Source organism: Phyllobates terribilis, unplaced genomic scaffold (assembly GCF_046119375.1).
Source record: "Phyllobates terribilis strain yellow unplaced genomic scaffold, ASM4611937v1 Scaffold_49__1_contigs__length_9717188, whole genome shotgun sequence".
Lineage (NCBI taxonomy): Eukaryota > Metazoa > Chordata > Amphibia > Anura > Dendrobatidae > Phyllobates > Phyllobates terribilis.
In genome coordinates this window covers 5,604,802-5,676,890 of record NW_027362809.1, presented here as the reverse complement: position 1 = coordinate 5,676,890, position 72,089 = coordinate 5,604,802, and the positions used below count along the sequence as shown (strand labels likewise).

The following is a 72,089-nucleotide window of genomic DNA, read 5'->3' as shown; positions in this document are numbered from 1 at the left end:
TGTCTGCTAGCCTACCTGGAGGCTCTGCCGTCACGTGCTGTGACCACCCGCCTGTCCAGAGACTTCTGCCCGCTCACCTGGGAGCGCTCATCTGCCGCCTGTCTGTTGGTCTTCCTGGAGGCTCCGCCGTCACATGCTGTGACCACCCATTCATCCAGAGACTCTCGCCTGCTCACCTGGAAGCTCACGTCTATCATCAGCCGCCACAGGTCGTACCAACCCTTTACCTAGAGACTGCCCCGGTCACTTGCCGTGACCATCTGCCCGTTCATCCAGAGACTGCCCCGGTCACTTGCCGTGACCTCCAGCCCGTTCACTCAGAGACTGTCCCGGTCACCTGCTGTGACCTCCTGCCCGTCTTCCCTGGTCGCCACCCGCTCCCTTACAAGGACTGCCCCCTTGTATAGTAGCTCAGAGGTTCCGCCTCCCAGACCCGTTACAGTTTGCTCGGGCCATGGAACCCGGTGGCACCCAAGCTCCCTCGCTCTCGGACCTGTGTCATGAACTGTCCCGTCAAAGGTCCCAACAGGAGTCCATCCTGGGTCACCTGCGGAATGTCAATACTCGCCTGGACACTCTGACTGCTCCACCAGCAACCTCCGCCACTGCCATGTCTCGCAATCCGGCAGCCCCGCTGCGAACTAATACCATGGTATCCTACCCCGGACCCCGGCTTTCTGCACCTCCTCGCTTCGGAGGCGACTCCGCCCAGGCTCGGGGCTTCATAAATCAGTGCACCCTGCACTTTGAACTATTGTCCCACCAGTTTAACTCCGACCGGGCCAAAATTGCATTCATCATGTCCCATCTCACCGGGGAGGCCCTGGCCTGGCTAAATCCTCTATGGGAGAGAGGAGACCCCCTGGTGTCCGACTTGCCTGCCTTTCTCACGGCTTTCCGGAAAGTCTTCGACGAACCCGGACGGAAGACCTCATCCGCATCATCTCTGCTACGCCTCCGTCAGGGAAGTCTCACCGTGGGCCAATATGCCATACGGTTCCGTACCCTTGCCTCGGAGCTGGCCTGGGATAACGACGCTCTGGTATCCGTCTTCTGGGAGGGTCTGTCCGGCCGTATTAAAGATGAACTTGCCGGTCGGGACATTCCTACCACTCTCGATGACCTAATAACTCTTGCCACCCGGATTGACCTACGGTTCCAGGAGCGTGCCAAAGAGGTCACCCGTGAGAGGAGGTTTCCACGTCTAGCTCCTACTTTTCAGAAACCCGTCACTCCATCCGTCTCTCCCCAGGTACACTCTCCTGAGCCTATGCAGGTCGACCAGACCAAGATGGTCAAAACCCGTCAGGACTTACGTCGTGCCGAAGGGAGCTGCTTCTACTGTGGCAGTAAGGAGCACCGGATCCGTACCTGCCCGGAGAGGTCGGGAAACGCCTGTGTCTAGGTTCGCTCAGAGAGGTCAACCTAGACAAGAATAAATCCTCTCCATCTCTGCTACTGTCAGTCTCAATTATCTGCGGGGAGAATCGTTATTTCGAACTAGCCCAACTTGACTCTGGAGCGGCCGAGAATCTTATCTCACAGTCCCTGGTAGAAAAATACCGCATTCCCACCAAACCTCTGGCTGTACCAATATCTGTCGCTGCTGTGGATGGGGGCCTCTTACCACGACCCATCCAACTCATCACCGAATCTGTAACTCTGCAAGTGGGAATGCTGCATTCTGAGAGCATCTCCTTTCATGTTCTGCCTGGACTCTCTCACGCCCTTTTGCTAGGCCTACCTTGGCTCCAGAGACATGCACCCGTGCTTGACTGGCAGACCGGAGAAGTCCTTCGCTGGGGACAGGATTGCCATAAGACCTGTCTGGTTCCCGTCCATCCCGTCCGTCCTTCTCCTACCCCAGCTAATCTACCTGGACTTCCGATTCCTTATTGGTCTTATGCTGATATCTTTAATAAAAAGGAAGCAGAGACACTACCTCCTCATAGACCATACGACTGCCCTATCGACCTGTTACCTGGTACTACTCCTCCCCGTGGGCGTATTTATCCTTTATCCGCTGCTGAGACCCGGTCGATGTCCGAATATATTGAGGAGAATCTGGCCAGGGGATTCATCCGGAAATCTACCTCTCCGGCGGGAGCAGGCTTCTTTTTCGTCAAAAAGAAGGACGGCTCTCTCCGTCCCTGTATAGACTATAGAGGCCTTAACCAGATCACGGCGAAGAATAAGTACCCCCTTCCGCTCATTCCGGAGTTATTTGATCGCCTGAGGGGGGCTAGAATCTTCACCAAACTGGACCTTCGTGGGGCGTACAACCTGGTTCGTATCCGTCAGGGGGATGAATGGAAGACGGCATTCAACACCCGGGACGGCCACTATGAATATCTGGTAATGCCCTTTGGTCTCTGTAACGCTCCTGCCGTCTTTCAAGAGTTGGTCAATGACATCTTCCGGGACCTTCTCTACTCCTGCGTAGTGGTGTACCTGGACGACATCTTGGTCTTCTCTCCGGATCTCCAGACTCACCGGAGGGACGTTCGTCAGGTCCTGCTCAGGCTCAGGCAGAATCACCTCTTCGCTAAATACGAGAAGTGCCTCTTTGAGCAGACCTCGCTTCCGTTTTTGGGCTACATTATTTCTCAGACCGGCCTACGAATGGATCCAGAGAAACTGTCTGCCATCGAGAAATGGCCTCGACCGGAGGGGTTGAAGGCCATTCAGCGATTCCTGGGCTTCACCAACTACTACCGCCTCTTCATACCACACTTCTCTTCCCGGACTGCCCCAATTTCCGCGCTCACCCGTAAGGGTACTAATCCCAAAGAGTGGCCGCCCGAAGCAGAGGAGGCCTTTCTTTCCCTAAAACAGGCCTTCTCTTCCGCCCCGGTGCTGCATCGCCCGGACGGCAACAAGCAGTTCTTCCTGGAAGTTGACGCCTCCTCCTCTGGAGCCGGAGTGGTACTTACTCAAAAATCATCTTCCGGGAGAATGGTAACTTGTGGCTTCTTCTCCAAACTCTTCTCCTCTTCTGAGCGCAACTATTCCATAGGAGACCGAGAGTTATTGGCCATCAAACTGGCATTGGAGGAGTGGCGTTACCTACTCGAGGGGGCTCTTCACCCGGTAATAATTTACACTGACCACAAGAACTTGGCTTACCTCCAGCATGCCCAGAGACTTAACCCGCGCCAAGCCCGGTGGTCCTTGTTTTTTGCTCGCTTTGATTTTGTTCTTCATTTTCGCCCGGCTGACAAAAACGTCAAAGCAGATGCCTTGTCCCGATCCTTTCTGGTGTCCGATCTCGAGGAAGAACCTAAACATATCATCGATCCCGCCAGAGTAATGCAGGTGGCTCCCGTGAGTCTAAATCGTCTCCCTCCCAGTAAGACGTTCGTATCAGTACCTGATCGGGAGAAGATCCTACACTGGGGTCACTCATCTAAACTAGCTGGCCACGCCAGTCAGAAAAAGACCCTCCAGCTTATTGCCCGGCACTACTGGTGGCCTACCCTGCACAAGGACGTAATAGACTTTGTTTACGCCTGTGTGTCCTGCGCCCGCAACAAAGTCCCGAGACACCTGCCAGCCGGTCGCCTTCTTCCGCTTCCTGTGCCTGCTGCCCCCTGGCAGCATATTGCTATGGACTTCATAACTGATCTCCCCGTCTCTGCCGGTTGTACGGTCATTTGGGTGGTCGCTGACCGCTTTTCCAAGATGGCTCACTTTATTCCCCTGCCTGGCCTCCCGTCTGCACCCGAGCTGGCTAAAGACTTTATCCGCCACATCTTCCGTCTTCATGGCCTGCCCCTCCACATCGTGTCGGATCGTGGGGTACAGTTCACCTCACGTTTCTGGAGAGCCACTTGTAAACTGCTAGACGTCACCCTGGACTTCTCTTCCGCTTACCACCCACAGTCTAATGGTCAAGTGGAGCGGATCAATCAGAACCTGACCAGTTACCTCCGGCACTTCGTTAATGCCCATCATTCTGACTGGGTGGATCTCCTACCATGGGCCGAGTTCTCCTATAACAATCACGAGAGCGAATCCTCCTCCAAATCCCCGTTTTTTGTAGTCTTCGGTCAGCATCCTCGGATTCCTTTTCCTGTCTCCACCTCTGTGGACAACCCGGCTGCGGAATCTCTCGTTAGCAAATTTTCCTCCATTTGGGAGAGTACCCGATCCGCACTCCTCCAGTCGTCCGAACGGATGAAAAGACACGCTGACAAAGAACGCCTGGATCCTCCACAATTTCGTCCTGGAGATAAAGTCTGGCTCTCGTCTAAATATGTCCGACTCAAGATACCTTCTTACAAGTTAGGGCCTCGGTTCATCGGTCCTCTGGAGGTCATCAGTCAGATCAACCCGGTGGCCTATAAATTAAAACTCCCGGCCAACTTACGGATCCCTAACTCCTTCCATGTATCTCTCCTCAAACCTGTGGTACTTAACTCTTTCTCCAAGTCTACAGGTACGCCTCCTGCTCCGGTTTCTGCTGAGGACGAGTTTGAGGTAGAGAACATTCTTGCCACCAAAAGGGTAAGAGGAAAGACCTTTTTTCTAGTAGATTGGAGGGGGTTTGGTCCTGAGGAGAGAACGTGGGAGCCCCGGGAGAACATCCATGCCCCTCTCATCCTAGCTAAATTTCTGTCTGGCCTAAAAAAGGGGGGGCCTAAAGGGGGGGGTACTGTAGCGCCGGCGTCCCTGCCCTCTGCTAGGCAGGGACGCTGTTCCCCTCACCTCCCTGCTCCGTGCCCGGCGTCCTTCTCCCGCTCTGCTGGCAGCGCGCGCTCCTTCCCGTCCACTGTGCTTAGGGCGCGCGCGCTCTCCCTCCCTCTTAAAGGGGCCGCGCGCGCCGTCCTAAGGAGTCCCCGGCCAATGGCCGGAGGACTTCACCATATATAAGGCACCTCCTCCAAAATGGAGGTGCCCGAGCAATGTTGTTGCACTGTTCACTACTCTGCTTCAGCCCTCAGGTCCCGTTGCCAGTTCCTGCCAGTTACCTGCCTGATTCCTGCCTGATTATCTGCTACCTGCCTGCTAGTCTGAGGTCCGACGGTCTGCCTTACTACTCCTGTCAGTCTGTCTAAGGACCAGTCTGCCCGCTCACCTGGGAGCGCACATCAGCCACCTGCCTGCTTGCCCGAGGTCCGACGGTCTGCCTTCCAACTCCTGTCAGTCTGTCTATGGACCAGCTTGCCCGCTCACCTGGGAGCACACACCTGCTACCTGCCTGCTAGTCTACCTGGAGGCTCCGCCGTCACGTGCTGTGACCACCTGCCTGTCCAGTGACTCCTGCTCGCTCACCTGGGAGCGCTCATCTGCTGCCTGTCTGCTAGCCTACCTGGAGGCTCTGCCGTCACGTGCTGTGACCACCCGCCTGTCCAGAGACTTCTGCCCGCTCACCTGGGAGCGCTCATCTGCCGCCTGTCTGTTGGTCTTCCTGGAGGCTCCGCCGTCACATGCTGTGACCACCCGTTCATCCAGAGACTCTCGCCTGCTCACCTGGAAGCTCACGTCTATCATCAGCCGCCACAGGTCGTACCAACCCTTTACCTAGAGACTGCCCCGGTCACTTGCCGTGACCATCTGCCCGTTCATCCAGAGACTGCCCCGGTCACTTGTCGTGACCTCCAGCCCGTTCACTCAGAGACTGTCCCGGTCACCTGCTGTGACCTCCTGCCCGTCTTCCCTGGTCGCCACCCGCTCCCTTACAAGGACTGCCCCCTTGTATAGTAGCTCAGAGGTTCCGCCTCCCAGACCCGTTACAGCCAGTTATGAATCCACCTAACAGTTGCCTGGTCCATTGCATACTTGGTCATTTTTTCAATAAGGATGGTGTGAGATACTTTGTCAAATGCTTTGCTGAAGTCAAGATATACTATATCTACAGCATTTCACTGATCCACCCAGTCAGTGATTCTGTCATAGAAGGAAATTAAGTTAGTCTGACATGACTTGTTAGTTACAAACCCATGCTGACTCTGGTTAATCACTTCATTCTTATCCATGTACTTACATACATGTTGTTTAATAATTTGTTCAAAGATCTTTCCTGGTATAGAAGTCAGACTCAACGGCCTATAGTTCCCTGGGTCCACCTTCTTCCCCTTTTTGAAGATAGGAACAACATTTGCTCTTCTCCAGTCTTCTGGGACTTCTCCTGTTCTCCAAGAATTTTCAAAGATTATGGAGAGTGGTTCTAAAATTTCTTCTACGATCTGCTTCAGTACTCTGGGGTGTAATTCATCTGGACCTGGAGACTTGAACTCATTTATGTTAGCTAAATATTCCCTCACAATCTTTCTGTTTACAGATAACTTGGATTCCTCTATTCCTTTAAAAGGACAGTGAAGATCAGTTGATGTTACATTTTCTTTCTGAGAGAAAACAGATGCAAAATAGGAATTAAAAAGTTCGGCCTTCTCAACATCCTCTCTTACCATTTCTCCATTTTCATCCTGTAAAAATCCTATAGCATCTTTGACTTTTCTTTTACTATTGACATACCCCCAAAATCCTTTTATATTGCTTTTGACATCTCTTGCAAGCCTTAATTCATTGTCAGCTTTAGCTAACCTGATACATGCCCTACAGGATCTGCAGACTGCATTATAATCTTCTTTAGATATGCCTCCCTCTTTCCATTTAATAAACTTTTCTTTCTTTCTTTTTAGCATGTGTTTAAGTTCTGTGTTCATCCATCCTGGTTTCCTTAAATGCTTTTCGGGATTGTTAACGATTGTGCTTTGAGAATCTCATTTTTAAAAATTTCCCATCCTTCCTGGACATTTTTGTCCTTAAGGACATCCAGCCATTGGATCCCTCCTATTCTCTTTCTGAGTCTCTTAAAATCTGCCTTTCTAAAATCTAACCTTGAAGTTTGAGTCTTCACATGTCTTCCTCCTCTAGTTATCCAAAATTCTATAATAGCATGATCGCTGCCTCCTAGGGTCCCAGCCACCTTTACCTCCTCAACCATTTCCTCCCTGTTTATAAGGATTAGATCCAAAGTAGCAGATCCCCTTGTTTTCTCCCCTACCTTTTGGAAGATAAAGTTGTCAGCAAGAGAGGATAAGAATTTGCTTGACCTGTTAGTTTTACTTGAGAGAGATTCCCAACAAATGTCTGGATAGTTGAAATCTCCCATGACCACTACGTCATATTTTTTGGAGAACTTGGTCATTTGATACATAAAGAGTTCATCCATATCTTCAGCTTGCCCAGGTGGCCTGTAGTAAATGCCTACAATGGTGTCCTTTCCGTTGTTCTCTCCTTGTATTCTTACCCAAACAGTTTCCACAGAACTCCCAGTCTCTGAAGCTTCAATCTCTGTGCAGATATACGCTTTTCTAACATACAATGCAACACCTCCTCCTCGTTTATCAAGTCTGTTTCTTGCAAATAAGTTGTATCCTTTTAGCCTTTTATTCCAATCATGTGTATCGTCCCACCAAGTTTCAGTGATTCCAATGACATCATATTCCTTTTCCTGCATTAGTAGTTCCAATTCTCCTTGTTTGTTGCCCATGCTTTGTGCATTTGTATAAAAACATTTTAGTTTGTGATTGGTTTCTCTTCCTCCCATATTTTTATCATTTAGATTTTTTTGTCTTTGTTCTTCTTTTCCACTTCCAGTAGCAGAGATCTCAATAGTATTTGTCAGCTGTATGGCTTTTTCTGGCCTTTTGCTTCCCTTCCCACATTGTTCTAGTTTAAAGCTCTTCTGATGAGTGTAGCAAGGCGACTTCCAAATACATGTTTTCCAGTCTTCATAAGGTGCACCCCATCTCTAGCAAGTAGTCCATCGTATAGGTAATTCATTCCATGATCCAGAAATCCAAATCCTTGTTGACGGCACCATCGACGTAGCCAGTTGTTCACCTGTAGAATCTTATTCCACCTCATTGTTCCATGGCCATCCACTGGGAGGATGGATGAGAAGACCACCTGCGCTCCCAATTCTTTCACTTTCTTGCCTAAGTCTTCAAAGTCACTGCAGATGGTTTCCAGGTCCTTTCTTGCGGTGTCATTTGTCCCCACATGTATTAGCAGGAATGGGTAGTGATCTGTAGGTCTGAAGAGTCTTGATATCCTGTCAGACACATCTTTAATTTTTGCTCCTGGAAGACAGCACATTTCTCTTGAGGTTATGTCTGGTCTGCAGATAGCGGTCTCTGTTCCTCTTAACAGGGAATCCCCCATGACCACCACTCTCCGTTTTTTCTTCACAACATTCTTCTTTCTCCATCCAGGAGGATTCTGAGGACTTACAAGGTTATTCATTGCTGGCAAAGTCTTATTTTGCTGTATTTCTTCATGGTGCTCCTGCGTGAGAGCCTGGTACTGGTTCCTGAGCAGTATGGGTGCTGACTGCCTCTCGATCCTCCTGCTTCTGTGGATCACATGCTTCCATTCCTCTGTTTCGTCAGGAGCAGTTCGAATTTCTTCTCTTTCTGAATCATGAAGAGATAATTCTGCTCTGTCTAAGAACTCTTCACCTTCCTTAATGATTTTCAAGGTAGTTAACCTCTCTTCTAGATTTCGCAACTTTTCCTCCAACAGGGACACAAGCTTGCATTTCTGGCATGTGAAGTTTGGCTTTTCCACTGGCAAGTCTGTGAACATGTAGCAGGATATGCAGCTCACCAAATGGCTCCTGGACTCTTCCATGTTTTTATTGTTAATGTACTGAAAACAGTGAAAAAAGCTTAAAAAAAAAGCTTAAAAATGCGTTTACCGATGTCCTCTTTCAGGCTCCAACAGCCAAAATCCAGTGTTCTTTGAGCTCGCGGAGACTCTTCACTTACCCCAAAATGCAGTGGGAATATGCAAATTATCTCCTCAGGACTCCTCCCCTGGTTTACCGATGTCCTCTTTTCAGCTCCAACAGCCAAAATCCAGTGTTCTTTGAGCTCGCGGAGATTCTTCACTTACCCCAAAATGCAGTGGGAATATGCAAATTATCTCCTCAGGACTCCTCCCCTGGTTTACCGATGTCCTCTTTTCAGCTCCAACAGCCAAACTCCAGTGTTCTTTGAGCTCGCGGAGACTCTTCACTTACCCCAAAATGCAGTGGGAATATGCAAATTATCTCCTCAGGACTCCTCCCCTGGTTTACCGATGTCCTCTTTTCAGCTCCAACAGCCAAACTCCAGTGTTCTTTGAGCTCGCGGAGACTCTTCACTTACCCCAAAATGCAGTGGGAATATGCAAATTATCTCCTCAGGACTCCTCCCCTGGTTTACCGATGTCCTCTTTTCAGCTCCAACAGCCAAAATCCAGTGTTCTTTGAGCTCGCGGAGACTCTTCACTTACCCCAAAATGCAGTGGGAAGATGCAAATTATCTCCTCAGGACTCCTCCCCTGGTTTACCGATGTCCTCTTTTCAGCTCCAACAGCCAAAATCCAGTGTTCTTTGAGCTCGCGGAGACTCTTCACTTACCCCAAAATGCAGTGGGAAGATGCAAATTATCTCCTCAGGACTCCTCCCCTGGTTTACCGATGTCCTCTTTTCAGCTCCAACAGCCAAAATCCAGTGTTCTTTGAGCTCGCGGAGACTCTTCACTTACCCCAAAATGCAGTGGGAAGATGCAAATTATCTCCTCAGGACTCCTCCCCTGGTTTACCGATGTCCTCTTTTCAGCTCCAACAGCCAAAATCCAGTGTTCTTTGAGCTCGCGGAGACTCTTCACTTACCCCAAAATGCAGTGGGAAGATGCAAATTATCTCCTCAGGACTCCTCCCCTGGTTTACCGATGTCCTCTTTTCAGCTCCAACAGCCAAAATCCAGTGTTCTTTGAGCTCGCGGAGACTCTTCACTTACCCCAAAATGCAGTGGGAAGATGCAAATTATCTCCTCAGGACTCCTCCCCTGGTTTACCGATGTCCTCTTTTCAGCTCCAACAGCCAAAATCCAGTGTTCTTTGAGCTCGCGGAGACTCTTCACTTACCCCAAAATGCAGTGGGAAGATGCAAATTATCTCCTCAGGACTCCTCCCCTGGTTTACCGATGTCCTCTTTTCAGCTCCAACAGCCAAAATCCAGTGTTCTTTGAGCTCGCGGAGACTCTTCACTTACCCCAAAATGCAGTGGGAAGATGCAAATTATCTCCTACCAGGGGAGGAGTCCTGAGGAGATAATTTGCATATTCCCACTGCATTTTGGGGTAAGTGAAGAGTCTTCGCGAGCTCAAAGAACACTGGATTTTGGCTGTTGGAGCTGAAAAGAGGACATCGGTAAACCAGGGGAGGAGTCCTGAGGAGATAATTTGCATATTCCCACTGCATTTTGGGGTAAGTGAAGAGTCTCCGCGAGCTCAAAGAACACTGGATTTTGGCTGTTGGAGCTGAAAAGAGGACATCGGTAAACCAGGGGAGGAGTCCTGAGGAGATAATTTGCATATTCCCACTGCATTTTGGGGTAAGTGAAGAGTCTCCGCGAGCTCAAAGAACACTGGATTTTGGCTGTTGGAGCTGAAAAGAGGACATCGGTAAACCAGGGGAGGAGTCCTGAGGAGATAATTTGCATATTCCCACTGCATTTTGGGGTAAGTGAAGAGTCTCCGCGAGCTCAAAGAACACTGGATTTTGGCTGTTGGAGCTGAAAAGAGGACATCGGTAAACCAGGGGAGGAGTCCTGAGGAGATAATTTGCATATTCCCACTGCATTTTGGGGTAAGTGAAGAGTCTCCGCGAGCTCAAAGAACACTGGATTTTGGCTGTTGGAGCTGAAAAGAGGACATCGGTAAACCAGGGGAGGAGTCCTGAGGAGATAATTTGCATATTCCCACTGCATTTTGGGGTAAGTGAAGAGTCTCCGCGAGCTCAAAGAACACTGGATTTTGGCTGTTGGAGCTGAAAAGAGGACATCGGTAAACCGTGCGCCTACCAGCGCGCGCATTTTGAAGCTTTTTTTTAAGCTTTTTTCACTGTTTTCAGAACATTAACAATAAGAACATGGAAGAGTCCAGGAGCCATTTGGTGAGCTGCATATCCTGCTACATGTTCACAGACTTGCCAGTGGAAAAGCCAAACTTCACATGCCAGAAATGCAAGCTTGTGTCCCTGTTGGAGGAAAAGTTGCGAAATCTAGAAGAGAGGTTAACTACCTTGAAAATCATTAAGGAAGGTGAAGAGTTCTTAGACAGAGCAGAATTATCTCTTCATGATTCAGAAAGAGAAGAAATTCGAACTGCACCTGACGAAACAGAGGAATGGAAGCATGTGACCCACAGAAGCAGGAGGATCGAGAGGCAGTCAGCACCCATACTGCTCAGGAACCAGTACCAGGCTCTCACGCAGGAGAACCATGAAGAAATACAGCAAAATAAGACTTTGCCAGCAATGAATAACCTTGTAAGCCCTCAGAATCCTCCTGGATGGAGAAAGAAGAATGTTGTGAAGAAAAAACGGAGAGTGGTGGTTATGGGGGATTCCCTGTTAAGAGGAACAGAGGCCGCTATCTGCAGACCAGACATAACCTCAAGAGAAATGTGCTGTCTTCCAGGAGCAAAAATTAAAGATGTGTCTGACAGGATATCAAGACTCTTCAGACCTACAGATCACTACCCATTCCTGCTAATACATGTGGGGACAAATGACACCGCAAGAAAGGACCTGGAAACCATCTGCAGTGACTTTGAAGACTTAGGCAAGAAAGTGAAAGAATTGGGAGCGCAGGTGGTCTTCTCATCCATCCTCCCAGTGGATGGCCATGGAACAATGAGGTGGAATAAGATTCTACAGGTGAACAACTGGCTACGTCGATGGTGCCGTCAACAAGGATTTGGATTTCTGGATCACGGAATGAATTACCTATACGATGGACTACTTGCTAGAGATGGGGTCCACCTTACGAAGACTGGAAAACATGTATTTGGAAGTCGCCTTGCTACACTCATCAGAAGAGCTTTAAACTAGAACAATGTGGGAAGGGAAGCAAAAGGCCAGAAAAAGTCATACAGCTGACAAATACTATTGAGATCTCTGCTACTGGAAGTGGAAAAGAAGAACAAAGACAAAACAATTTAAATAATAAAAATATGGGAGGAAGAGAAACCAATCACAAACTAAAATGTTTTTATACAAATGCACAAAGCATGGGCAACAAACAAGGAGAATTGGAACTACTAATGCAGCAAAAGGAATATGATGTCATTGGAATCACTGAAACTTGGTGGGACGATACACATGATTGGAATAAAAGGCTAAAAGGATACAACTTATTTGCAAGAAACAGACTTGATAAACGAGGAGGAGGTGTTGCATTGTATGTTAGAAAAGCGTATATCTGCACAGAGATTGAAGCTTCAGAGACTGGGAGTTCTGTGGAAACTGTTTGGGTAAGAATACAAGGAGAGAACAACGGAAAGGACACCATTGTAGGCAATTACTACAGGCCACCTGGGCAAGCTGAAGATATGGATGAACTCTTTATGTATCAAATGACCAAGTTCTCCAAAAAATATGACGTAGTGGTCATGGGAGATTTCAACTATCCAGACATTTGTTGGGAATCTCTCTCAAGTAAAACTAACAGGTCAAGCAAATTCTTATCCTCTCTTGCTGACAACTTTATCTTCCAAAAGGTAGGGGAGAAAACAAGGGGATCTGCTACTTTGGATCTAATCCTTATAAACAGGGAGGAAATGGTTGAGGAGGTAAAGGTGGCTGGGACCCTAGGAGGCAGCGATCATGCTATTATAGAATTTTGGATAACTAGAGGAGGAAGACATGTGAAGACTCAAACTTCAAGGTTAGATTTTAGAAAGGCAGATTTTAAGAGACTCAGAAAGAGAATAGGAGGGATCCAATGGCTGGATGTCCTTAAGGACAAAAATGTCCAGGAAGGATGGGAAATTTTTAAAAATGAGATTCTCAAAGCACAATCGTTAACAATCCCGAAAAGTAGGAAGAATGGGAAGCATTTAAGGAAACCAGGATGGATGAACACAGAACTTAAACACATGCTAAAAAGAAAGAAAGAAATGTTTATTAAATGGAAAGAGGGAGGCATATCTAAAGAAGATTATAATGCAGTCTGCAGATCCTGTAGGGCACGTATCAGGTTAGCTAAAGCTGACAATGAATTAAGGCTTGCAAGAGATGTCAAAAGCAATAAAAAAGGATTTTGGGGGTATGTCAAAAGTAAAAGAAAAGTCAAAGATGCTATAGGATTTTTACAGGATGAAAATGGAGAAATGGTAAGAGAGGATGTTGAGAAGGCCGAACTTTTTAATTCCTATTTTGCATCTGTTTTCTCTCAGAAAGAAAATGTAACATCAACTGATCTTCACTGTCCTTTTAACGGAATAGAGGAATCCAAGTTATCTGTAAACCGAAAGATTGTGAGGGAATATTTAGCTAACATAAATGAGTTCAAGTCTCCAGGTCCAGATGAATTACACCCCAGAGTACTGAAGGAGATCGTAGAAGAAATTTTAGAACCACTCTCCATAATCTTTGAAAATTCTTGGAGAACAGGAGAAGTCCCAGAAGACTGGAGAAGAGCAAATGTTGTTCCTATCTTCAAAAAGGGGAAGAAGGTGGACCCAGGGAACTATAGGCCGGTGAGTCTGACTTCTATACCAGGAAAGATCTTTGAACAAATTATTAAACAACATGTATGTAAGTACATGGATAAGAATGAAGTGATTAACCAGAGTCAGCATGGGTTTGTAACTAACAAGTCATGTCAGACTAACTTAATTTCCTTCTATGACAGAATCACTGACTGGGTGGATCAGGGAAATGCTGTAGATATAGTATATCTTGACTTCAGCAAAGCATTTGACAAAGTATCTCACACCATCCTTATTGAAAAAATGACCAAGTATGCAATGGACCAGGCAACTGTTAGGTGGATTCATAACTGGCTTAGTGATCGGACTCAAAGGGTGGTTGTAAATGGCTTCACATCCAGCTGGATGAATGTCTCAAGTGGGGTACCACAGGGCTCCGTCCTGGGACCTGTATTGTTCAACATCTTTATCAATGATTTAGATGAAGGAATTGAGGGTAAGCTGATTAAATTTGCTGATGACACAAAGCTAGGAGGGATAGCTAATACTAGAGAAGAGAGAGAGAGGATTCAAAAAGACCTAAATAAACTGGAGCAGTGGGCAGCAACCAACAGAATGGTTTTTAACAGGGAAAAATGCAAAGTACTACATCTGGGCAATAAAAATGAAAAAAGCATATACAGAATGGGAGGAATAGAGCTAAGCAACAGTACATGTGAAAAAGACTTAGGTATACTAATAGATCATAGACTGAACATGAGTCAACAGTGTGATGCAGCAGCAAAAAAGGCAAATACAATTCTGGGATGTATTAACAGAAGCATACAGTCTAGATCACGTGAAGTCATTATCGGTCTTTACTCCTCTTTGGTCAGACCTCATCTGGAATACTGTGTACAGTTTTGGGCACCACATTTTAAAAAAGACATAGACAAACTGGAGCAAGTTCAGAGAAGAGCGACCAGAATGGTGACTGGTCTGCAAACCATGTCCTATGAGGAACGGTTGCAGGATTTGGGAATGTTTAGCTTGCAAAAAAGAAGACTGAGAGGAGACTTAATAGCTGTCTACAAATATGTCAAGGGCTGTCACATTGTAGAAGGATCATCTTTATTCTCATTTGCACAAGGAAAGACTAGAAGCAATGGGATGAAACTAAATGGGAGGAGACACAGATTAGATATTAGAAAAAACTTTTTGACAGTTAGGGTGATTAATGAGTGGAACAGGCTGCCACGAGAGGTGGTGAGTTCCCCTTCAATGGACGTCTTCAAACAGAGGCTGGACAGACATCTGTCTGAGATGATTTAGTGAATCCTGCTTTGAGCAGGGGGTTGGACCAGATGACCCAGGAGGTCCCTTCCAACTCTACCATTCTATGATTCTATGATTCCTCAGGACTCCTCCCCTGGTTTACCGATGTCCTCTTTTCAGCTCCAACAGCCAAAATCCAGTGTTCTTTGAGCTCGCGGAGACTCTTCACTTACCCTAAAATGCAGTGGGAAGATGCAAATTATCTCCTCAGGACTCCTCCCCTGGTTTACCGATGTCCTCTTTTCAGCTCCAACAGCCAAAATCCAGTGTTCTTTGAGCTCGCGGAGACTCTTCACTTACCCCAAAATGCAGTGGGAAGATGCAAATTATCTCCTCAGGACTCCTCCCCTGGTTTACCGATGTCCTCTTTTCAGCTCCAACAGCCAAAATCCAGTGTTCTTTGAGCTCGCGGAGACTCTTCACTTACCCCAAAATGCAGTGGGAATATGCAAATGATCTCCTCAGGACTCCTCCCCTTTCTTCCTCACCTCTGCTCCAGAGCTCCTGTGTTCTGTCAGCCAGCAGCTCATGTTGGTATCTGAGCAGCGGGCGCTCTCAGTTGTCGAGGAGAGCTGCTGCTGCTGCTGCCGGCATATTCACTCCTCTCCACGCCGGGACTATGAGCGTTGACAAGCGTGAATATGCATTCTCTTTAGTAGCGGGCACTGTAAGCAGGAGCCATGGTTCAGCGCTCCTCCGTGCCTGCTACTAAAGAGAATGAATATTCCCTCTTCTCCACGCCCATGGAAGTGGAGAAGAGGGAATATTCATGTCTCTTTAGCAGCGGGCACACGTGGTAGCTACAGCAGCCGCTACTGCGTGTGCCCGCTCCTCCGCCGCCGCAACCTCCCACCCCCCCAATACTCACCTATCCTCCTTGCAGTTCTTCAATACAAAAAGTGAAACTCATATATTATAGCGGGGCTCCTTTTGCATCAATTACTGTATCAATGTGGCGTGGCATGGAGGCGACCAGCCTGTGGCACTGCTAAGGTGTTATGGAAGCCCAGGTGACTTTGATAGCAGCCTTCAGCTCATCTGCTTTGTTGGGTTTGGTGTCTCTTATCTTCCTCTTGACAATACCCCATAGATTCTCTATAATAGATTCTCTATGGGGTTAAGGTCATGTGAGTTTGCTGCCAATCAAGCACAGTGATACTGTTGTGTGTAAACCAGGTATTGGTACTTTTGGCAGTGTGGACAGGTGCCAAGTCCGGCTGGAGAATGAAATTTCCATCTCCAAAAAGCTTGTTGGCAGAGGGAAGCATGAAGTGCTGTAAAATTTCCTGGTAGACGGCTGCGCTGACTTTGGTCTTAATAAAACACAGTGGACCTCCACCAGCAGATGACATGGCTCCCCAAACCATCACTGATTGTGGAAACTTCACACTAGACCTCCAGCAGCTTGGATTGTGGCGTCTCCACTCTTCCTCCAGACTCTGGGACCTTGATTTCTAAAGGAAAATTGGAACTCTGGGACCTTGTGGATGGTGTCACTGACTGCCTTCTTGGCATTTGTCAAGTTAGCAGTCTTCCCCATGATTGTGGAGCCTACTGAAACAGACTACGGGACATTTTTAAACACTTAGGAAGCCGTTGCAGGTGTTTTTTGTTAATTATTCTAATTTACTGAGATAATGACTTTAGTGTTTTCATTGGCTGTAAGCCATAATCATCAACATTAACAGAAATAAACACTTGAAATAGATCTCTCTGTGTGTAATGACTCTATATAATATAGGAGTTTCACTTTTTGTATTGAAGAACTCAAATAAATTAACTTTTTGATGATATTCTAATTTAGTGAGATGCACCTGCATATGATGACTGTTGCCCCCAGTGGAATATATGCGGTGTCTATTTTGGGATATTTTAGTACACCCATGATGATACTATAGACGGCAATTATACCAGGAATGGCCCCTTCCTTGCATGCCTTGCTCTTTTTCGCTTACATGTCTAACAATCACATATGTGTTGTGTCCCTTCCCCCATCATCCTATTCTTCTATTGCTGAATAAATATGATAGATTTTATACCCCCTGGACTCCTTTGATGGTCTTTTACCCTGCGGGGTTTTCTTTCATATATGGACTCACTGTGTGGTGGTGATGGTAGAGGACATTGTGTAGCAGGATCATTTTGGCCTTGTATAGTAGTAATTTTGGGAATATTGGACTTTGTATAGTGTATTTTAGATTAGTAACAGTGGTATACTGTAATTATATATGTATAAATCCTCTTTTAAGTGGCAGGGAGGTTATATGGGGAAACATGTACTTTGGGGCTGGGGTCCCTGATCTCTTAGGACCCCAGCAACGCTCCTGCACTGGGGAAAAGCAGGGTCTGGAGGCCACTTTAATGTGATAATTTTATGGATATGACGCCAAAGAAACTAATGAAGTGCTTTGTAAAGTGCCATAATTTAAAAAAATTACACTATACGTAATCTGTTATGAGAGCTAACCTTCTGAGACAATTTATCAATGCGCTGTGTGAATTGTCACATTAAGCTTTGCTACATCTATACATAGTGAAGTTCAGGATGAAAACGCTGCAGGTCCCATCTCTTCTACAGAACAATCCCATGGAAATAAAGCCGATCATTTTATCAGACGGGATCATTCGAACTTACCTGGTTGGATCCTTTGTTTCTGGTGGTTTCTTTACCAGGTCGTCATTAAGACCCTTTACAATAAGCTCCAAAAACTCATCGGACTTTCTGAATCTTTCAAGCGTTTTCTACATCACAGAAAGGACAGAAAGGAGGCGCTTATCCTGGCAGAAGAGAATCACAGATATATTGTTCTACATCTTCCAGATGTTTGGATTTATCTACAGACTAATGATTAATCTCGCATCAAGAATGATAATATTATAACAGATCACAATTTTGGGGTAAAATTATTCAATTTAAAAAATATATATATATATCTATAGCAATTACATTATTCTGACAAGACCAATTTTTTGTTTTTTTCCTCCACTTTTTCCCAAAAAATATAACTTTGTTTTTTCATTCACATAGACGGAGGGCTTGTGTTTTGTGGGACTAGTTGTTGTCTGGAATGAGAACATTCAATTTAGCACATAAAGTATTGAAAAATGGGGAAAAAATCAAAGTAAGGTTATTATTTTTGTTTGTTTGGGTTTTTTATGAACATTTTAAAAAAAATGTGGTTTGTGAGACCATTTTAACATTGCGAAGACCTAATTTTATAAAATGATCCCATTGATGGAGTTGTCGGCTTTTTCTTGTGGAGAGATCAGTAGTTACAAGTTTCTGATTGCATTTTTGGGAGGGAAGTAGAGAGACCCGAAAACCACAACCATGGCACTTTACTGTCCTTTACAGCATTGTCCCGACGTGTAATAGATTTATATATAATGAAAGATTGCACTTATGTCAATGCAGCAGAAACAAATATTGTTTTACGCTTTTTCTTTTTTATAGTTGGCCAGAAAACCGCAGAACCTTAAGCAGAAAATGACATGAATGAGAACATCTGCCTGGCTTGTACCGGATCCGGGGGTGTTACGTACAAGGCGAAGGTCCCAGAATAAGGATTTGCTTCATTTTGGTGCAGAGTTTCTAGTAGTTTCTGGTTACTACTGTTACAGGCAGATGCCGTCTGCATAATACAGCCAGCACCGCCTCAACCCCTCCATGCATGTGGACCCCGGCACAAACACTCAGGCACATCCTTTTATGCTAAGACATTAATAATTCTACAATTATAACACACAACTTATATACAGAAACCCCCCAACCGTCCCCGATCCAATGAGACTGTACGGCTGTCGCTGGAGGTCGGGGCCATGTCCTGACGAGCTGTGTTCTGTCAGGACAGTCAGTGTAGTACAAGAACGTCTCATGCCGAGCACGCTGCTGTGATCGCTCCTGGAGAGGGGCAGCATCCGCTCCGCACGCCTCGTACATGCCCAGCTCCGCTCCGTACGCCTCGTACACACGCAGCTCCGCTCCGTACGCCTCGTTCACACGCGGCTCTGCTCCGTACACCTCGTGGCTCAGCTCCGTACACCTCGTACACACTTGGCTCCGCTCCGTACACCTCGTACACACGCGGCTCCGCTCCGTACACCTCGTACACACGCGGCTCCGCTCCGTACACCTCGTACACACGCGGCTCCGCTCCGTACACCTCGTACACACGCGGCTCCGCTCCGTACACCTCGTACACACGCGGCTCCGCTCCGTACACCTCGTACACACGCGGCTCCGCTCTGTACACCTCGTACACACGCGGCTCCGCTCCGTACACCTCGTACACACGCGGCTCCGCTCCGTACACCTCGTACACACGCGGCTCCGCTCCGTACACCTCGTACACGCACGGTTCTGCTCCATACGCCTCGTACACGCGCAGCCCCGCTCCGTACTCCTCGTACACACACGGTTCTGCTCCGTACACCTCGTACACAAGCGGCTCCGCTCCGTACACCTCGTCCACGTACACCTTGTACACACACGGCTCTGCTCCGTACACCTCGTACACACACGGCTCCGCTCCGTACACCTCGTACACACATGGCTCCGCTCCGTACACCTCGTACACACACGGCTCTGCTCCGTACACCTCGTACACACGCGGCTCTGCTCCGTACACCTCGTACACACGCGGCTCTGCTCCGTACACCTCTTACACACGCGGCTCCGCTCCGTACACCTCGTACACACATGGCTCTGCTCCGTACAACTCGTACACACGCGGCTCTGCTCCGTACACCTCGTACACACGCGGCTCTGCTCCGTACACCTCGTACACACGCGGCTCTGCTCCGTACACCTCGTACACACGCGGCTCTGCTCCGTACACCTCGTACACACGCCGCTCTGCTCCGTACACCTCGTACACACGCGGCTCTGCTCCGTACACCTCGTACACAAGCGGCTCCGCTCCGTACACCTCGTACACAAGCGGCTCCGCTCCGTACACCTCGTACACACGCGGCTCTGCTCCGTACACCTCGTACACGCGCGGCTCTGCTCCGTACACCTCGTACACACGCGGCTCTGCTCCGTACACGCGGCTCTGCTCCGTACACCTCGTACACACGCGGCTCTGCTCCATACACCTCGTACACACGCGGCTCTGCTCCGTACACCTCGTACACGCGCGGCTCTGCTCCGTGCACCTCGTACACACGCGGCTCTGCTCCGTACACCTCGTACACGCGCGGCTCTGCTCCGTACACCTCGTACACGCGCGGCTCTGCTCCGTGCACCTCGTACACGCGCGGCTCTGCTCCGTACGCCTCGTACACGCACGACTCTGCTCCGTACACCTCGTACACACACGGCTCTGCTACATCCACACTGTAAACCCCTCCTGACCCCACACATAAACTTCAGCTCATCCAGCACCATGACAACCAGCACAGCAGAGTCCTGCATCCACTGAGGCCCCTGATCATGTGACCCCTGACTCCTCCCCCTGTGACCTCATCACAGCTCCTGTGCGCACAGAGCAGCCATATATGTGGTGGCGGCTCTGCAGGTGGAGGTATGTGGAGACCCCATTACTGGGCGCAGGGGGCATTAACCCCTTCAGCACCGAGACTCTTTTGGGGTCTTGTGTTGCCCCTTTATAAGAATCATAAGGTTTTTGTGCTGTTTCCTGTACTAGATACATACGACCCAACTATGGAGACAGGAAGGAGGGAAACGTATTGTTCTCATAGTACAGGACCCCTTTACTGGCCCACAGTGTAATGCCCCCATTATGCCCCTTATGCAGGATGTATGATGCCCCCCACAGTGTAATGCCCCCATTATGCCCCTTATGCAGTATGTATGATGCCCCCAGACAGTGTAATGCCCCCATTATGCCCCTTATGCAGGATGTATGATGCCCCCACACAGTGTAATGCCCCCATTATGCCCCTTATGCAGGATGTATGATGCCCCTACACAGTGTAATGCCCCTTATGCAGGATGTATGATGCCCCCACACAGTGTAATGCCCCCATTATGCCCCTTATACATTATGATGCCCCCCACAGTGGAATGCCCCCATTATGCCCCTTATGCAGGATGTATGATGCCCCCACACAGTGTAATGCCCCTATTATGCCCCTTATGCAGGAGGTATGATGCCCCCCACAGTGTAATGCCCCCATTATGCCCCTTATACATTATGATGCCCCCCACAGTGGAATGCCCCCATTATGCCCCTTATGCAGGATGTATGATGCCCCCACACAGTGTAATGCCCCTTATGCAGCATGTATGATGCCCCCCACAGTGTAATGCCCCCATTATGCCCCTTATGCAGTATGTATGATGCCCCCACACAGTGTAATGCCCCCATTATGCCCCTTATGCAGGATGTTTGATGCCCCCTTTATGCCCCTTATGCAGTATGTATGATGCCCCCATGCAGTGTAATGCCCCCATTATTCCCCTTATGCAGTATGTATAATGCCCCTTATGCAGGATGTATGATGCCCCCACACAGTGTGATGCCCCCATTATGTTCCTTATACAGTATGTATGATGCCCCCACACAGTGTAATACCACATTATGCCCCTTATGCAGGATGTATGATGCCCCCACACAGTGTCATGCCCCTTATGCAGAATGTATGATGCCCCCACAGTGTAATGCCCCCATTATGCCCCTTATGCAGTATGTATGATGCCCCCACACAGTATAATGCCCCCATTATACCCCTCATGCAGTATGTATAAAGCCCCCCATAGTGTAATGCCCCCATTATGCCCCTTATGCAGGATGTATGATGCCCCCACACAGTGTAATGCCCCCATTATGCCCCTTATACAATATGTATGATGCCCCCACACAGTGTGATGCCCCCATTATGCCCCTTATACAGTATGTATGATGCCCCCGCACAGTGTAATGCCCCATTATGCCCTTTATGCAGTGTGTATGATGCCCCCCACAGTGTAATTCCCCATTATGCCCCTTATGCAGGATGAATGATGCCCCCACACTGTGTCATGGCCCTTATGCAGGATGTATGATGCCCCCACAGTGTAATGCCCCCATTATGCCCCTTATGCAGTATGTATGATGCCCCCACACAGTATAATGCCCCCATTATACCCCTCATGCAGTATGTATGATGCCCCCCATAGTGTAATGCCCCCGTTATGCCCCTCGTGCAGGATGTATGATGCCCCCACACAGTGTAATGCCCCCATTATGCCCCTTATGTAGTATGTATGATGCCCCCCACACAGTGTAATGAAAACCATTATGCCACTCATGCAGTATGTATGTTGCCCCCACACAGTGTAATGCCCCCATTATGCCCCTTATGCAGGATATATGATGCCCACACACAGTGTAATGCCCCTTATGCAGGATGTGTGATGCCCCCATTATACCCCTTATGCAGGATGTATGATGCCCCCACACAGTATAATGCCCCCATTATGCCCCTTATGCAGTATGTATGATGCCCCCCACACAGTGTAATGCCTCCATTATACCCCTTATGCAGGATGTATGATGCCCCCCACACAGTATAATGCCCCCATTATGCCCCTTATGCAGGATGTATGATGCCCCCCACACAGTGTAATGCCTCCATTATACCCCTTATGCAGTATGTATGATGTCCCCACACAGTATAAAGCCCCCATTATGCCCCTTATGCAGGATGTATGATGCCCCCACACAGTGTAATGCCCCATTATGCCCCTTATGCAGGATGTATGATGCCCTCACACAGTATAAAGCCCCCATTATGCCCCTTATGCAGTATGTATTATGCCCCCACACAGTGTAATGCCCCATTATGCCCCTTATGCAGGATGTATGATGCCCCCACACAGTGTAATGCCCCCATTATGCCCCTTATGCAGGATGTATGATGCCCCCCACAGTGTAATGCCCCTATTATGTCCCTTATGCAGGATGTATGATGCCCCCACACAGTGTAATGCCCCCATTATGCTCCTTATGCAGGATGTATGATGCCCCCACACAGTGTAATGCCCCCATTATGCCCCTTATGCAGGATGTATGATGCCCCCACACAGTATAATGCCCCCATTATGCCCCTTATGCAGTATGTATGATGCCCCCCCACAGTATAATGTTCCCACAGTACCGCCTGAGGTTTTACAGTTGGAATAATCCCTTTGGAAAATGTTTTTTCCTTTACATAGATATTGAGGCTTTGTATAGTAATATACCGCATGAGGATGGTATCAAAGGAGTAAGACATTTCTTGAAATCGAGATCAATAGAGTGTAGCAGACATAATGACTTCATGGAGGATCTTCTAAAATTCACTCTTACTCATAACTTCTGTGCCCCCTCGTATGCTAACCTCTTCCTGGACTGGTGGGAGGAATCCACAATATTCAGGGATGATCATAAGTGGTGGCATCCATATATTGGGGTATGGTATAGATATATTGACAACATTGTTATCATCTGGTCAGAGACGAGTGAACAATTTCTTGAATTGGTCAGGGAACTCAACATCAATAGAGTGGGTCTTAGATTTACATCTGAATTTAATTATTGCCAGTTCCCTTTCCTGGATGTACTAATCAAGAAAGATTGGGATGGAACCCTAGGGACTCTCAACTACCATAAACCTTCAAGCAGTATTATACTATTGAAGTGGGATATCAACCACCTCATCCCCATAAAAAGAGGAATACTCAGGGGCCATTTTTTATGGTTGAGAAGGTACTGCCATAATGTCACAGATTTTAATATACACCAGATTCAGGGAAATGGGGTACTCCTGGTACATTTTGGATTCCGCATCATCGTTTGCAGAAAAATGGGAGAAACAGACACTCCTCCATACCTAACCAAGAGACCAAGAAAAAGATTGGACAACACAAGTAATAGGAACTTATGACAATCAGAGTGACCATATCTTTAATATCCTCAGAAAACACTGGGATATACTTGTGGCTGACCCGGCCCTGAGGGACCTGTGGGATCTACTCCCACAATAACTTTCAGAAAGGGTCAGTCCATTAGGGACCATTTAGTGCATAGTTTCTACAAAAAACCTGCACCGAAGGGGACTTGGCTGGATAGAAGAGTCTGCGGTTTCTTTAGATGTGGAGAAAGTTGTACATGTAATTGGATGAGAGCATGTAAATCTTTCTCGAGTTCCTCCACGATCAAAATCTTTTTCCAGTGGGATTATTCCAACTGTATAACCTCAGGACTTGTATATATGGCCACATGCACCTGCCCCCTAGATAATGTAGGCAAGACCGAGATGGTGTCTAGGAGGAGTGTGTGTGTGTGGGGAATTTTTGTGATATATGCCATGGTCGGGACACCCCATTAGCGAGACACATGAACAGTGTACATCGAGGTGAAACCGGAGACATCTTTTGTATCATTGAGGTGGTTAAACCCAATGTGAGAGGAGGTGATCACAATAGATGTATCCTCAAAAAAGAAAGTGAGTGGATTTTTAGACTGGATTCACGAGCCCCTAAGGGACTTTTTGTGTGAATACAGCCCCATTCTGGATTACACTTTTGGATTTTATACTCTACCCATTGCTACTTGATTCCCTGTGAATGGGGTTCACATATTGTTTTACTTCATCGAGATATCTGAGCTTCTATATCAGAATTATTTCTGATCAGTTATATCCTACATCTACTATTTCATAATTAAGAAGTGTGATGATCCATGTGTATCTCTGCAATAGGGGTCAAATTTGACCATTTAGGAATTTACTGTGGGCCACCATCCCATATTTTATGTAGTGATAAAGTAGATCTACACGCCTATTGCATGATGGGAGGATGTGCAATACTTGTTTTTAGTCTCCCATGATGCTGATCTCAGAGATAGGATTTTTCTATGTTGATGTTTGCAATCCAATACCATATGCGCTCCGGCGTGGAACGCATGCTTCCGGACATGCGCAGTCGCAGATAGGATACTGTGATGCACTCCGGCATGGAACGCACATGTCCGGGCACGTTTGTGCTTTCTGCCTGCCTGTCTCTGTTGTTTTCTGCTGAATTGTGGGGAATACTTGAGAATTTATTTTTGTTCCATCTGTCTTTAGTTGATCCCACTGATGCATCAGATAAGTCCTCAGAGAATTATAATTAGAGGAACCCATGGACACATTAGGATTTGTGAAGCTGACCTCCGCTCTCCTCTATTTCCTTTGAATTTATTGTGTGACTTGTATTTCATAACAGTAGCTCTTGGTTTGTTTCATTTCCATGTGTAAATTGAATTTGACTCGTAGTCTTTGATATCTCTTTCAAACTTAGTTTTTTCGATGTCTGAGATCCTTCCTCCAGACTTTGTAAATTCTTTTGCATATTTTGTTTGAGTTTTGTATCCAAAAAGGCTTCTACACTGGGCGGAAAACTTTCACCGAGTTTTTTTCCAAGAAACAAATATCAAACGCAATGTGACTTGATTATCATTGTACAAATTTATCTTTATTAAGTTTTGAAAAGGAAATACAAATACAAACACCGGGTACTAGTTGTGCAACAAGTAGTAGGTCAAACACGACTACATAACCATAACAATAACCAGTATTTCCAAAACACGTGAAAATGAAATAAGTAAACACAATCCAAAGTAGAGTCGCTGGTAGAACATTGGTTCAATGTGTTTTAGGATATACCAGCGTGGTGACTCAGACTTAAACATTAAGTCATTACATATTCATGTGGATTAACAAATAAGGGTTATAAAAGCAAAAACGAGTAGTTAAAACTAAAAACACAAATACACACAAAGACAAAGGGAAGTGGGGGAAGGGATGTATGGGTAAGAGGGTTAGGGTAACGTCAGAGAGGCTCCTGAAGTATAGACTTAGCTTTCCCCTATGAGGTCAAGATAATCAGCGGAAGATTTAAACTCCAGTAGAACCATGTTTTATAAAATTTATCATGGGAGCTATTGATCATGTAGGTGAGCTTCTCCGTTAACATAATCTCATTTATTTTGGAGAACCATAGTGTTACTTTTCCATAGCAAGGGAATACATGCTCTAGCAGACGTGATCACGTGTCTCAGTATCGAGTTTTTATATGTGTTTAAAGGGATGTTGCTGTGATGGAGAAGGATGAAAGCTGGGTCAAGGTCTGAAATAAGATCACTGAATTTACTGATCACTAGTAGTACTTTCCCCAGAAAGGAGAAAAGAGTTTACAGGCCCATAAAATATGTAGTAGGTCACCCTCCTCCTCCCCACATCTCCAACACATGGGACTAGCATCTGGGAGTATAGAGTGTAGGCGAGTTGGGACCCTATACCACCGAAAAAGCAGTTTATAGCTGGCCTCCTGAAATCGCGAGCTGATTGATGATTTGTGTGTCAAGGTGAAGATTTGCTTCCACTGATCCCTCGTTAAGGTGCAACCCAGATCTCTCTCCCATTGACATTGGAAGCGTGTTTTAGGCTAGTCCAGGGATTCAATCAGTAGGGAATACAAGAGTGACAAAGTGTGTCTTAATGGGCCGGTATTTGGTGACTTGGTTATTCTATAAGGGTTTTTTTTAACATGTGGACATACACCCTGTAAACAAAGGATGCAACTATGTTAATAAAACCGACACATTTGAAGAAAACCTAACGGGACAGCAATTATCAATACACAATTTCATCAATTGTAACACTATAGGGGTCATCTATTTAATAGAGTGTATAGAGAGTTACCTGCAATATGTGGGATGGACGTCAGATCCGCTATAAACATGTATTAGAAGACATTTATCTGACGCAATCAATCCCACAGCATTAAATCTGTCTGTGGTTTCAAGACACTTTTCACAAAAACATACAGGGGATATCAGACCCTTCAGATATTAGGAATATAAAAGGTTTATAAACCAATAAGAGGTGGAGATATGAAAAGAAAAATCTTAAATAGAAAGTCATATTGGATATTTAATTTACACACTTGAGCCCCACAAGGAATGGAGATCAGACAGGATTAATATTACAGTACAATTAATTGTATTTGTTTTTGATTTCCAGTGATTTTATTGAATGTCTCATGCATGAGTTGTATTTGTGTATTATCTTTTTCTTCCATACAATACAGGGTTAAATTGTTGTGCTCAGTAATCAATGGACACCCAGGAAAGGGAAGGATATAAAAGTATCACAGAGACTCACATGTTGTAAATCAGGAATAAGCATTGGTTTGGTCGGCACTTGGTGGTATGCCATCACAACAGTTTTTATGAATTCACAAAAAATGTGAGGTTTTAACAATATAGAGAATGCTGGAGAATCCATCTCTCCTCCTTTCTCTACTTGAACCTTGAAATGTCCCTGACCAGGGCGGCTCCATGCGGTGATCTTCAGATAATGTACATTGAATAAACAGTGAGCTGACCTCCCTCTCCATTTTCCAATTGTATTCCTGTTTTCCCTATAGTGATGAATATTTATTTTTGCTAAAACTGTGATATTTTCACTTAAACTTTTTTTAAACTTTTTTTAACTACACTCATTAGTGCGATCATACAACACAGAAGCCTCTGATCGCTTCGGTGATGCACTGTACTACTGTAGTGCCGTGTACTATCAGTAACTGAGCAATAGTAACGTCCCCATACACATGAGAAAAGTGTCATTTGACAGACGGCTATCTCTCCAGACTCCCCCATACACACAAATATTCCAGCTTTCCTGTGGTCTGTATGACTGACTGTAGGGAGGCCTCCTAATACATTATATAGTCAACCAAAACCCCCAAAATCAGTGCTTCCATGCAACTGTATTCAAATGTTTATGGGGTCGTTACAAGGTAACTTTTGGAACGCTGCCTCTGGCCCGTCCTAATATACTTTCATACATTGCAGGCCCAGACACCATCACTAGGCATTTCAGTATTGTAGGAACTAGGCAGCCCCATACTATCGAGTACTTGGGGGAGGAGGAGAGGCATTCAGCCTAACTCTCACGACTTCTTAGATGCCATGTTTGCTTTTTGCTGGAGCAAGTGGTTAAACTGCCAGGGATTTTATTGCAGCCGCACCTGTGCCATCCCTGTGATGTACATCTATGTTCTGGTGCCCAAAAGAGTTCATATAAAACCAATAACAAATGTTTAACGTGTTAAAAGAGGACAAAATGTGTCTTCTAATTTTTGCATGTTTTTTTCTTTTTACAAGATATGTTGGTGCCAATTGTCTCTTGAAACATTTTAATATCTGCTTTTTTCTGGGGGTTTTCTTGTAATATAGGAAAGCCTAAGGCCAGAAATAAACCCCATAATACACTGTGCATGTAGACTTTAGTATCAAATCATTTCTGTCTGCGGTGTTTGTGCAAACAAAACCGCTTTTATGAAATCCTCAAACTTCTGTGTGTGAATCAGACATAAGATCTAACGTGATAGAAGATTACAGTCTGGGGAAGACGGGAAACATTCATATAGACGGCCGGTGGAGATGTAGTCAGTGATGGACTGTGGCCAAATATGGTTTTATAGCCGTAGTAGAAGATGTTGCCTCATCATAAAGTAGTTATTTCTCATGTCACGTGAAATAAATATCTCCTGCAGAATTGCTAATGTCAGTGCCAGTATAAGATAATAATCGCTGCACTACCGGACAGAGGTGCTCCAGTTGGGTCCAAACCTGTACTGTAACTGCGAATAACCTCGGCACTCAATGGTTCTTATAGAAAAATGTTGTAATTCCAGAACTGATCATCCAAACACTAAGGACAGAATCCCCTTCGTTCACAAGTTCCACCCCTTCACCTACATCTTACATAAAACCATTAGGAAACACAGGAACATATTACAAACCGGTTATCCCACGATCCCTGCATTCCAACAACCCTTCCTACCGTGTTTTAAGAGAGCAACCAATATTAGAAACTCTCTGGTACGTGCCGATTTGGGCGCAGCGCACAAAGGTCCCGCAGAACGGTTATTGCAGAATCCCAAAATGGGCACATTCCTAGGTCTCCAATGTCGTCAATACAACAATGTCCTCAGGGGTAGCATTGTTCATCACTCACAAACTGGCAAGATATACAACATCAAAGGGTACTTTACATGTGACAGTTCATATGTGGTATATCTTATTAAATGACCATGCGGCTCAATCTATGCGGGGGAGACGACACAGCCCATAAGGGATAGGATTTCAAAGCACAAGTCCACAATTCTGTGCAAAAACCTAATGTTACCCATTCCCCAACACTTTATCACGGCAGGACATAGTATTTCTCAATTCAAGTACCAGGTATTGGAACAAGTTTTGACACCACGTCAGAGGGTGCGACCAAGTGAGCCTTCTCAAACATAGAGAAGCCTTCTGGATTCATGAATTACAGTCCCTAGAGCCGAAAGGCCTTAATAGGGACTATGACCTACTGGCCTTTATATAAGGTTTTTTTATGTTTGGAATTTGGTTCTCATTGAACAATTGGTATAGAGAAACTTGTCACCCAGGGATCTTATGTGATCCTATGTTGAAATGTATTTTATGTTTGGAAATGTGGTCTTCAATTTGAATAGGTCAATAATATACATGTTTTGATCTCCATATCCTACTCATATATTGTCTCCTTTATTGCAGATTATTCCTCTCTGGCACACTCTTGTCCCCTCTCCTGGATCCTTCTCCACTCCAACAAAGGCTCTGGCTTATGTCCATTAGGTCTTATGCTCTATACTGGTGGAACGCACGTTCTCTCTCCCTGGCACTCAAACTTCCTGCTCACTGGAACGCATTTACACCGGCGGGTGGAACGCACAGCTTCTTGCGAGGAGCGCGTCACTTCCGGTGACGTCATACGTGCACTTCCGGAGTTCACACTACACAGCACTGCGGAATTGGTCAGCCGCCCTCAGCCCTCAGTATTCCTGCCCCCCGCCTTTAGACACCATCCTGCCCCTGACAACGCGCACAGCACCAGGAACTAGCGGTGGACACCGCGTTCCTCTAAGCCACTACGTGCAGCACCGCTTTATAACCAGGAACTTGGGGTCACAGGTATGCTACGTCCAGCTCTATTCTGTCTATCTCTGCCTCTACAGTCCCTCTCAGCGGTTAACTCTGAGTCTGCCACTCTCTGCTCCTTTCTGCAGACCCAAGCATCCAGTGTCACCATATCTCCACACTTTTGAATCCCTACCTTTGAACACCATCCAGCAGTCTAGTAGGTGTCACCTCTCTTCAATTTGTATATATACTTGCTCTATACTATGATGTTGTATCCGCATTAATGGGGTTTTACAAAATATTATGCACTGTTTGACAGCATGTTTATTGTTCAGGTTAAACAAGAGATATTATCATGTTATTGTGCTATGATCCATTTGTATATGCTTTTTTATTTTATTATTTATTATTATTATTTTATTTATTGTTTTGTTCTTTGTGCTATTTCCAATAGTTCTTGATTAAGGTCAGATCGACCGAAACGTTTACTTTTGTTTTTGGACTGCATTAAAAAAAAAAATTTCTATAAGAACCATTGAGTGCCGAGGTTATTTCCAGTGTCAGAAAATTAGACGAGAATTAGCGTTATGGAAGATGAGTCTATGAGAAACATATTCAGCTGCAGACTCCGAGGAAGAAACTGCTTGTTGTCTGTGGCCTAAAATATATAGGTTTTATTACTAGATGTAAAGAAGAAAACTAAACACTGTAAAATAATTAATCTCCTCATATGTTTCCCCTCATTATCTCCAATAGATGTATTATTACACAGGATATTTCTGATGTTCCATCAACTTATCTTTTCCTCATTCAGGTCTCTACAATATCGGATCCTCTCAGTGAAGATCTTCTATATAAGGGAATTGTCCTGATTTACCCATCAAGGATGGATATGGACAGAGACAAGATGGTGGAGAGGATATTACACCTCACCCTAGAGATCCTCTTCCGTATTACTGGAGAGGTGAGAGATTCTGATGACGTCACATTACATCATTCTTATCTATGGGAATAACAGATGGAGAGAACTGGAGAGGTGAGGACTCTGGAAATGTCTGGAGGGAGATTTATTAATGTGTCTCTCCATAACCAGAGATTAATCACGGGGCCTCCACATCACCCCCTGATACATGAGGACATCAATGACCAGAAGATCCTAGAACTCACCTACAAGATAATTGAGCTGCTGACTGGAGAGGTGACACTGCTGGGAATACTGGGACTTTATACAGTAACACTATTAAGGGATCGGGGAGATAACGGTATCATTGTATGTGTCAGGTTCCTATAAGGTGTCAGGATGTCGCTGTCTATTTCTCCATGGAGGAGTGGGAGTATTTAGAAGGACACAAAGATTTGTACAAAGACGTCATGATGGAGGTTCCCCAGCCCCTCACATCACCAGGTAATAGACAGGACTAAATACAAATGGCCTATAATTATCTGTATGTAAAGAATGAATTCAGTCCTTGTATGTGTTTCCTCCAGATCTATCCAATAAGAGGAAAACACCAGAGAGATGTCCCCATCCTCTTCTTCCACAGGACTGTAAACAAGAAGATCCCAATGTTCCTCAGGATCATCAGGTAGATGGAGAGAAGGTGTCATGAGATCTCCCCTATGATGTGTAGACGGCTGTGAAGGTCTTGTGCTCAGTCTTGTTTTATCCACCAGTATTATATGTTTTATACTTGTGTAATGAGGATGGTGGAGATGGCTGGATTAGAGCTGATCATAGATGTGACTTATCATCTGTCTGTGACTTTTACAATATTTGTTTCAGGGTGAAGATCTGACCCATATTAATACTGCAGAGACATATGTGAGGGGTGATGAGCGCTGTAAAGAGGAGATTCCTACATATGACTACCCAGGTGAGTAGGAACCACTAAATGCAGAGAAGTCACAGAATCTTCTCGGTCACCGGCTGTGGCTGCTTTATCAGTGGTGTAGTCCAGCCGTATCACAATCGTGTGATCACCATTTTACCTCTAGATCACAACATTTTAGTCCATCCAAAAATGTTCACATTACTTTGTGTAATTTTAAAAGACCTTTTCTGTAGAACTTACAACCTGGAGGATCCACCTACCCCCTGGGATTAGGAGACACTGACCGTTACCTGCCCAGATCTGTGAACTACAAAGCCAAATGACAGCGTACGTAGAATGTGCTGACAAGTGAGAAAATCACTTGAAGAAAAATATTATGATGGGCCTGTAAGAGAAAGCGGAGGGTAATGATGCTGTTGGCTTCCTAGAACCCTGATATCTTATTGTATGAATCTACCTTCTCTGCCTTCTGTGCTGCTGAATGTGCTCATATGGTCCCTACAAGACCAGGTCCAGTCTTTCTGGCCAAACATCACTTTTTTGATCAATAACATTAAATGTGCAGTGAGGCCAAGTGTGAATTTCTGTACAATAACAGCAGAGTTTCCCTTTATCCTGACTTTTCAATTTCTTTTAAAACCAACTAATTTAAAAAAGGATAGTGATAAACTATACAGAAAACATTACACCTGCGCCATGATATATCTCTAAGCTGTGCGTGGCTGATGGCTGTAATATACATTTATTCACGCCTGCAGGAGATGTGTTGGCTTGAGCCCTGGTTTCATGGATTCACTCCACGTCATAAATTCCATTATGTTTTCATCCTAAGAAATTCAGATTACTGCACAATCTCTCCTGAAATGGGGGCACTAATACTTTCTCTACTCTCCTGGTCAGGACTCATAGTTGCTCCAATGGTCCACCATAAATGAGTGCAACTCCAGTTTAGTGTTGGATTTCTCCCCTCATACATACGTTGTTGTTGGGGATGTTACATGTTTTTATATTCTTTCTTTTTTTACAAGTTCACTCTCTCTGATAGTTTCATTGTGGTGGGATCGGCCTTCCTCACTTATGTGACTCTGTAACTCCCTGGTAGTCTTTCAGAAAGATCTCCATTACCTCTTCCAAATGCCCGAGATCTAAATTTAAGACACCTGAGCTCTGCAGTATTATAAAAAAGTTCACTTTAAATGTCTAATATTTCTTCTTGAAACTCATCTGACAGAAAATATTGTCCCTTACGATAGTTTAGTTTCCCAAGAGCCACCGAGCCCCATACTCCAATTACCCCAGAGAGGTTTCTCCAGTAGTTACTCATTTTTCTCTGATGGAGACTGTTGAGTTTGATCATTTCAATAGATTTTTTATTGTCTATACTCACTGTTTTTGACTTTGTAATCCTCTGATTTAACCCCTTCCTGCAGCCAGTTTTGTGTTTCTAAACAGGCCCCATTTTTCAAATCACTTTACGTGGTGATAACTTTGAAATTCTTCACAAAGGATAATAGGAAACAAATGGACCTTACAAATTATTTTCCAACTTCTTTTGAATCTGACAATGCCCTATATATGGTTGTACCCTACTGTCTGGGCACATGGCAGGTTAAGAAGGGAAGGAGCGACATTTAGCTATTAGGAATGCAGATCTTGCTGGAATAGTTTGCAGACACAATGTATTGGGGGCGCTGTTCATGGTCACCAGGAAGCTCAAAAGATGGCCACCACGAACAGGCTTGCCTTATCTAACCCGTTTACAGATTTCACAAATTAATAATAATAATAGTTTTTATTTTTATAGCGCCAACATATTCCGCAGCACTTTACAAATTTTAGGGGGGATTTATACAGACAATACAGAATAAGCATATCTCATATCGAAAGGAGTGAGGGCCCTGCTCGCAAGCTTACAGTCTATGAGGAAATGGGGGAGACACAAAAGGTAGAATGTACATATATTGTATAATGCAGACTTGATATACTAAATAGGATAAATAATAATACATGGACTGGTCGCCTGCCAGTATGTGTACAGTCCTGACCGAGGCTATTATGTGCATGGTTGGTATGAACCTGAACTTGAACAAGATTTTAATATGGGGGAACACTGGGACGGACAACTGGAATGGACAGATAGTGTGTAGAGGTGATACGCCACTCTAAAGAAATGGGTTTTTAGGGTCCACTTGAAACTGTGGGTATTGGGAATTAATCGAACTGTCCTGGGTAGTGCAGTCCAAAGAATTGGCGCAGCACGCAAGAAATCTTGGAGACGGGAGTGGGAAGTTCGGATTATGGAGGATTTTAGTTTTAAGTCACTGGCAGAACGGAGGCCACGTGTAGGGTGGTAGACTGAGACAAGGGAGGAGATGTAGGGGGGTACTGAAGCATGGAGCACTTTGTGGGTAAGCGTGGTAAGTTTAAATTGAACTCTATATTGGATGGGTAACCAATGCAATGACTGGCACAGGGAAGAGGCATCGGTGTAGCGGTTGGCGAGGAATATGATCCTGGCTGCTGCGTTAAGGACGGATTGGAGAGGGGCGAGTTTAGTAAGAGGGAGCCCGATAAGTAGAGAGTTGCAGTAGTCCAGACGAGAATGAATAAGAGCTACAGTAAGAGTTTTTGCCGAGTCAAAGGTGAGAAAAGTCCTGATTCTTGAGATGTTTTTAAGGTGTAGAAGACACGAGCGAGTGATTTGATGTGAGAAGTGAAGGAAAGATCTGAGTCAAAAATGACCCCAAGACAGCGGGCATGTTGCTGGGGAGTAATGGTTGAGCCACAAACAGAAATGGCAATTTCGGGCATAGATAGGTTAGTGGAGGGAGGAAATATGAGTAGTTCAGTTTTTGACAGATTCAGTTTTAGACAGAGGGAGGACATAAATTACTTCATAAATTTACGTCATAAACACAAATTACTTTGCTCATCATCCTTTAACCCCTCTACATGGATCCGGACTAACACAGAGACCCCTAGGCTTGGGCCACGGAGTTACCTGCTGTTCTGTGGAGTGAGATGGGAAGAAGTATAGTCAGGTAGCCGGGTCAGAACCAAAAGGATAGAGAAAATACAAACTCAGAAGACACAAGAGTAGTCAGTAAATGGACCGGGGTCACAACAGGAAACAAATACACAAGCCGGGAGCTGAGCACAGAGGACTGAACCAGAGGAGGACAAGGCTGTATCTGGCAGCTTCCGGCAATATGCTTCTGTGGAAGTGAGGTTCAAAGGACCCCAACCCTTTGCTTATCCCTTGCCAAATGAACGTATTCAAGTGTATACGTGAAGCTTTGATATCGGACAAACAGAGTCAGATACTGAACTTCTCTTGAAGAGAGATGGCGCAGGAAAGATGTGTTTATTATTCCAGCATAACATATATATGTTCAGTATAAAGGAAGGTCCCAATAGGGCGTCGCCCTGAGGCAATTGAGCAATCACAGTGGTCTCTGGCCCATGGTATAGATAAGTCTCATTATGTTGTCCTATGGGGTTAAATGTTTCCTCCCCAGATATTCTCCTCATTTGTCAGGATATTGTCTTGGGAGGTGTCATGTTGAATCCTTTGTCTCGTCTCCTTCTTGTAAACAATTTGAAAGTCCACTTCTATAACCAGTTCCAACTAATCCTTTCAGGATATTTATATATATATACACGAGTGCAGATATCTAATATATATATCAAGGTTTTCATAATATATATTAAAGTGAGGGTATATATGACTAAATGATATCCAATATAACAATATGCAAAACAAGATTCATAACATATAACAGAATATAAGTATAGATATTTCGCATACATCAGAGTTTCATATAATGTTTTTTAGTAGATTTTAGAATCTTATCTTTAACAGTCCCCCCTAAAAACATTTTTGAAACCCTTCATCAGACCCCCTCTCTGCTTAGCACTTGTAGAAATACATAGCAAAAATTTCACACAAAAGAATCTAGAGGTTACATTTAATAATATAAATTCTAGATATAAGTAAATGAATCCTGCTTTCACCGCTCCCTTCTCCTTTGGCAGTGGGTGAACGCTCCAGCCGAAGTGCAAACACACAGACCCGCCCAAGTACTGCTCCGCCCCTAGTGGGAGGAGCCAGCCGAGGCCAGATTCCCCAGACAAGCCTGTCCGCTACACTGCCGGATGGACATGAACACACACAAACCACCACAAACAAGGGAACTATACAGGCGCCACAATCAAGTGTTAAGGCCCCTTCACACACAACAAGATCGCCAGCGAAATCGCTACTGCGTGACAGGGCCTTTAGACTTATTACTTAAGACTTGACTGTTTAATCTGGATTGTTGTCAGATTCTTCTGTCCAGTTATTCGTTTCCTCATCAGTCATTACCATTCTAGGATCCACAGTTTTTATATTAATTTCCGTATACAAAGAACAACACAACATGCCATCATCGCTAGTATAATCATTATTACAAGAATTGCCATCCCCACCTGCATTAACCATTTCTGCCAGCCACTCATCCATGAGAAATACTGGTCCCAAGGATCCTTGATCCCTGAATTTTCTTTAAATTCTTCTGATAAACTAGTAAGTTTCTTTAGAGCAATTGTTACTTTGCCTGTAGGGCCAGCATTATCTAGAATATAGGTACAACAAGAGTACCCGAACATCTTACATACGCCCCCTTCTTCTGAGTAATTGCTACCTGAGACTCTGGATTCTGAGCACTCACAAAAACAATGCAGTAAAGGATATACAGTCTCATGGCTGTGCTGGTGCTGGGGTCTTCTTGCAATGTGAAGCGTGGATCCAAGTGGCCTTCCCTTCGACTTTGACTGTTGTAGGTGTCACCAAGATCACTTGGAATGGGCCCTCGTATCTGGGAGGACTTCTGGACGTGCTTCTTAATGACCACCCAGTCTCCAGGTTTGATTGAGTGAGTATGCTCGTCACTGTCAGGATCTGGGATAGAAGACTGCAGCATGTGTTATTGCAAGTTCTTTGGACAATTGTATTACATAGTTAACAATGGTATCTTGGGGGAACTACCCTCCCAACCTTGGGGCTCCTCCAAACAAAATCTCATAGGGAATCAGTTTGTGTTGGCCTGTCGGGGAGTTTCTGATTGAGTACAGGGCAATGGGAAGACCGTCTGGCCAGGGAATTTGTGTCTCCTGATTAATCTTCAACAATTTGGACTTTAAAGTACCATTCAGTCTCTCAACCTTTCCACTACTTTTGGGATTGTAAGGCGTATGAAGACTTAAGCTAGTTCCTACCATACTCCACAGATCCCTGTAGAGTTGGGCTGTGAATGCTGGTCCCTGGTCACTTTCTACTACTTCTGGTACCCCAAACCTACACACAACCTCTGTCATCAGTTTCTTAGCTGTGGTGCGGGCTGTCATGTTAGTGACTGGGTAGGCCTTAGGCCAACCTGAAAACATATCCACTATTACCAGAACATATTCATATTTCCCTACTTTGGGCATCTGAATATGGTCAACTTGGATTCTCTGAAATGGGTATAGTGGTTTTGCCAGATGTTTTGGTGGAGTCTTCCCTGTTTTTCCTGGATTACAAGTTGCACAGACCAAGCAGGCCGGCTGTGGTTGCTTTTTCGATGGTGTAGTCCGGCCGTATCACAATTGTGTGATCACCATTTTGCCTCGAGACCACAACATTCTCCTTCTCCAAAAACTATTCAAATGACTTTGGGCATCGAAAGCCCTTTTCTACAGAAATAAGAGCCTGGAAGATCCATCTACCCCCTGGAATTAGAAGACACTGACCGTTACCTGCCCAGATCTGTAAATGACAAAGCCAAAAGACAGCATACGTAGAATATGCTGACAAGTTTGCACACTGACAAAGACATGAACAGTCTATAATTTTAAGGGTAGGTAAATTTTAACATTGAGAAATAGAATATCCAAAAAAAATCAAGAAAATCACATTGTATAAATTAGATAAATGTATTTGCATTTTCAGTGAGAAATAAGTATTTGATCCCCTACAAACCATTATGAGTTCTGGTTCCTACAGACCAGTTAGACGCTTCTAATCAACTCGTTACTTGCATTAAAGACAGGTGTCTTACATAGCCACCTGTATAAAAGACTCCTGTCTACAGACTCAATTAATCAGTCAGACTCTAACCTCTACAACATTGGCAAGACCAAAGAGCTGTCTAAGGATGTCAGGGACAAGATCATAGACCTGCACAAAGCTGGAATGGACTACAAAACCATAAGTAAGACGCTGAGTGAGAAGGAGACAACTGTTGATGCAATAGTAAGAAAATGGAAGAAATACAAAATGACTGTCAGTCGACATCGATGTGGGGCACCATGCAAAATCTCACCTCGTGGGGTATCCTTGATCATGAGGAAGGTGAGAGATTAGCCTAAAACTACATGGGGGGAACTTGTTAATGATCTCAAGCAGCTGGGACCACAGTCACCAAGAAAACCATTGGTAACACATTACACCTTAAAGGTTTAAAATCCTACAGTGCCCACAAGATCCCCCTGCTCAAGAAGGCACATGTGCAGGCCCTTCTGAAGTTTGCCAATGAACACCTGGTTGCTTTTGTGAGTTATTGGGAGAAGGTGCTGTGGTCAGATGAGACAAAAATTGAGCTCTTTGGCATTAACTCAACTCACCGTGTTTGGTGGAAGAGAAATGCAGCCTGTGACCCAAAGAACACCATCCCCACTGTCAAGCATGGAGGTTGAAACATTATGTTTTGGGGGTGTTTCTCTGCTAAGGGCACAGAACTACATCACCGCATCAATGGGAGAATGGATGGAGCCAAGTACCGTAAAATTCTGACTGACAACCTCCTTCCCTCCACCAGGACATTAAAAATGGGTCGTGGCTGGGTCTTCCAGCAAGACAATGACCCAAAACATAGAGCCAAGGCAACAAAGGAGTGGCTCAAAAAGAAGCACATTAAGGTCATGGAGTGGCCTAGCCAGTCTCCAGACCTTAATCCCATAGAAAACTTATGGAGGGAGTTGAAGCTCCGAGTTGCCAAGTGACCGCCTCAAAATCTGAATGATTTAGAGATGATCTGCAAAGAGGAGTGGACCAAAATTGATCCTGACATGTGCGCAACCCTCATCATCAACTACAAAAAGCATCTGACTTCTGTGCTTGCCAACAAGGGTTTTGCCACCAAGTATTAAGTGTTGTTTGCCAGAGGGATCAAATACTTATTTCTCAATGCAAAATGCAAATAAATTTATCTAATTTATACAATGTGATTTTCTTGATTTGTTTTTGGATATTCTATCTCTCAATGATAAAATTAACCTACCCTTAAAATTATAGACTGTTCATGTCTTTGTCAGTGGGCAAACTTACAAAAAGAGCAAGGGATCAAATAATTATTTTCTTCACTGTATATCTGCACTGGTTTTAATGAATTAAAAGGAATAGACTAGGAGTTTATAGAATATACATTTATTTAGATGGTAAAAGTGCTGATTAAAATACTGGAATCTATTGTAAAAATAGAGTACATGGGTGCTTCTCTGTTCACGTTCGGTCAGGCCTTTGTTTATGGGAGTGTGTGGAAAGACTGACGGTTCCTATAGGGCAGTGCTGGCGAACCTATGGCACGTGTGCCAGAGGAGGTACGCAGAGCCCTCCCTAAGGGCACGCGCGCCATCGCCTCAGCACTAGCGCTCCAGGACCGGGCCCGGAGGGTGAGTAGCTCGCCGACGTCGGCCCCTACTTCAGCTAGATGTAAGTTCTAGGACGCACATCTAGCTGAAGTGTATTGCAGCGCACGAAGTTACCAGGCCTGTGTGCTGCAATACATCCTGCAGCTGACGTTTGCGTACATGCGACTGAGCGCATAGCAGTGACGTCGTCATGTACCCCTGTCGCTTGGACGCTGGTCAGCTGCCGGTTTCAGAAGGTGAGGGGTGCCAGCAGGATGGGGACACATATACAAGAATGGGGAATATACCAGCATGGGGGCACATATACAAAAATGGGGAATATACCAGCATGGGGGCACATAAAGAAGAATGGGGAATATACCAGGATGGGGAATATAACAAGATGGGGGCACATATACAAGAATGGGGAATATACCAGGATGGGGAATATACCAGAATGGGGGCACATATACAAGAATGGGGAATATACCAGGATGGGGGCACATATACAAGAATGGGGAATATACCAGCATGGGGGCACATACACAAGAATGGGGAATATACCAGCATGGGGGCACATACACAAGAATGGGGAATATGCCAGGATGGGGGCACATATACAAGAATGAGGAATGGGGAATATACCAGGATAGGGGCACATATACAAGAATGGGGAAGATACCAGGATGGGGGCACATATACAAAAATGGGGAATATACCAGGATGGGGGCACATATACAAAAATGGGGAATATACCAGGATGGGGGCACATATACAGGAATGGGGAATATACCAGGATGGGGGCACATATACAAGAATGGGGAATATACCAGGATGGTGGCACATATACAAGAATGGTGAATATACCAGGATGGGGGCACATATACAAGAATGGGAAATATACCAGGATGGGGGCACATATACAAGAATGGGAAATATACCAGGATGGGGAATATACCAGGATGGGGGCACATATACAGGAAGGGGGAATATACCAAGATGGGGAATATACCAGGATGGGGGCACATATACAAGAATGGGGAATATAACAGGATGGGGAATATAACAGGATGGGGGCACATATACAAGGATTGGGCACTATATCAGGATGGGGGCATGTATATAAGGATGGGGAGTATACCAGGATGAGGACACATATACAAAAATGGGGAATATACCAGGATGGGGGCACATATACAAGGATGGGGGCACATATACCAGGATGGGGAGTATACAAGGATGGAGGCACATAAACAAGAATGGGGAATATACCAGGATGGGGAGTATACCAAGATGGGGGCACATATACAAGAAAGGAGAATATACCAGGATGGGGAATATACCAGCATGGGGGCACATACACAAGAATGGGGAATATGCCAGGATGGGGGCACATATACAAGAATGAGGAATGGGGAATATACCAGGATAGGGGCACATATACAAGAATGGGGAAGATACCAGGATGGGGGCACATATACAAAAATGGGGAATATACCAGGATGGGGGCACATATACAGGAATGGGGAATATACCAGGATGGGGGCACATATACAAGAATGGGGAATATACCAGGATGGTGGCACATATACAAGAATGGTGAATATACCAGGATGGGGGCACATATACAAGAATGGGAAATATACCAGGATGGGGGCACATATACAAGAATGGGAAATATACCAGGATGGGGAATATACCAGGATGGGGGCACATATACAGGAAGGGGGAATATACCAAGATGGGGAATATACCAGGATGGGGGCACATATACAAGAATGGGGAATATAACAGGATGGGGAATATAACAGGATGGGGGCACATATACAAGGATTGGGCACTATATCAGGATGGGGGCATGTATATAAGGATGGGGAGTATACCAGGATGAGGACACATATACAAAAATGGGGAATATACCAGGATGGGGGCACATATACAAGGATGGGGGCACATATACCAGGATGGGGAGTATACAAGGATGGAGGCACATAAACAAGAATGGGGAATATACCAGGATGGGGAGTATACCAAGATGGGGGCACATATACAAGAAAGGAGAATATACCAGGATGGGGAATATAACAGGATGGGGGCACATATACAGGAATGGGGTATATACCAGGATGGGGGCACATTTACAGGAATGGGGAATATACCAGGATGGGAAATATATCATGATGGGGGCACGTATACAAGGATGGGGAGTATACCAGGATGGGGACATATATACAAGAATGGGGAATATACCAGGATGGGGGCACATATACAAGAATGGCGACTATACCAGGATGAGGGAACATATACAAGAATGGGAAATATACCAGGACGGAGGCACATATAGAGGAATGGGGAATATACCAGAATGGGGGCACATATACAGGAATGGGGATTATACCAAGATGGGGAGTATACCAGGATGGAGGCACATATACTGTTAAGGGAGGGCAATAACCCTTCACGGTTGACCAAGTGAGTGTCAAATTATTATGTTGATTGCAATCCACAGAAAACCAAACGGAGGCAGTGCTCTGTATGGGAGGATTCAAAGAATCTCTGATCCCGTTTATTTTGCTTAGCATTTTATATTGTTTTGAGTTTATTAATGTCCAATCACCTACAGCCATACTACAGTACTACAGGCTTGAGCCAATGTTAGTGCAATTATTACGGAAACACATATATGGTCATATTATCATCGTTAGTTAGAAGCACGCTGGAAATTTACACGGTCAATCCTGGCCTAGACTAGTTAGATAACAGAAGCAGGTGTCTGACAAAATGTTCTCTTGATAAAAAGTTAGTGTGAGAAAGTTCCATGTAAAGCATGAGAAAAGATGGAAAGAATGTATGTTATGCAAGGCGTGATAATAACATGATTTTGAAACAAGCAGACAAAATGGAGTTGCTATAGCATGAATATCAATATGTCCTTTACAATGCAAGAATGGCGAATATACCAGGATGGGGGCACATATACAAGAATGGGAAATATACCAGGATGGGGAATATACCCGGATGGGGGCACATATACAAGAATGGGGAATATACCAGGTTCGGGGCACATATACAAGAATGGTGAATATACCAGGATGGGGGCACATATACAAGAATGGGGAATATACCAAGATGGGGAATATACCAGGATGGGGGCACATATACAAGAATGGGGAATATACCAGGATGGGGAATATACCAGGATGGGGAATATAACAGGATGGGGGCACATATACAAGGATTGGGGAATATATCAGGATGGGGGCACATATACAAGGATTGGGGAATATATCAGGATGGGGGCACATATACAAGGATTGGGGAATATATCAGGATGGGGGCACATATACAAGGATTGGGGAATATATCAGGATGGGGGCATGTGTACAAGGATGGGGAGTATACCAGGATGGGGACACATATACAAGGATGGGGAATATACCAGGATGGGGACACATATACAAGAATGGGGAGTATACCAGGATGGGGGCACATATACAAGAATGGGGAATATACCAGGATGGGGATTATTACAGGATGGGGGCACATATACAGGAATGGGGAATATACCAGGATGGGGGCACATATACAAGAATGGGGAGTATACCAGGATGGGGAATATACCAGGCTGGGGGGCACATATACAAGAATGGCGACTATACCAGGATGGGGGCACATATACAAGAATGGGAAATATACCAAGATGGGGAATATACCAGGATGGGCCACATATACAAGAATCGGGAATATAACAGGATGGGGGCACATATACTTGGATTGGGGAATATATCTGGATGGGGGCACGTATATAAGGATGGGAAGTATACCAGGATGAGGACACATATACAAGGATGGGGAATATACCAGGATGGGGGCACAAATACAGGAATGGGGTATATACCAGGATGGGGGCACATATACAGGAATGGGGTTTATACCAGGATGGGGGCACATATACAGGAATGGGGAATATACCAGGATGGGGGCACATATACAAGAATGGTGAATATACCAGGATGGTCAATATATCAGGATGGGGGCACGTATACAAGGATGGGGAGTATACCAGGATGGGGACACATATACAAGGATGGGGAGTATACTAGGATGGGGCACATATACTAGGATGGGGGTGAGCATATTCTTTATATCTGCAGTCTCATACCGCTGCTCCTGTCTGTGGCTGCTCTATGCTGCCCCCATCTGCTCTCTGTAGGCATTGTTTTTTCTAAGCTAAAACCTCAGTATTCAGGTTAAATTGCCATGTTGGCACTTGGCGATAAATAAGTGGGTTTTGGTTTGCAGTTTGTGCACTCGGTCTCTAAAAGGTTCGCCATCACTGCTATAAGGGAATTCAAGAAAATGGAGAGTTAGTGAAATGGAGAGAGCTGTGAGTATTAATCAGATACACAGTTTGGCAGGAGGTACCTGGTAACTCTTGTTGCCGATCTGGATTTGCTTGATGAAGGTATATATGGAAAGTGTTTTTTCTTGTTATTCCAATGGGATTACTAAAAAGAGATGGATATATAAGGTAATTGCTTACTATAGACTGCCGGATGTAAAAGCAGTGGGGAGAGAGAGGTTTAATTCTTAGTTACCTGGTGACCTAATTGGTCCAGACGATCCAATGTGAAAGTTAGTACAGGCTTACTACTTGTGATGGAAACCTATGTATAACAATCAGGAAATTACCGAATTAGATAAAGGGTGGGCAGCGTTATAGGTTGGATTATAAGGGCCCCCTGTGATACAGCGATGATGAGCTTGTGGGTTAATAGTAACTTACTTCCTGTGTTTGGGGAGGGGTATCAATGGGCTCCACGGCCACTTGTATCGTCTGCTGCAACCAGGGTTCGTAGTCAAGATGGTCTGGTCAGTAGTTACAGGCGTTGATTATACTCTGCTGAGCAGCTATATTGAATTGCTGATGCAGTATTCAGTGAACCTGTGAGAGACAGGGGGGATCCGTGAGGATATCGTGCAGCTTTTAAGGTGCCTTAGGGCAAGTACTGCGCGTGGTATAGTGTCAGGACACTTACCGTGGATTTAGAGGTACGTGGTGTCTGCGCAGCTAGGTATGCATCTCGTAGCTGCTGAGGTCAGTAGGTGGTATGATAGTGGTAGCTTTGGTGTACCGTGCTGCCAAAAGCTCGCCCTGAGTTATTTGCTGTCTGGGGGTCATGCTAGACACTCACCGGTGCTCCAGGGGTAGGAGCGATTGGTAGCTTGAACACTTGGCTGCCGGCACTGCTAGAACTATATGGCGGTGTTGCCTTAGTTACCACTGGTAGATGGACAGTGCAGGGTCTTCTCCGAGGTAAGGAGTCGGTGTAGTAGGCGGCACTTGGAAGCGTCTAGTCACGACCGGTGACTAGGTGCTGCATCCGCTTGGGAAATTTGGCGCTCAGCGCTGCAGTGCTTAAGGACCTGCGTAATCACGTGTGTGATGTTGTCAGAATCTGTACGGGGCCTCAGAGGACCAATTTTCCTACACGTTTCGGAAATCTCTTTCCTTCGTCAGGGATGGTCTTTGCAGAGTCTGTGAGCTTTTTATACACATTTTGATGAATTGGATACAGGTGTCTGCTGTCAATCAATCAGTTTCATGACTGGGTTCAATTAAAGGCGAGCAACTCTATTTCACTGTTAAGGCCTTTTGGCCTCAGTGTCCAATTGAAATATGTTACACGCACGCCGCTAGGTTCAGATAGGGCGAGACGGGTTTCATGAATTCTTTGGAATCCAAGGGAACCATTACTCAGGGCGATCTTAGGCTGCAGCTTCACTCAGGCACACGATAGATTCAATTACTGACCAGACACATCTGACAAGAGTCTTTTTCAACAGTTTAACAGTGGAATATAATCTGAAGCACGGCCAGTACAATTCAGGGATATTACAGCAATAATCTTCATTACAGTACAGTCTGAGTTTGAGCAACCGGTTCCAGTAACTATACAGTAGTTTGTTCACAAGGCACAGTATTACAGTCTCTTCAGTAGCATAATTCAGCATAGATTAGATCTGTTAGCAGCACACTTCTATGCATACACAACCACAGGCTTTTCATTTACAAGGACACAATAGTATACTGCATTCTTTATCCTGCATGGAGATGGAGGGGGGGAGGGTTTGATGAGAGAGATGATCCTTGTGACAGTCCTTATCTTCCTGCCCGATAATACTCTGCACTGTTAGTTCAGGGAGTTTATCTGACCTGTGTTTAGTTTCTCTCCTGATCTGAATCCTGTTCAGTTGCCTTCTGTCAGGTCCTGATAACACACCACCTTTCTATTTGGCTTCAGCAAGACTACAATAACAAGTTCCCCACAATCCCACTGGGGCTCTGCTAAAACAGTCCCTGTCTCCTTTAACCCCTTTAGTTGCTGGATGCTTCTGAAGCACAACACTTCCTGTCGCTTGTGCTTGTGTTGTTTGTAACAATTGCTGGATGCTTTGGAGGCAACAGCACTACTTCTGCATGTCACAAATATCCAGTGGCTTTCTGCCCTGGACTATGCTTAATAAAGTTGCCTTTGCGCTAATATTTCTGTACCACTTGAATACCCATTACTTTGATGTTTGCGTGGAGTCCCCATGTTTTTAATAAAATGCTTAGATAACGGGTGGCCCTCAAATTTATTTTTAGTATTCCTTAAATGCTCACCTATCCTGGTATTCAGCTGGCGAATGGTGCTCCCTATATACAGCTTGTTGCATGACACTGTAGACCATATATTACGCTATTAGTGCAACAGATTATGTGGTCTTTAATAGTGTATTCCATTTAATAGTGTTCGTTCCATTAGTCACAGTTATTTGTTTCCTGCTGCCTAGTGTTTTGCAAACCTTGCCTTTTCTGCATGGGAAAAAGTCGGGTGTATTGAAAAAGGAGGGAGTCCTGGAGATAAAGGGATTTTTTTTTTACAGATGGAGCAACCATAATCCCCAGATTACTGGCTTTCCTAAAGATGAATCTTGGAGCCTGGGGTATAAGGTCACCTATAATCTTATCATCCTGTAACTTGTTCCAGTGGCATTTTACAATTTTCTTCATAATATGTATATTTCAATTAAAGGAAGTTATGATAGGGGAGATATTTATGGACTTAGACGTCTCCTGATCATGGGTGTTTTTATTTTTATTACCTACAAGAAGTGTGGAACGTGGCATGTATTCACTTGCTCACGAGTGGAAATGATGTGTTGATGGTCCTAGCCTTTTTCTAGAAATTTATAAGTTAGAAGATTGGCCTCATTTTCAAAGTCTTGAGGATTTGAGCAGTTGCAGGGTAGTCACATATATTGGCTCTGCGGTACATTTAGAAGCCAGCTGGGTAAATGACAGTTGGCTCTGGAAATAAAGCTGTTTGTATCAGTCAGTTTGAAGAATGTGCTAGTCTCAATTTTACCTTCTTTGATGCAGATAGTTAAATCTAAGAAGATAATTTGTTCTGAGCTAGTGGGGGAGGAAAAATTCAAAAAGAAGTCATTTGTGTTGATACCTGCTATAAATTCAGAAAGGGAGGATTGGTCGCCTGACCAAATGAAAAGGACATGATCAATAAACCTCCGCCAGAGGACCAGGTTCACACTTAGTGTTCCATGAGGGTATATTGTGGTGAATTCCCACATCTCCACGTAGAGATTGGCGTAACTAGGTGTGAACCTCGTCCCCATGGTGGTCCCCCATCACTGGGTATAGTAGTTATCCTCATATCAAAAGGAATTATGATTTAAAATAAACAACATACTCTCCTGTATGTAGTTGATTTGGTCCGGGGGCATTCTGCTATATTTGTTTAAGAAGTGAGTTACTGCTTGACACCCCTTTTGGTGTTGAATAAAAGTGTATAGACTGGAGATGTCAATAGTGCCAAGAATGTAATGGCTCTGCCATTGGACCTCATTCAGCTACCTTAGGGCATGTGTTGTATCCTTAAGGTGTGATGGAGTGGGACTATATTATGCAGGTGCTTTTTGACATAATTGGAAAGGTTTGAGGTCAGGCTATGAATGCCAGAGATTATGGGTCTTCCTGGAGGGTTGTCTAAGGATTTATGGATCTTTAGTAAGTGATAGAATATGGCCGTTCTAGGGTGTAGGGTGTAAATATACTCACATTCATGTTTTGAGTCCTAGATTGATCAAAGCCTTCCTTTCTTTTGTGTAAAGTAGAGTAGGGCCACTGGTCACGCGTTCATACGTTTGTTTGTCACTTAGGAGTCTTAATGATTCATTGTGATATTGATGGTGATCAAGTATCACAATTCTCCCTCCCTTATCCGCCGGCCGTATAATTATATTATTGTTGCTTTGCAGTTGTTTGATTGCTAGACACTCTTTTCGAGTGAGGTTGTTTTTGAAGTTTGAACACTTTTTTTACTAACTCACCAAATGTCATCTTTAACATTTTTCTGGAAAGTTTCCATTGATGTGGAATACTGGTTCAAGGGGTGAAAGTTTGATTTGTTTTTTAGATCCGTGTGTTTATAGTTATTGGTAAGGGAATCAGAGGAGGGTTTGATAGGCAGTAGATGTATTTTTTAGAAAATGCTTCTTAATGGCTAGTTGCCTCATAAATTGTTTGCCTATGAAGGTCTCAAATTTATCGAACTTATCAGACGGGGCGTAGTTTAATCCTTTATGAAGCAAAATGACTTAATTTGGTTTTAGAGAGTAATGACTTAACTGAAAACCATACATCTATCTTCAATTTATTTCCTGAGGTGGTATTGTTTTCTTTTGGGAACAAGTTACAGGATGATAAGATTATAGGTGACGTTATACCCCAAGCACCAAGATTCATCTTTAGGAAAGCCAGAAATCTGGCGATTATGGTTGCTCCATCAGTAAAAAATCCCTTTATCTCTAGGACTCCCTCCTTTTTTTAGTACACTCAGCTTTTTACCATGCAGATAGGCGAGCATTTAAGGAACACTAAAAATAAATTTGAGGGCCACCCGTTATCTAAGCATTTTATTGAAAAACATGGCGGTTCCATGCAAACATCAAAGTAATGGGTATTCAAGAGGTACAGAAGTATTGGCAAAAGGGCAACTTTATTAAGCAGATGTCCAGGGCAGAAAGCCAATGGATATTCCAATTGGACACTCTGAGACTAAAAGGCCTTAACAGTGAATAGAGTTGTTCGCTTTTAACTGAACCCAATCATGAAACTGGTTGATTGACAGCAGACACCTGTATCCAGTTCATCAACATGTGTATAAAAAGCCCACAGACTCTGCAAGGACCATCCCTGACAAAGAAAACCGAGAGATTTCCGAAATGCATAGGAAAATTGGTCCTCTGTGGCCTCCTTATGAGCTCCGACCACGTGATACACGTGATCATGCAGGTCTTCAAGCGCTGCAAACTGGAAACTAATGTAACACCGCCATATAGTTCTAGCAACGCTGGCAGCCAAGTGTTCAAGCTAAAAACCGCACCTACCCCTGGAGTACCGGTGAGGGTCTAGCATGACCCCCAGACAGCAAATAACTCAGGGTGACCTTCTGGCAGCACGGTACACCAAAGCCATCACTATCATACCACCTACTGATGCTGGCAGCTACTAGACGCATACCTAGCTGCGCAGACACCACGTACCTCTAAATCCACGGTGAGTGTCCTGACACTATACCACGCGCAGTACTTGCCCTAAGGCACCTTAAAGCAGCACGGTACCTCACGGATCCCCCCTGTCTCTCACAGGTTCACTGAATACTGCATCAGCAATTCAGTACAGCTGCTCAGCAGAGTATAATCAACGCCTGTAACTACTGACCAGACCATCTTGACTACGAACCCTGGTTGCAGCAGACGGTACAAGTGGCCGTGGAGCCCATTGATACCCCCTCCCCAAACACAGGAAGTAAGTTACTATTAACCCACAAGCTCATCATCACAGTATCACAGGAGGCCCTTATAATCCAACCTATAACGCTGCCCACCCTTTATCTAATTCGGTAATTTCCTGATTGCTATACACAGGTTTCCATTACAAGTAGTAAGCCTGTACTAACTTTCACATTGGATCGTCTTGACCAATTAGGTCACCAGGTAACTAAGAATTAAACCTTTCTCTCTCCACTGCTTTTACATCCGGCAGTCTATAGTGTAACATACCTGGCGGCGTCCTTGCATAGTGGTCCATCTCCCACTGTGCAAGAGCGCGCACTTGATCTTCAGTCCAGTCTGCTAGCCTGGCTTCCCTCCATGCTGTCTGCTTGCCCCTGCTTCTGCAGCTTAAGGGCGGCGCCCGATCACTTCCTGTTTCTTGTACCTGCTGCAGACACACCCCTGATGCGTCCTCAGCCTATTGCTGTCTGTCACCTGGTATTTAACCCAGCTCCTCCCAAGAAACCCTGCCTGAGCATTGTGTTTCATTCAGTGTGCTCTTTCACTCTGAACGTGCCAGGTCCCTTTCTGTGTTTGCTTGCCTGCCTTTCCTGGAGGCTGTATTTCCAGACCTGTCTGAACACGCTCCTAGCCTGTTCTTCCCGCCTTCTAGGGGCTGCATACCTAGACCCGCTCCTGTATCTTGCTACTGTGTCTGTTCTTGTCTGAATACTCTTCTACCCTGTCTCCTGTTTTTCTCTATGTCCATACCTTTCCTTTTCCTGCAGAGTCTGAACTCGTACCTACTCCTGTTCGTTGTCACTGTACTTCCGTTTGTGAGTTTGTGGTCCACTCGCTACTTCTCTGCAAGTACCCTGTGGGTATCTGGTTCTGCCTTTCCCTTCCAGTCTGTTCCGTGTGAACAGAGCCCTGTCCACCGCGTCTGCAGTTTTGCTTTGCTCAGCCCTGTCCACCGCGTCTGTGGTTTCGCTTTGCTCAGCCCTGTCCACCGCGTCTGCGGTTTCGCTCTGCTCAGCCCTGTCCACCGCGTCTGCGGTTTCGCTCTGCTCAGCCCTGTCCACCGCGTCTGCAGTTTCGCTCTGCTCAGCCCTGTCTACCGCGTCTGCGGTTTCGCTCTGCTCAGCCTTGTCTACCGCATCTGCCGTTTCGCTCTGCTCAGCCTTGTCTACCGCGTATGCGGTTTCGCTCTGCTCAGCCTTGTCTACCGCACCTGCGGTTTCGCTTTACTCTGTTTGTTGACCGCATCTGCGGCTCTGAATTTTGCCTCCCAGTCTGTACTGGACCCTACCCAGCCTGCTTGTTCCTGTATTCCCCGGTGTGGGTCAACAGCCGTGTCCGGAGTCTGACCTGGAGTAGACCCTGGTCTCTGCTCGGTTCCTCCCTGGTGCACCTTAAAAGCTGCACGATATCCTCACGGATCCCCCCTGTCTCTCACAGGTTCACTGAATACTGCATCAGCAATTCAATATAGCTGCTCAGCAGAGTATAATCAACGCCTGTAACTACTGACCAGACCATCTTGACTACGAACCCTGGTTGCAGCAGACGATACAAGTGGCCGTGGAGCCCATTGATACCCCTCCCCAAACACAGGAAGTAAGTTACTATTAACCCACAAGCTCATCATCGCTGTATCACAGGGGGCCCTTATAATCCAACCTATAACGCTGCCCACCCTTTATCTAATTCGGTAATTTCCTGATTGTTATACATAGGTTTCCATCACAAGTAGTAAGCCTGTACTAACTTTCACATTGGATCGTCTGGACCAATTAGGTCACCAGGTAACTAAGAATTAAACCTCTCTCTCCCCACTGCTTTTACATCCGGCAGTCTATAGTAAGCAATTACCTTATATATCCATCTCTTTTTAGTAATCCCATTGGAATAACAAGAAAAAACACTTTCCATATATACCTTCATCAAGCAAATCCAGATCGGCAACAAGAGTTACCAGGTACCTCCTGCCAAACTGTGTATCTGATTAATACTCACAGCTCTCTCCAATTCACTAACTCTCCATTATCTTGAATTCCCTTATAGGAACCTTCAGTCTTTCCACACACTCCCATAAACAAAGGCCTAATAATAATAATCTTTATTTTTATATAGCGCTAACATATTCCGCAGCGCTTTACATACATTATCATCGCTGTCCCCATCGGGGCTCACAATCTAAATTCCCTATCAGTATGTCTTTGGAGTGTGGGAGGAAACCGGAGAACCCGGAGGAAACCCACGCAAACACAGGGAGAACATACAAACTCCTTGCAGATGTTGTCCTTGGTGGGATTTGAACCTAGGACCCCAGCGCTGCAAAGCTGCAGTGCTAACCAATGAGCCACCGTGCCGCCCATAACGAACGTGAACAGAGAAGCACCCCTCTACTCTAGTTTTACGATAGTATCCAGTATTTTAATCAGCACTTTTACCATTATCTAAATAAATTATATTTTTATATTCTATAAACTTCTAGTCAATTCCTTTTTTTCACTCAAACCAGCGCATATATACATATATAAGTTAGAAAATAACTTGCAGAAAAATATTATGATGGGCCTGTAAGAGAAAGCGGAGGGTAATGATGCTGTTGGCTTCCTAGAACCCTGATATCTTATTGGATGAATCTACCTTCTCTCCCTTCTGTGCTGCTGAATGTCCTCATATGGTCCCTACAAGACCAGGTCCAGTCTTTCTGGCCAAACTTCACTTTTATGATCTACAACATTAAATGTGCAGTGAGGGCCAAGTGTGAATTTCTGTACAATAACAGCAGAGTTTCCCTTTATCCTGAGTTTTCTATTTCTTTTAAAACCAACTAACTTCAAATAGGATTGTGATAAACTATACAGAAAACATTACACCTGTGCCATGATATATCTCTAAGCTGTGCGTGGCTGATAGCTGTAATATACATTTATTCACGCCTGCAGGAGATGTGTTGGCATGGCTCGAGCCCTGGTTTCATGGAATCACTCCACGTCATAAATTCCATTATGTTTTAGATCCCTAAGAATTCAGATTACTGCACAATCTCTCCTGAAATGGGGGTGCTAATACTTTCTCTACTCTCCTGGTCAGGACTCGTAGTAGCTCCAATGGTCTACCATAAATGAGTGTAACTCCAGTTTAGTGTTGGAGCTCTCCCCTCATACGAACGTTAGAGATGTAAAAAAATTTAATTCTATGTCTTTTTCTTTATTTTACAAGTTCATTCTGTATGATAGTTTGATTGTGGTGGGATTGGCCGGCCTCACTTATGTGACTCTGTAACTCCCTGGTAGTATTTTTAAAAAAAGGTCCCCATTACCTCTTCCAAATGCCCAAGGTCTAAATTTAAGACACCTCAGCTCTGCACTATTATAAAAGTTCTCTTTAAATGTCTAATATTTCTTCTTGAAACTCATCTGATAGAAAATATTGTCCCTTACGATAGTTTAGATTGTCTGGAGCCACCGAGCCCCATACTCTAATTACCCCAGAGAGGTTTCACCACTAGTTACTCCTTTTTCTCTGATGGAGACTGTTGAGTTTGATCATTTCAGTAGATGTGTTATTGTCTATACTCACAGTTTTTCTCTACAGTAGTTAGTGCCCAAAATCCTCTGATTTAACCCCTTCCCGCAGCCAGTTATGTGTTCCTGATGAGGCCCCATTTTCAAATCTGACGTGTGTCACTTTATGTGGTGATAACTTTGGAATTCTTCACAAAGGATGATAGGAAACAAATGGACCTTACAAATTATTTTCCAACTTTTCTTGAGTCTGACAATACCCTATATATGAGGATATTAAAAAATGACCAATATTTAATACGTAAGTTACAAAAAGTTAAAAATTATTATTCTATTTTAAAAGGTGACTGGGAAGCTTAACCACTTCGCGCCAGAGCCTGTTTTTGCCTTCGTGACCGGGCCAATTTTTTCAATTCTGACCACTGCCAGTTTATGAAGTAATTACTCTGGAACGCTTCAACGTATTCCCCTGATTCTGAGATAGTTTTTTTGTGACATATTGTACTTCATGATAGTGGTAAAATTTCTTCGATATAACTTGTGTTTATTTGTGAAAAAATCAGAAATTTGGCAAAAATTTTGCAATTTTCAAACTTTGAATTTTCATGCCCTTAAATCGGAGAGATATGTCACACAAAATAGTTAATAAATAACATTTCCCACATGTCTACTTTACATCAGAACAATTTTGGAACCAAAATTTTTTTTTGTTAGGGAGCTATAAGGGTTAAAAGTTGACCAGCGATTTCTCAGTTTTCCAACAAAATTTACAAAAACATTTTTTTAGGGACCACATCATATTTGAAGTCACTTTGAGGGGTCTTTATGACAGAAAATACCCAAAAGTGACACCATTCTAAAAACTGCACCCTCAAGGTGCTCAAAACCACATTCAAAAACTTTATTAACCTTTCAGGTGCTTCACAGGAAATTTTGGAATGTGGAAGAAAAAAATTAACATTTAACTTTTTTCACAAAAATTTTACTTTAGACCCAATTTTTTTATTTTCACAGGGGTAACATGAAAAAATGGACCCCAAATTTTTTTTTGCAATTTCTCTTGAGCGTGCCGATACCCCATATGTGAGGGAAAACCACTGTTTGGGCGCACGGCAGGGTTCGGAAGGGAAGGAGCGCCATTAGACTTTTTGAATGTAAAATTTGTCTGAATAATTAGCAGACGCTATGTTGCGTTTGGAGAGCTCCTGATGTGCCTAAACAGTGGAAACCCCCCACAAGTGACACCATTTTGGAAACTAGACCCCTTAGGGAACTTATCTAGATGTGTGGTGAGCACCTTGAACCCCAAGGTGCTTCACAGAAGTTTATAATATTGAGCTGTAAAAATAAAATTTTCCCATTTTTCCCACAAAACCGTTTTTCATCCCTTAATTTTGCATTATCATAAGGGTAATAGGATAAATTGCACCATGAAATTTGTTATGCAATTAATCCTGAACACGCTGATACCCCATATGTGGAGGCAAATTACTGTTTGGGCACATGGCAGGGTTTGAAAGGGAAGGAGCGCCATTTGACTTTTTGAATGTAAAATTTGTTTGAATAATTAGCGGACGCCATGTCACATTTGGGGAGCCCCTAATGTGCCTAAACAGTGGAAACCCCCCACAAGTGCCACCATTTTGGAAACTAGACCCCTTAGGGAACTTATCTAGATGTGTGGTGAGCACCTTGCACCCCCAGCTGCTTCACAGAAGTTTATAATATTGAGCCGTAAAAATAAAATTTTCACATTTTTCCCTCAAAAAATGTTTTTCATTCCCTAATTTTGGATTATCATAAGGGTAACAGGATAAATTGCACCATGAAATTTGTTGTACAATTTCTCCTGAGTACGCCGATACCCCATATGTGGGGGAAAACCACTGCTTTGGTGTACGGCAGGGTTCGGAAGAGAAAGAAGCGCTATGTTGGCTGGGATAGGCAGCAGACACCATGTCACATTTGAAGAGTCGCTGACATGCCAAAACAGCAGAAACCCCCACAAGTGACCCCATTTTGTAAACTACACCTCTCAAGGAATTCATCTAGGGAAGTAGTGAGCATTTTTTAATTTTTAAATTTATACCATTGGGCAGTGAAAAAAGCATAATTATATTTTTACCACAAAAAAATGTTTTACCCTCAAATTTTACATTTTCACACAGGGCAATGGGTAAAAATGGTGCCGAAATGTGTCACACAATTTCTTCTAAAAGTGTCAATACCCCATATGTGGCTGTATCGTACCACTTAGCCATACGGTGAGATTTGAGGGGGAAGGAGCGCTATTTGACAATTGGAGAACAAATTATTGTAGAATAGGCATTTGGATTTGGGAGCACAAAGTTTTCTGAATTTCTTTTGGGGGGCAAGGGCCATTTAGCTTTTCCAGAGCCTTTCTGCTACCAGTAACTTGGAAGTCCCTTATATTTTTAACAGATGACAGACCTGAGTGGGGACTTGCTTTTTTTGAGGACTGAGTTGAAGCTTTTATTGGGAACATTTTACATAACATTTATCCGGCGCTCTAGGCTGAGCACTTACATCGGGGTTTCCATCTAAATTTCCAAGTGATGTAATTCAGATGAAACCCCTGCAGGATCCATTCACTATAATGAGGCAGCAGAGTTACTCTGGACTCCGTCTGGCCTCTGTTTAGTGGTGTCCTTTTTTTCAGAAGTGCACAAAACTGTGGCCAACCGCACTTTTATGCACGCCTAAAACAAATGACACCGTGGGATCCCAGGCTAGACGGCGTCCACAGTGGCCTATATCTGCCTCATTACAGGGAATCTTCCATCATGGGTTCTGGCTGAATCACGTATTTCAGAGATTTACACGGAAACTCTGGTGTAAGTGCTCAGCGCAGAGCACAGGATAAATGTGAGCAGAGCCTTACTGGGATCTTTGGGAGACATAATAAACAAATCAGTAGCAGGTGAATAATATTTGTTTTATTTATTTTTTATGCCGTTCCTAGTGTGATATAACTAATTAGATTACTTTATTCTTCGGGTCGGTGCGATTACAGAGATACCAGATTTATATTGGGTTTTTATGACTGACAGCTGTCACACACTAAAATACGCTTTTTTTGCAAAATCTAGTTTTTGCATCACCATATTTTGAGAGCTATAATTTTTCCATATTTCGGCCGATAGAGTCATGTGACGGCTTGTTTTTTGCGGGACGAGTTGACATTTTTATTGGAACCATTTTTGGGTACGTGACATTTTTTGATCGCTTTCTATTCCGTTTTTTGGGAGGTAAAGTTAACAAAAACAAACACTTCAGGAATTGTTTTTTGAGTTTTTTTTATGCGGTTCTGCGTGTGGTAAAAGTGATCAGGCAGCGTTATTCTTCGGGTCAGTACGTTTACAGCGATACTACACTTACTGTATTTTTTTTTATGTTTTGGCGCTTTTACACAAAACAATTTTATAGAAAAAAAAATATTTTTTTTGCATTGCTTTATTCTGAGCGCTATAACTTTTTTATTTTTCGGCTGATGGAGCTGTATGGCGGCTTTTTTTTGCGGAACAAGATGAAGTTTTCAGTGGTACCATTTTTATTTCTATTCTGCTTTTTGATCGCATTTTTTTCCACTTTGTTTGGCGATATGATGAAAAAGCATATTTTTTTTGCTCCGTTTTTTTATTTATTTTTATTACGGTGTGCACAGAAGGAGTTAATTAGTGTGACCGTTTTATAGCTCGGGTTGTTTCGGACGTGGCGATACCAAATATGTGTACTTTTTTTGGTTTTGTAATAATATACGGATTTATTGGTTTAATATTTTATTTATTTTGTGATTTTTTTTTTAATAGTTTAAAAACTTTTTTTTTACTTTTTTTTACATTTTTACTTAGTCCCTGTATGGGACATTAATTTTTATTTTTCTGATCACTGATCTCATGTAATGTAATAGACATATATTACATTACATGAGATCTTCACTGACTGTTTCAGTCAGTCTCCTGTCTAGCATCAGCTACATACAGGCTGAAGCCAGACAGGAAGGACACCATATATAGCAGAGCTGGAGGCGGTCATGTGACCTCCAGCTGCCATAGCAACCCCAAGTCCTCAAACGAAACTGTCACGCTGTCTCTGTATACTGGAGGTAGGGGGCCTAAGCTGACCCTAAGCTGGGGCCCTGACTAATCCCTCAACCTGGAGGTACTGTTAAAGGTACAGAGGTCCAGGCCGCCAGCGTAACCCCTACCTCCTGAGGATCCCTGCACCTAAGTAATCTAGTCCTGAGAAGGACCCCGATCACAACAAAAGGGGACAAGTAATGATATGCCCACACACAGTACTTAGACGAACGAGACAGTACAAGGGAAAAACCAAAACCACCTTGCATACAAAAACTACACAACTACAACAGAGGGAACACCAACGGGAAAGGAGATAAATGATAAAGCGAGGAAGGGAAAAAACACTCCAAATACACTTATCTCTGAAACTCCAAATACCACGATCCGCTCTGTTAGTCTGCATGAAATGCTTTCACCGACACTTCCCTAACAGACCAGCAGGCATTTGAAGGAGTCTCACTACAGCAGCATTGATTGCAGCTGGGCGAGGCTGGACCTCGTCTAGCACAGAGAGAGAGAGAATTAACTCCCTCACTGCCGAAAAACACAAAGCACCAAAAAGTCAGCTGCGAGAAGTCAGGCTGTGTAATCGTGACGATCTTCGTGGCGACACACCCGTGACAGTACCCCCCCTTCTACGAGGGGCCTCCAGACCCTCAGGGCCAGGTTTATCCGGGTGAGTCGTGTGGAAGGCCCGAACTAATCGGTCTGCGTTAATATCCGACGCAGGAACCCACATCCTCTCCTCAGGACCATACCCTTTCCAATGAACCAGGTACTGAAGGGACCGGCGATTAAAGCGTGAATCGATGACCCTCGATACCTGGAACTCCAAGTTACCCTTGACCACCACTGGAGGGGGAGGTAAAGGTGACGGTACCACCGGCGCCACATACCTCTTAAGCAACGATCTGTGGAACACGTTGTGAATTTTAAACGTAGGGGGGAGGTCAAGACGGAATGCCACCGGATTAATAATAGAACTGATTCTGTACGGCCCGATGAACCTGGGACCCAGTTTCCAGGAGGGAACCTTAAGTTTTATATTCCTGGTAGACAACCATACCCGATCGTTCACACTTAGGTCCGGACCAGACACTCTCCTCCTATCCGCCATACGTTTGTATCGGTTCCCCATAGTATTCAGATTCTTCAGCACCCCTCTCCATACTGAAGCGAGTGATGAGGAAAATCGTTCCTCCTCAGGAACCCCCGAAGAGCCCCCCCTACTGAAAGTACAAAACTGGGGGTGAAAACCATATGCCCCAAAAAACGGGGACTTACCAGTGGACTCGCTCCGCCTATTATTAAGAGCAAACTCTGCCAGAGGTAAGAAAGAAGCCCAGTCCTCCTGGTTCTCTGACACAAAACACCGGAGATATGTCTCCAAGCTCTGGTTCATACGTTCCGTCTGACCATTGGTCTGAGGATGAAAAGCCGATGAGAACGACAAATGCATCCCCCGCCGTGCACAAAACGCCTTCCAGAACTTGGACACAAACTGAGACCCCCGATCAGACACCACCTCGGAGGGTACCCCGTGAAGCCTCACAATCTCCCCAATGAACACCTGCGCAAGAGTTTTAGCATTAGGGAGAGCTGGAAGAGCGATAAAATGTGCCATCTTGCTGAACCTGTCCACTACAACGAACCGTTTTACCCGAAGACGGAGGGAGGTCCGTAATAAAGTCCATAGACAGATGAGTCCAAGGACGCTCCGGGATCTTCAAAGGTAAGAGGGCCCCAGACGGACGGGTATGTGAGGTCTTAGAGCGCGCACAAACCCCACAGGACGCGACAAAAGTTACCACCTCCTTATGTAAGTTAGGCCACCAAAACCGACGCGAGAGGAGATCCACAGTTGTTCTACTCCCCGGGTGTCCTGCAAAAACTGAGTTATGGTGTGCCTCGATCACCTTTTGTCGCAACTGATCTGGAACAAACAGTCTCCCCGGAGGTCCAACAGGGGCGTCCCCCTGAGCCTCCAATACCTCCTCCTCCAGCTCAGAGCATACTGCCGAAACCACCACCCCCTCCTGAAGGATAGGAATCGGGTCGTCCGTATTCCCGGCCCCAGGGAAACTACGAGATAAGGCATCCGCCTTTACATTTTTTGACCCAGGACGATATGTAACGACAAAATTAAACCTGGTAAAAAACAATGACCACCTAGCTTGTCTGGGATTCAGACGTTTCGCGGACTCCAGATATAGCAGGTTCTTGTGATCGGTGATGACGGTGACCGGATGGACTGCCCCCTCCAAAAAATGGCGCCACTCCTCAAAAGCTAACTTAATGGCCAAGAGTTCCCTATTGCCGACATCGTAATTCCTCTCAGCGGACGACAATTTTTTAGAGAAAAAGGCGCACGGATGCCACTTACCAGGGGACGAACCCTGTGACAATACTGCTCCCACCCCTACCTCGGAAGCGTCTACCTCTACAATGAATGGCTGTGACGCATCAGGTTGAATGAGTATGGGTGCCGAGGCAAAACATTTTTTCAAGGAGGAGAATGCTTGACAAGCCTTGTCAGACCACCTAGAAAAATCCGTCCCCTTTTTAGTCATGTCTGTGAGAGGCTTAACCATGGACGAGAAATTACGAATGAACTTCCGGTAATAATTAGCAAACCCCAGGAAACGTTGTAGTGCCTTAAGATTCTCTGGCCGATCCCACTCAAGAACTGCCCGCACTTTCCCAGGGTCCATACGAAAACCGGACGCTGAAACCAGGAAGCCTAAAAACTGGAGTTCCTGTACGGCGAACACACACTTTTCCCATTTGGCATACAGTTTATTATCCCGCAAGATCTGTAACACCTGCCTAACGTGCTCCTGATGAGACACCAGATCCGGCGAGTAAATTAAGATATCATCCAGATATATGACAACAAACTGTCCCACCAGGCGGCGAAAAATGTCATTAACAAAGTGTTGGAACACCGCCGGGGCATTAGTCAGACCGAATGGCATGACAAGGTTCTCATAATGCCCCTCCGGAGTGTTAAACGCCGTCTTCCACTCATCCCCCTCCTTCATCCTAATCAGATTGTACGCCCCCCTGAGATCCAACTTGGAGAACCATTTGGCGCCTACGATCTGATTAAAGAGATCGGGAATAAGTGGGAGCGGATACGGATCTCGGACCGTAATCCGATTAAGTTCACGGAAATCCAGGCAAGGGCGTAGGCCTCCATCTTTCTTCTTAACAAAGAAGAACCCCGCAGCCACCGGTGAAGATGAAGGTCTAATATGCCCCTTAGCCAGACTTTCTGAAATATAATCCTTCATGGCCTGCCTCTCAGGACCAGAAAGGTTATACAACCTAGCTTTAGGTAACTTGGCCTCAGGGAGCAGTTTTACAGAACAGTCATACTCGCGATGAGGAGGTAGTTCCTGACACCCTTTCTCCGAGAATACATCCTCAAAGTCCGCCAGAAATGGAGGTAAGACCCAAGGAGTAACCGCACCGATGACCGTGTTCATGCAGTTTTTATTACAGAATTTACTCCATTGGCTTATCTCTCTGGTTTGCCAATTAATAACCGGGTTATGCTTAGTTAACCAAGGAAGGCCCAACACTATAGGAGCGGGAAGACCCTCCAACACGTAGCAAGACAACAGTTCTTTATATATCGCCCCCACTTGAAGTTTTACGTCATGCACAGCTTGCAAAAAACTTCCCTGACCGAGAGGCCTGGCATCGATCGAGAATATGGGGATGGGTTTAGCCAACTCACTCAATCGCATACCTTGAACCCGGGCAAACCGAGCATCAACCAGATTAGCCCCGGCCCCACTATCCAGAAGAACAGATATCCTCTCAGTTCTCGTACCCACCACCACCTCCGCCGGTACGAGAAACTGAGACGAACCTAGGGACGAAATACCTACTCCCAGATTGCCGTCCACCACACAACCTGGGATCAACAGTTTTCCGACGACTCTTCACTCTGCAAGGGACGGGATGGACACCCCCCAATAAAATGTCCCTTTCTCCCGCAGAAGAAACACCTTCCTGTCTTATGGCGCACCACCGGTCCCCTCCTCCGAAATGATGTCCCTCCTAATTGCATAGGCTCCTCTGGACTGACCAGGGGAACCACCATATGAGGGGACCTTGTAGGAGGTAGAGTCATCACAGGGGGTAGAGTTATCCCGCACCTCTCCCGAAGCCGTCTGTCAACGCGAATAGCAAGGGCCATAGCGGCTTCCAGTGACGCGGGAGAGTCATACTGTGCCAACACATCCTGTAATTTGTCGGATAAACCTTGACAAAACTGGCTCCTAAGAGCCGGGTCATTCCACTGGGTGTCCGTGGCCCACCTACGGAACTCCGAACAGAATTCCTCCGCCGGACGATCTCCCTGCTGGATCCTACGTAACTTAGACTCAGCAAGGGAGATCCGATCTGGGTCATCATATACGAGTCCCAGATGTCACGCTGTCTCTGTATACTGGAGGTAGGGAGCCTAAGCTGACCCTAAGCTGGGGCCCTGACTAATCCCTCAACCTGGAGGTACTGTTAAAGGTACAGAGGTCCAGGCCGCCAGCGTAACCCCTACCTCCTGAGGATCCCTGCACCTAAGTAATCTAGTCCTGAGAAGGACCCCGATCACAACAAAAGAGGACAAGTAATAATATGCCCACACACAGTACTTAGGCGAACGAGACAGTACAAGGGAAAAACCAAAACCACCTTGCATACAAAAACTACACAACTACAACAGAGGGAACACCAACGGGAAAGGAGATAAATGATAAAGCGAGGAAGGGAAAAAACACTCCAAATACACTTATCTCAGAAACTCCAAATACAACGATCCGCTCTGTAAGTCTGTGTGAAATGCTTTCACCGACACTTCCCAAACAGACCAGCAGGCATATGAAGGAGTCTCATTACAGCAACATTGATTGCAGCTGGGCGAGGTTGGACCTAGTCTAGCACAGAGAGAGAGAGAATTAACTCCCTCACTGCCGAAAACACCAAGCATCAAAAAGTCAGCTGCGAGAAGTCAGGCTGTGTACTCGTGACGATCTTCGTGGCGACACACCCGTGACACCAGAGCAGCGAAAAACCTATCCACTGACTGGAGAGCCGGGGAGCCCGGGGGAAGAGAGAACGCCCAAGATTGTGGGTCCCCTTGTAGGAGCGAGATGACAATTCCCACCCTTTGTTCTTCACTCCCCGATGACCGAGGCTGCAGCCGAAAGTACAACTTGCATGCCTCCCGGAAAACAAAAAACTTGTCCCGTCCCCCAGTGAACCTGTCAGGGAGAGCTACTTTAGGTTCTGGTCCGGCTTGCTCCTGAGGATACAAAACATTGGACCTAACGTCCGCCAGCTCCATGGACAAACTCTGCAACTGCCGAGCTAGACCGGCTACTGGATCCATGGTAGCTGGAGAAAAACTAAGTGGTCGGTGAAAATGTCACGCTGTCTCTGTATACTGGAGGTAGGGAGCCTAAGCTGACCCTAAGCTGGGGCCCTGACTAATCCCTCAACCTGGAGGTACTGTTAAAGGTACAGAGGTCCAGGCCGCCAGCGTAACCCCTACCTCCTGAGGATCCCTGCACCTAAGTAATCTAGTCCTGAGAAGGACCCCGATCACAACAAAAGGGGACAAGTAATAATATGCCCACACACAGTACTTAGACGAACGAGACAGTACAAGGGAAAAACCAAAACCACCTTGCATACAAAAACTACACCACTACAACAGAGGGAACACCAACGGGAAAGGAGATAAATGATAAAGCGAGGAAGGGAAAAAACACTCCAAATACACTTATCTCTGAAACTCCAAAAATCCGCTCTGTTAGTCTGCATGAAATGCTTTCACCGACACTTCCCTAACAGACCAGCAGGCATTTGAAGGAGTCTCACTACAGCAGCATTGATTGCAGCTGGGCGAGGCTGGACCTCGTCTAGCACAGAGAGAGAGAGAATTAACTCCCTCACTGCCGAAAAACACAAAGCACCAAAAAGTCAGCTGCGAGAAGTCAGGCTGTGTAATCGTGACGATCTTCGTGGCGACACACCCGTGACAGAAACGGAGGTCTTCGGAGGTAAGTAAGACGACCCCCTCTCCTCCTGCTATCTCCTATATGCCGCGATCACTATAGATCGCAGCATATAGAAGACAGCAAAGGGTTAACATCACTGGGACCTGATCTAATCAGGTCCCGATGATGTTCCCTGTCAGATCTAACGCTCTGCACCGGAATCGCAGTGCTTGCAGGACGCTGGGGGTCCTGAGCACTGCGAGACCACCCACCGTTTTTAAACGTCGGCGCTGCACAGAGCCCAGCAAGCGCCGACGTTTATCTACAGTGGGCGGTCGGGAACCGGTTAAAAACGGTGGAAGGAGGAAGGTTAATAGGAGTAGGGACACTGGAGATTAGTCCTGGTTAAGGTGCAATACGAGCTTCCTGGAAGGTCTGTGGATGACCACGTTGAAGGGTCCCCCCTATGGAAAAAGGAGGGGATTGGCTTAATGGCAGATTTTAGAGGTTACCTTCATGGATTATAAGGATTGTAGTTGGAAGATTTTGATGCAGAGAAGGGAGTGACTTCGCTCCTCAAATTACTGCCATTTCCTACTAATCATTTTTCCCTGCTCTCTTTGTCACTCAATACAGGTTATCGCCTTCACCCTATACAATTGGAAGTCGCCCCCTTCTCTGCATCAAAATCTTCCAACTACAATCAACCACTACAGGTACATGAACCTCCCCTAGGTAACTAGGATCTCTCGCATTTGAAGCACAAACCGACTCTTGTTTCTCTACAGTTTACCTGAATCTGGATAACCCACACCTGACCAGACCTACCCAACCCTTTATACATCCAATCAGGTCATTTTCTATCCTAATGATCCATGAAGGTAACCTCTAAAATCTGTCATTAAGCCAATCCCCTCCTTTTTCCATAGGGGGGACCCTCTGACCTGATCATCCACAGACCTTCCAGGAAGCTTGTATTGCACCTTATCCAGGACTAATCTCCATGGTCCCTACTTTTATTAACCTTCCTCCTTCCACCGTTTTTAAGCTTCCCAGTCACCTTTTAAAATAGAATAATTATTTTAAACTTTTTGTAACTTACCTATTTAATAAGTTTGGTAATTTTTTAATATCCTCATTGTTTTTACTTTTTGTCATACCCTACGTACCAGAGCAAGTTCACTTATTTTTAACATTGGAAATTCTCAGACAACTGTGGTAGTTGGCCTTTCTTGCAGCAGGCATAGGGCATACCCATTAGAGCCACCATTCTATTTATTTATTTAATAATACCCTATATACAGTTGTACACTACTGTCTGATCACATGGCAGGTTAAGAAGGGAAGGAGTACCACTTAGCTATTTGAATGCGGATTTTGCTGGAATAGTTTGTGGACACAATGTATTCGAGGCACTGTTCATGGTCACCTGGCATCTAAAAAGATGGTCACATGAACAGGCTTGGCGCTATCTACTCCATTTTCCAGATCCCAGGGATTCTCTTACTCATCACCCTTTAACCCCTCTACATGGATCTGGACACAGAGACCCCCTAGGCTTGGGCCATGGTGTTACCTGCTGTTCTGTGGAGTGAGATGGCAAGAAAAATAGTCAGGTAGCCGGGTCAGAACCAGGAGGGCAGAGAACATACAAAATCAGAAGACACAGGAGTAGTCATTAAACAGGCCGGGGTCACAACAGAAACAAATACACAAGCCGGGAGCTGAGCACAGAGGACTAAACCAGAGGAGAACAAGGCTGTATCTGGCAGCTTCCAGCAATATGCTTCCAGCTTTAGTAGGGTCCGGTGCTTTCCAGTTGGCTGAAGCAGGGAGCAGATTACTCCAGCTGGACAGCACACACACCCATACTGCCAGACTTGATGGTACCACAGGTCCCAGACACCCTAATCTTAGTGGCTGGACAGAGCCTGTGCCGCCCAGAGCTTCTGGTTCTAACGTCTCCTCCATTACCCTCGCCGCCTGGTGACAGAAGCAGACGTCACAGGAGCAGATCCCAGAGGAGATGGGACACACCATTTACATAAGCCCTAATATGACAAAATGGCAGAAAATCAGAGCAATAGAAATCCCCATAAACTGACTACATTATGGAAATTATAACCCTCAGTGAATTAATCTATGAGAGTAGTTACTATTTTGACTCCACAGTCACTTTCCACAAATTAGCACGCAGACGATGTTGAAGTGTGAAAATTGCAAATATACCATTTTTTACCCAACACATAGTGCCCAGATTATGCTCCATGAGACACACACCATAAGTTAAGTGGGTTCCTCTCACTATAGTAATGTCAAATACATGGATGCTAAATGTGGTTTGGGCGCACTGCAAGGCTCAGAAGTGGGGGGGGGGGGGATCTGACTTTGGGAGAGCGGATATTGCTGGATTGGTTTATGGAAGCCATGTTACTTTTCCAGAGCCTTTGAGCCACTAATAATGTGGAAACCTCTGTTTTTCCACTGACAGATGATGGACCTGAGTGGGGACTTGTTTTTTGTTGAGATGAGTAAACGTTTTTATTGATATTATTTTCGCCTACATAACATTGGTGACTTTTTATTTCATATTTGGGAGGAAGAATGAACAAACAGTTGAACACCATGGTCTACTGCTTCATGCTATGAGGTTTTCTATTAGACTGTGAACTGTCATTGTCTTGGTGAATAATTATTTTTTTTACTTAACTTGCCATTTTTACTGACAGTTTAAGTAGAAATGTTAAAATTGGTTTTAATCTTGGCAGATGACTGTACCAGGAGATCAAAGGGACAGCTGACATCTTCAATTTTCAAATCAGATGACCTTGAGATCCCACAGGATACGATTGAAGTGAATGCCATTACTCCAGATATACCATCATCCCTTCACAACAAAGATCAGTCATCTAATCCTTTGAAACACGTCCTGTCTTCTAATTCATTACCGACCACTAAGGAAAATCAAAGTCATATAATAAGCATTAAAAAACAAACTGCTCCTAAAGCAAAGAAGGCATGTTCACGTTCAGAATTTGGAGATTGTTTTCCACTCGAAAAGTCTTTTTTTAAACATCAAAAAAATCACACAGCGGAGAACGGATTTTCTTGTTCCAAGTGTGGGAAATGTTTTAACCAGAAATCAGTTTTTCTTAAGCACCAGAGAACTCACACAGGAGAGAAGCCTTTTTCATGTTCAGAATGTGGGAAATGTTTTAACCAGAAATCAGATTTGGTTAAGCACCAGAAAACTCACACAGGGGAGAAGCCTTTTTCATGTTCAGAATGTGGGAAATGTTTTATCCAGAAAGTTCATCTTGATAACCACCAGAGAACCCACACAGGGGAGAAGCCTTTTTCATGTTCAGAATGTGGGAAATGTTTTAACCAGAAATCATATTTTGTTAAGCACCAGAGAACCCACACAGGGGAGAAGCCTTTTTCATGTTTAGAATGTGAGAAATGTTATAACCAGAAGTCAGATTTGGTTACGCACCAAAGGAATCACACAGGGGAGAAGCCTTTTTCATGTTCAGAATGTGGGAAATGTTTTAACCAGAAGTCAGATTTGGTTAAGCACCAGAAAACTCACACAGGGGAGAAGCCTTTTTTATGTTCAGAATGTGGGAAATGTTTTATCCAGAAAACACATCTTGATAACCACCAGAGAACCCACACAGGGGTGAAGCCTTATTCATGTTTAGAATGTGGGAAATGTTTTAACCAGAAGTCAGATTTGGTTAAGCACCAGAGAACCCACACAGGGGTGAAGCCTTATTCATGTTTAGAATGTGGGAAATGTTTTAACCAGAAGTCAGATTTGGTTAAGCACCAGAGAACCCACACAGGGGAGAAGCCTTTTTCATGTTTAGAATGTGGGAAATGTTTTAACCAGAAATCATATTTTGTTAAGCACCAGAAAATTCACACAGGGGAGAAGCCTTTTTCATGTTCAGAATGTGGGAAATGTTTTAACTGGAAGGCGCATCTTGATTGCCACCAGAGAACCCACACAGGAGAGAAACCTTTTTCCTGTTCACAATGTGGAAAATGTTTTAACCGGAAAGCGAATCTTGATCGCCACCAGAGAACCCACACAGAAGAGAGGCCTTTTTCCTGTTGAGAATGTGGAAAAGGTTTTAACAAGAAATCAGATTTGATTTAGCACCAGAGAATTCACAAAGGGGAGAAGCCTTTTTCATGTTCTTAATGTGGGAAATGTTTTACAGGTAAATCAACTCTTAAAGAAGTTGTCCGGTACTTTTTTTAAATTGCCCAATGTATTCAGCATGTGGGCATAAGTATATTTGTAAATACCTTGTGTTGCTGATAATGCCTGTTAGCGGCGCTATCGGTGGCCGCTCACAGGCCTCACGTGACCCCGCACTGACGTCACAACAAGTGAGGCGTGACTCAGCGCTGGGGTCCCCGCGGTGGCTTCTGGGTTGTGGGCGGGGTTATTCCCGCGTCACATCCAGCATCCACAGCGTGCTTTCCCAATGAATGGGGAGAGGGAGAGCGCACGTTTGATGCCGGGTGTGACGCTGGGGAATAACCCTGCCCACAATCCAGCAGCCACCGATGGAATGCGGAAGAGAGACCCTCGGCTGTAGCCGTGACGTCAGCGGATGTCAGTGCCGGCTGCAGTTGAGGTTCACGTGATGCCTGTGAGCAGCCAATGATAGCGCCGCTCACAGGCATTATCTGCAACACAAGGTATTTACAGAGATACTTATGCCCACATACTGAATACATTGGGCAACTTAAAAAAGTACCGGACAATCACTTTAATAAACATCAGAGAAGTCACACAGGGGAGAAGCCTTTTTCATGTTCAGAATGTTTGAAAAGTTTTAACTGAAACATGTATCTTCCTAATGGGGTTGTCCACTATTTGGGCGACCACTTGTCATTCCTCATGTTTGGCCTCATTAAAATAAAAACATTCATACTCACCCTTTGTGCCGTCGCCGTTCCAGCCGTGTCTGCACTCGTGTTCCTGGGGCTCATGTGAGGTTGTTACATCACACGAGCCCTGTGTCCAATCAGTGCCAGCTTCACTGTCCCTGTCTTCGGACGTATTGAACATCAACAGGAAGCCAGGGCTACAGCTGCTTTCTGACTTCCTCTTATTGTTCAATGTGTCCAAAGGTGGGGACAGTGACTCCAGGGCTGAGTGGGCTCAGGGCTTACGTATAACAACGTCCCCCCGGACACGCAAGTGCTGACACCGCTAGAAAGGCACAGGCATGTGAGGTTTGTATAATTGTTTTTATTTTAACAGGACTAAATATGAGGAATGAGAAGAGGATGTCCAAGTAGTAGACAACCCCTTTTAAAGATCTCCCACACAGAGAGAAGCCATTATCATACCTAGAGTGTGAGAAATGAATTATTGGAAAATCGTATTTTGTTGACCATCAAAAATAACTCGAGGGGAAACTATATATGTTATTGACAAATTGTACGTACGTATTGTGTCTATGTAAATCAGAGCTGTGTGTATATAAATATGCATATGTAGCAGAGCTGTGTGTGTATGTAAATGTGCGTATTTAGCAGAGCTGTGTGTGTATGTAAATGTGCGAATGTAGCAGAACTGTGCGTGTGTATGTAAATGTGCGTATGTAGCAGAGTGGAGTGTGCATGCACTGTCTATGCAGCAGTGTTAGAAAGATCACAGAGGCAGAGCTCATCCTATTTATTGCCGCAGGGCCGGCTCCAGGTTTTTGTGGGCCCCGGGCGAAAGAGTCTCAGTGGGCCCCTTTAGCACATACCACGATTCATGATGCACAGATACGGCGGAGAAATATAGGTATACAACACAGGGCCCAGCCTGCCACCTCATTCTTCGCATATGCAGACATGCACGCGCACACACACACAGTACGCTGACACGCACGCACGCAGACACGCGCGCACACACACAATTCGCAGACACACTCGCATACAATACGCAGACACACACAATACGCAGACACACGCACACAATGCGCAGACACACACGCAAACACACAATACGCAGACACACGCACACACAATACGCAGACACACGCACACACAATACGCAGACACACGCACACACAGTGCACAGACATGCACATGCACACGGTACGCAGGCATGCACACACATACACACATGAACATGGTACACAGATATATGCACACAATAAGCAGACACGCACAGATACACACACATACATATTTGAACACATTCTTAAAAACATATAAAACAGATATAAATATATATACACAGTCATACACACTGACATACACAGACATTCACATCATACATGTACACACACATAAGAAATATTTTTTTATATGGGGATTGGGGAAGCCTCGCTCACCTGCCCACTGGCCTGTGTCCCGTCCAGCTCCTCAGTCATGTGGCAGTGCAGGGCCTCAGGCGTGTCACATGGCACTGGACCATCAGGGGGGCCCACTCGCCGTCTGGGCCTGGGCTGCTTCCCCGGCATCTGTGCAGGGCCGCCAGTGCTGTTCAAGCCCTGCTCTGCTACATGCAGCAGCAGTGTGCGGTCAGTGTGCTGCTGCTCCACCAATCAGGCCCAGTGCTGTCACTTTCCAGACATGGCCGCGCGCTGTGCGGCTGTATCTGGTAGTAATGATGTGGCAGGTGCGACACACAAGTGCAATTAAAGGTGCAGTGTCGCCCCTGCGTGTCATTACTACCAGACACAGCCGCACAGCGCGCGGCCATGTCTGGAAAGTGACAGCACTGGGCCTGATTGGTGGAGCAGCAGCACACTGACCGCACAGTGCTGCTGCATATAGCAGAGCAGGGCTTGAACTGCACTGGCAGCCCTGCACAGATGCCGGAAAAGCGGCCCAGGCACCGATAACGAGTGGGCCCCCCTGATGGTCCAGGGCCCCGGCACCTGCCCGCGGACGCCGGCCCTGGATTGCCGTATTCCTTTCCCGTGGGTATAACACTACTCCGACAATGCAGAGTAGGGGACCACACTCCAATAAGACTTTATTGGGTCAACAACAGTTAATAGCATATATTACAATCCCATTGGCTCACTGGGGATTAGAATTACAGCGACTTTAGGGCATTCAGGGCCAATTTTCTGCCATCTACCAGGATGATGAAGATGCCCCACGGGACCTTCAGGATTTTAACAGTGTTAGTGTGGAATAATGGGCCAAAATAACATCTGAGCAATGCATGTGACTAGTTTCTCCATACAGGAGGCATCTGGAAGCGGTCATCGCCAACACAGGCTTTTGTGTGAAGTATTAAATAAACTTCAGTATGTGAGTTAAATACTTATTCCCTGTGTCATTTCTCATTATTACATATAACTAGTAGTGAGCGAGCTAGTGACTGTTCGGGTTCGGCTAAATGAGCCGAACAGTTTATTAAAAGTTCGGGTACTAGAACAGTACCCGAACCCGAACACAGACTCCATTCATTTTAATGGGGGAGCCGAACATACCTGGTTACCTGCACTGTCATCTGCATGACAGCGCAGGAAACACAGGCTCCGGTCAGAGCACTGTGGGATCATGCTGACAGATGTCAGCATGATCCTACAGCTGTGATAGTGACCCGAGGTAAAAATCTTACCGCGGGTCACAGGCGCCAGCTGATGGGACTGCTACAACCATCAGCCGGCGCCTACTGTGTTATAGCAGAAGATGAGGCCCCTCAAGTTCAAAGACCCCATCTATGCTATATAAGTCTGACAGTTACTTTAGGTCAAAACAACAACAGCTGAATGTTCCTTCCTTGTATCAATAACGTGTCCTTGCTAGAAGATGACGTGTCCTTCCTAGTAAGATACGCCTAATTAAATGTTTCAAGGCATAAGAGAACAGAAACTAGTTTTCTTTTTTTGCTTGCATAGTTAAATTGTATAATCGAACTATATATGGTAAATCCTTTTCCTGCCTCCAGGGTGCATATAAACCCTATGCTTTGAAATAAAGTTAGAGCTTGTTGACACATACATCCTGTCCTGTGTCTCATTCTCTCCGATATCGTAATCCAAGGATAGAAGACCCAGAATGCAGTGACGTCAGCTGGCGCCCAAACAGGGACCTTGAGTTAATCTACCCAGGGGTGCTCGACCGGTCCGAGACGTGGGACGAGTGAAGCTCTCTGTTGGTGATATATACAGCGCTGAGGTAAGAATAACTGTTATATTCTACCTAAATTATATCACTACATAGAAGAGACTCCCTCACCCCCGAGCGGTCGGCTCCCAGTTAATTCACAGATTGTTGTCTGGCTCAGGTCCCTTTGAACCAGTAGAATCCCCTCAGATAAATTGTCAGTCCTGCCTTCTATCCTTTGGAAAAACTTAAGAATGAAAGTATGGATCCGATGATTGTGTTGTGGGTGTGTCTCGGGATCGGTGTTTTTGGTCTGTTTTTCTGGCTGGCGTATAAGTCCTGGAAGGCTAATAGTGGTGTGATCCAGAAACCTTTGTGGCCCATTGTCTAAGTGACTGAGGAGTCTACTCTATGTGAGGAGAACCAAAAGAATGGGGAAACAAAATGCCAAAGAAGGCATTACAGCCAAAGACTTAGTGGTACGCAGAGAAGGGAAACAGGCACCGATTGGTATTGACAAAATATTGTGTAAAGCGGGAATGAATGAAAATGGAGAGAAATGGAAATCCTTCTTTAACTCCTATCATGGATGGCTGAAAGATAAGGGTCTGTTGAAGACAGTGGATGTATGGATGAATGCATGCGCTCATTTTGAAGGAAAATTGAAAAATTAGGAGACGGATGTTACAGACTGACAAAAACCGGAATGACAGATTTTCCTCCCTGTCCGCTCCCGACGTCACCCCCACCCCAGTATCAGAATTCCCAGGAACCTAACTGCTGGGTTTGCCCCAGATGTGGACAGCAGAACCCCTTGACAGTAGACATCTGTGTGGCATGTGGAGGACCGAGACCCCACCCAGCTAGTCTATTCCCAATGAGGACGGTAGTTGTGCCAGGAGCACCGGGAGCAGCAGCAGCGGGGGGGGGGACGCAGTTGTTCCAGGTCAGGAAGCTCGCACAATGTTAATGTATAGACGATGGAGTCCTTCAGAGCAGTTGGCGTTGATCTCCCAGCTGCCAGATCCGTCCCAGTCCCCTATGGGTTTTGCCTTAATGATAAGAACTATACAGGATACGTACAATGCAACTAGGTTGGATCTACAGGGGGTAATTAAGGGAAAATTGGCAGATGAAGCCCGCTATGATAGGTTGATAGATGAGACAAAAAAACAGTATGCCAATAGGACCGGACCCGTAGAAGCAGAATCTAATGATGCAGCATCTGGAGTCCTATTCGCAGCAGCGTTGGTAAAGGCATGCAAAGAAAGGCAGGCAGAGAGGCAGGTTACACTAGAAGACCGGGTTCAAGGT

At 45.2% G+C, this 72,089-nt stretch overlaps 1 protein-coding gene and 2 long non-coding RNA genes across 3 annotated transcripts; 2 read left to right on the top strand and 1 right to left on the bottom strand.

The window, feature by feature from the left end:
* Positions 1 to 20,275: 20,275 nt before the first annotated feature.
* On the top strand, positions 20,276 to 67,413 carry LOC141191629 (uncharacterized). The gene is made up of 8 exons (XM_073661565.1): positions 20,276 to 20,328; positions 30,539 to 30,688; positions 30,818 to 30,922; positions 31,006 to 31,129; positions 31,213 to 31,310; positions 31,508 to 31,598; positions 63,330 to 63,428; positions 65,462 to 67,413. The coding sequence occupies exons 2-8, from the start codon at positions 30,611 to 30,613 to the stop codon at positions 66,814 to 66,816; spliced, it is 1,950 nt and encodes a 649-aa protein (XP_073517666.1). The 5' UTR covers positions 20,276 to 20,328; positions 30,539 to 30,610; the 3' UTR covers positions 66,817 to 67,413.
* LOC141191663 (uncharacterized) lies at positions 43,623 to 44,148 on the bottom strand. The gene is made up of 3 exons (XR_012265442.1): positions 43,993 to 44,148; positions 43,805 to 43,873; positions 43,623 to 43,714 (listed from the first exon to the last, which is right to left on the bottom strand). It is a non-coding gene; the product is annotated as an uncharacterized lncRNA (long non-coding RNA).
* LOC141191636 (uncharacterized) lies at positions 50,508 to 51,030 on the top strand. Its single transcript, XR_012265441.1, has 3 exons — positions 50,508 to 50,663; positions 50,783 to 50,851; positions 50,942 to 51,030. It is a non-coding gene; the product is annotated as an uncharacterized lncRNA (long non-coding RNA).
* Positions 67,414 to 72,089: the final 4,676 nt, after the last annotated feature.

Excerpts from the sequence above, each read along its gene's own strand:
- LOC141191629 (XM_073661565.1), top strand. The coding sequence starts at position 30,611 with ATGGATATGGACAGAGACAAGATGGTGGAGAGGATATTACACCTCACC. Across the intron at positions 30,923-31,005 it reads TTGAGCTGCTGACTGGAGAG|GTTCCTATAAGGTGTCAGGA; the intron begins GTGACACTGCTG and ends TGTATGTGTCAG. Across the intron at positions 31,130-31,212 it reads CCAGCCCCTCACATCACCAG|ATCTATCCAATAAGAGGAAA; the intron begins GTAATAGACAGG and ends TGTTTCCTCCAG.